Raw genomic sequence first — 71,394 nt, 5'->3', positions numbered from 1 at the left:
AGCAGCAACTTTATCCACAAGGAATTGGTGGTCTGCCTTCTTGAGACAATGGGTGGATAATGGAAGCCCCATGTATCGCATAGGGGTGTCGACTCTCTTATCCCGAAAGCTTTGGAGGATAGTGTCGAGATCAAGGTCGCGTCAGCGAATTCGGGCAACCATGCTCTTCAACGGGTTGATGGTCAGGCGAGTCACTTCCCCGAACGCGGTCAAGATGGTTGCCAATTGGTCAACGTCCTCTTTGATTGGAGCGACGAAAATTGCAGCGTCGTCGATGTAGAGAGAAGTGCGGATAGAGTTGGTATGGCCTCTCAAACGGTGAAGAAGGCCCTCATCGGTGGCTTTGTTAAGCAGCTGTTGCAGGGCAGCAATGGTGATTAAGAAAAGTAAGGTTGATAGGGACTCACCCTGCCGAAGCTCTCGGCCAAACTTAATTTGGTCACCTCGCGCGCCATTGAGGAGCACCCTCGAGGGGGACGAGGCCCACATAGCCGCAACCTAGTTTCTGAATCTGGTGGGGAAGCTGCGGCGTTGGAGTAAGTCCAGCATGTAGTCGTATCGAATCGAATCGAAAGCTTTTTTATATCTAGCTTGAACAGCAGAGACCGTCGCATACATTTAGCTCTAATAGGTACCCTAGCTAGTAGTATAATTTAAATACTAAGTTCGTCTCCACATTTCACTCGTCACAGGCCTACTTGCCACAATGCCACTGTTGTTGAGAAATAGATACATATATTCCTTCACATATTACATGAGTAAGATATTGAAGAATAACAAAATACTGCTTCTGTTGTGAAATAGTGTGCTTGGCTGATCGAGGGAGTTGAAGACGGCTATCCATCTACAACAATGCAAAACCATGCTCAAGTGTGATATAGTCTCCTTATATGCTCTTTAAATGAGACGGCAAGAAGCTACACCTAGGACCACCTACAGACTAAGGATGCAAATGAGAGTCCTAGGGTGTGTATGTTTGCATTGCCCCGCCAGCTTGCCCATAACTGAGCTAGCTTAGCTCGGATGGGCTATCTTTGCCTTAGCTACACGTTTGGTTCAATGCCGTTCTGGTAAGAGCCAGCAGCTAGTCGTTTGGTTGTGCTGCGGGCAAGGTAGCTCTTCATAGTATCCAAAAACAAGTAGCTTATAACAAGTGCATCATCACTACAATATCCTTGAAAATATTCAGTGAAACTGAGAAATTGCTACAGGAGATCAAGTTGTAAATAGTCATAAAATATCCAGTACGTGCATAGCTATATATGAACGTCTTTTTGCATGGCAAAATTAGTTAGGTTCACCTGAGACGTATGACCATTCTATATAGCTATGAGTTATCCTAGTAGTGGTATAAATACCAAGTGTTTCTATATGTTTCTCTGTGTACAAGCCCTAGTTATGGCTGTACAAATGTGAATGTGCTGAATCTTAGTTGTTGAATTTTACGAAGTTGGAAAGGCAAAATACATGGCAGACTAGGAATAGTGGAAGAAAGATGCAGGGAATAGATGTGGGCCAGGATTAAATCGGAAGGCAGCCTAAAATGATCTTCATTCTTACAAACATATTAAAATGACTTCATTCTTACAAACATATTAAAATATTCTTTCATAATCAGCGGGAAAAAGTGGTCATAGACTGTGTGTTCTTGTCATATTCCATATGAGGAAGGACGTTATGGACCACCAGGAAAATTTTCATTGGCATTTTCCCAAATATTTTCACCAATAGCCGCCTAAATGACATGTTGGCCGGTCAAGGGGAGTGAATTGCAAAAAACCATCACATTTTGGACAAAACCACCTAGTCACTAATTTGTTGATAATCATCCCGTATTCGGTAATCTTTTTGCAAAAAGTACTGATTGACTAACTTCGCCTGTTTGATCACTTTCTGACAAGTGGGGCTAGATTGTAAGGAGATGATTTGGTGAAAAAATTACAAACACACCCTTCGTCTTTAAATAGGAAAGCAATGAACCCCCTCTCCTCCTATCCTGGCCATCGTGCTTCTCCGGGCGGCCGCGGCAGCAAGCAGGAGTGGCGGGCAGTAGCGACGCGGCGACGCCGCAGCGGCGCGGCAGGGGCGTCGGGCAGTAGTGGTGCGACGCGACCGCAAGTAGCGAACAACGGCGGCGGGCAGCAGCGGCGCAACAGCCAGCTTGCTCCTGCGCGTGGCGCCGGCGGGCACGTCGCCGCGGAGGCTGGACTCGAGCAAAAGCATGTCGACGGAGTGCTTGAGCACCTCGAGTCTCACGCGCAGCCCACCTTGCAGGTGTCCCACAACCCCGGCTAGACGAGCAAAGCATCGCGCCCCTCCTCTATGCACCTCTTCTCCCCTCCGGCTCCCTCCTCCCCTTCTCCGATCTCTTGCACCGCCGCCGCGACTCTGTTTCGACGTCGCCCGCATGCCCCTCAACCCTAGCTCGCATCCCTAGCGCTGGACGGACCTGATTCGACCGCCTGTTGCCCGCGAGGGCTTCCGCTTGGCTAGCCGCAGCCCTGTCGCCTTCCTCCCTCCTCTCGTGTCTCTTGTAGAAACCTACAACGAGCAGCAGCAGCCGTGGGCAGCCACACCTGGTAGGGGCGAGCCGACGGCCATGGAGGTTGGAGGCCGCCCTGCCCCGCTAGCAAGACCAGGGAGGAGGGAGGCCGTCTAGCCGGAGCCTCGCGGTGACCAGGGAGGAGGAGGGAGATGACGGGGATGGGAGGGGGTTGATTGCTTTTTCATTTTTTGAATAAGGGTGTCTTCATGAAATTCGGGGAGGAGTATGTCAATTTTTCACCAAATCATCTCCTTACAATGTGAACCTACTTGTCAGAAAGTGATCAAACAGGCTAAATCACTAGAACAGTGCTTTTTGCAAAAAGATTACCAAATACGCGATGATTTTTGCAACTAATTAGTGACTAGGTTGTTTTCCGCAACACATACCCGAAATATGGTGGTTTTTAGCTTTCACTCGGTCAAGGGAGATTTTTTTTTTCCAACTTACCCGTGCTCTTGAGTCGTTATTGCTCTCCTCCATGTTCGTTGTTGAACACTCAGAGAAAGGGAGCTACAATTGAAGCGCATGATGTGTTGTTCCTCTAGTAAGAGCCTCCTATAATTTCTATCTTTAACAAAGTATCATCAGGTTGCTTCTTTCATTTTGGATTTTTTTTTTCATGCACGCAAATGTGCGTTTCTTCAAATCGCTTGAGCATTGCATGACAAAGTTAGTTAGCTTCACCTAAGTCGTATGACTACTCCATATAGGCATGAGTTATCCTAGCGCGGTATAAATACCAAGTTTTTCTCTATGTTTAGCCCACTCAAAATCCCATTAATGCTGAGTACTAAGAAGAGGCTATAGATATAGAGAGGATGAGATATTGGAGTATACCAAAATAAGAAAGGGTTAGGGTTAAGGTTCGCCACGCATATTTATATTACAAGCCTCATGGCAGCTTTGCGCAAAAGCTACAGCGTCTCCATCGACTCATGTGCATGAGTGGCCATTGCGAAGGTCTTCCCATGACTGCTAATGTACCGCATGGTGGAAGGAGGCAATGTGGCTTTCCACGTCCACGGAGCGCACTTCCGCTCAAACACATTCATGGACTCAACATGCAGTGCGATGTATTGAGGCATGTGTGGGTCACCAGCCGTTCCACCCAGAAGCTCGAGGGTCTTGTCGCAGAATTCATGTTGAATAAGCATGGCTCATGAAACATCCAGGCGTCGACCACTATAGTAGTCTTGGATCAGCAAACGGCATCGTGTCCTCCGGGCCATTAATCATCGAGCCCAGCGCATGCGCGAGGGATGGCCTCGAGCAAGCGCCCTCGCTACTCAACACCACACCAGGAGGGGATAGGAGGTGCTTCAAATGAGATCAGATGTTCAGATTCAGATGCATGGACGTGAGAGTTACATACACATCATGGTATATAGACGGCCGTGGCTCTGCGGCTTGTGCGTAACCGACTCGGTGTCGGAGTCGTGGTCCGTCCCTCGCAAAAGAAAAATCGATATCCTTATTTAGGCCATCCTCGTGTTAGAGAGATGCTCCGTCGCTACCGTTCTATCAACCATGGTACTGTAATTAGTGAGAACTAGGTTGTAGCCTAGTGGCAAGGGAGCGCAGTGGCGTCTTCAGCAACCAGGGTTCGATCCACGTCGGGGACGAATTTCTGGTTTCTCATTAGGGATGCTTCTTCTATATCAATAAACCATGGGTGCTAGTGCCCATGGAGTTTCATTTTTTTCATGGTACTGTAATTAGTAGACAAGAACACGGTTGCACAACTGAGTTCACATCAGTTTTAAAGGGGCAAGCTATTGTAGCATTCATTAAATCGATGCCCAAAGCATTTGCAACCAGCAATGTTTATGGAAAATACTCCTAGATCCGAGTGTTCGATGGTATGGAAATAACACTGACGCGTGTATAAATTAAGGCCCAACTTGTGTTTGCTGAATTGTTGTGTTAAACTTACTTATAGTTTGCTAGCATATACGTATAATACTTCTTCTGTAGTGAAATAGTGTACTCCGATTTGCTGGCGCAGGTCGGCGCCACCGCTGCCAGTGCAGCCACGGCCCGGCGCAGGTGGTGCATGCAGCCACACTGCCATGGCCGGTGCAGGTGGTAGAGACCCGATTACTTATTAATAAAAACTCACAAGGACCTGATTGGTTTTTTTGTAAGGGATTCATGTGTGGGCCTCAACTGTCGTAACGGTCAATGTAACAGTCAGAGTTAACGGTGTTGACTTTTATGCCACATCAGACCTAACAAGTGGGCCATCTTTGTGATAATCACGGCTAAAAATTAATGCTTTAGTAACTAGTGTTTTTTAAACCGGAAACGTTTTCCGCCAGCGCGTCGGCCGAAACGTTCGGCCGGTCGCGTGGCTGGCGTTCGATCTCCAGATCTCGGATGCCCACCACGTCTTCCTCCCTTTATCTCCCCCTTCCTCCCTCTCCTTCCTCCTCCTCCTCCTTCTTCTTCTTCCCTCCTCTCCCCCTTTCCTCCTGCAACCTCAGTGTTGGAAATATGCCCTAGAGGCAATAATAAATTAGTTATTATTATATTTCTTTGTTCATGATAATTGTTTATTATCCATGCTATAATTGTATTGATTGGAAACACAATACTTGTGTGGGTACATAGACAAAACACTGTCCCTAGTAAGCCTCTAGTTGACTAGCTCATTGATCAAAGATGGCCAAGGTTTCCTGGCCATAGGCAAGTGTTGTTACTTGATAACGGGATCACATCATTAGGAGAATCATGTGATGGACTAGACCCAAACTAATAGACGTAGCATGTTGATCGTGTCATTTTGTTGCTACTGTTTTCTGCGTGTCAAGTATTTGTTCCTATGACCATGAGATCATATAACTCACTGACGCCGGAGGAATGCTTTGTGTGTATCAAACGTCGCAACGTAACTGGGTGACTATAAAGATGCTCTACAGGTATCTCCGAAGGTGTTAGTTGAGTTAGTATGGATCGAGACTGGGATTTGTCACTCCGTGTGACGGAGAGGTATCTCGGGGCCCACTCGGTAATACAACATCACACACAAGCCTTGCAAGCAATGTGACTTAGTGTAAGTTGCGGGATCTTGTATTACGGAACAAGTAAAGAGACTTGCCGGTAAACGAGATTGAAATAGGTATGCGGATACTGACGATCGAATCTCGGGCAAGTAACATACCGAAGGACAAAGGGAATGACATACAGGATTATATGAATCCTTGACATTGAGGTTCAACCGATAAGATCTTCGGAGAATATGTAGGATCCAATATGGGCATCCAGGTCCCGCTATTGGATATTGACCGAGGAGTCACTCGGGTCATGTCTACATAGTTCTCGAACCCGCAGGGTCTGCACACTTAAGGTTCGACGTTGTTTTATGCGTATTTGAGTTATATGGTTGGTTACCGAATGTTGTTCGGAGTCCCGGATGAGATCCAGGACGTCACGAGGAGCTCCGGAATGGTCCGGAGGTAAAGATTGATATATAGGAAGTCCTGTTTTGGTCACCGGAAAAGTTTCGGGCTCATCGGTAGTGTACCGGGAGTGCCGGGAGGGGTGCCGGGGACCATCGGGAGGGGTGTCACGCCCCAAGGGGTCTCATGGGCTATGGGAAGAGATAAACCAGCCCCTAGTGGGCTGGGATAAGTTCCCACTAAGGCCCATAAGGTTTGAGAAGGAAAAAACACAAGGTGGAAAGAGTTTCCAAGTGGGAAGGTGGAATCCTACTCCAAGTAGGATTGGAGTAGGACTCCTCCACCTCCAATTTCGGCCAAACCTTGAGGGTTCGAGGCTGCCTCTTCCCTCCCCCTCCCTCCTATATATACTGAGGTATTAGGGCTGATTTGAGACAACTTTTGCCACGGCAGCCCGACCACATACCTCCACGGTATTACCTCTAGATCGTGTTTCTGCGGAGCTCGGGCGGAGCCCTGCTGAGACGAGATCATCACCAACCTCCGGAGCGCCGTCACGCTGTCGGAGAACTCTTCTACCTCTCCGTCTCTCTTGCTGGATCAAGAAGGCCGAGATCATCGTCGAGCTGTACGTGTGCTGAACGCGGAGGTGTCGTCCGTTCGGCACTAGATCGTGGGACTGATCGCGGGATAGTTCGCGGGGCGGATCGAGGGACGTGAGGACGTTCCACTACATCAACCGTGTTCACTAATGCTTCTGCTGTACGGTCTACAAGGGTACGTAGATCACTCATCCCCTGTCGTAGATGGACATCACCATGATAGGTCTTCGTGCGCGTAGGAAAATTTTTGTTTCCCATGCGACGTTCCCCAATAGTGGCATCATGAGCTAGGTTCATGCGTAGATGTCTTCTCGAGTAGAACACAAAAGTTTTTATGGGCGGTGATGTGCGTTTTGCTGCCCTCCTTAGTCTTTTCTTGATTCCGCGATATTGTTGGATTGAAGCGGCTTGGACCGACATTACTCGTACGCTTATGAGAGACTGGTTTCATCGCTACGAGTAACCCCGTTGCTCAAAGATGACTGGCAAGTGTCAGTTTCTCCAACTTTAGTTGAATCGGATTTGACCGAGGAGGTCCTTGGATGAGGTTAAATAGCAACTCATATATCTCCGTTGTGGTGTTTGCGTAAGTAAGATGCGATCCTACTAGATACCCATGGTCACCACGTAAAACATGCAACAACAAAATTAGAGGACGTCTAACTTGTTTTTGCAGGGTATGCTTGTGATGTGATATGACCAACGATGTGATGTGATATATTGGATGTATGAGATGATCATGTTTTAATAGTTAATATCGACTTGCACGTCGATGGTACGGCAACCGGCAGGAGCCATAGGGTTGTCTTTAAACTAACGTTTGTGCTTGCAGATGCGTTTACTATATTGCTAGGACGTAGCTTTAGTAGTAATAGCATGAGTAGCACGACAACCCCGATGGCGACACGTTGATGGAGATCATGATGATGGAGATCATGGTGTGACGCCGTTGACAAGAAGATCGTGTTGGTGCTTTGGTGATGGAGATCAAGAAGCACGTGATGATGGCCATATCATGTCACTTATGAATTGCATGTGATGTTAATCCTTTTATGCACCTTATTTTGCTTAGAACGACGGTAGCATTATGAGGTGATCTCTCACTAAAATTTCAAGACGAAATTGTGTTCTCCCCGACTGTGCACCGTTGCGACAGTTCTTCGTTTCGAGACACCACGTGATGATCGGGTGTGATAGACTCAACGTTCACATACAACGGGTGCAAAACAGTTGCACACGCAGAACACTCGGGTTAAGCTTGACGAGCCTAGCATGTGCAGACATGGCCTCGGAACACATGAGACCGAAAGGTCGAGCATGAATCGTATAGTTGATATGATTAGCATAGAGATGCTTACCACTAAAACTATTCTCGACTCACGTGGTGATCGGACTTGAGATAGTGGATTTGGATCATGTACCACTGAAATGACTAGAGAGATGTACTTTTTGAGTGGGAGTTCTTAAGTAATATGATTAATTGAACTAATTGTCATGAACATAGTCTAATGGTCTTTGCGAATTATGATGTAGCTTGCGCTATAGCTCTACTATTTTTATATCTGTTCCTAGAGAAAATTTAGTTGAAAGTTGATAGTAGCAAACTTTGCAGACTAAGTCTGTAAAACCGAGGATTGTCCTCGTTGCTGCGCAGAAGGCTTATGTCCTTAATGCACCACTCGGTGTGCTGCACCTCGAGCGTCATCTGTGGATGTTGTGAACATCCGACATACACGTTTCTGATGACTACACGATAGTTCAGTGCAAAATACTTAATGGCTTAGAAGCAAGGCACCGAAGATGTTTTGAAACGTCACGGAACATAAGTGATGTTCTAAAGAGATGAAATTGTGATTTCATACTCGTGCCCTTGTTGAGAGGTACGAGACCTCCGACAAGATTCTTTGTCCACAAAGTAAAGGAGAAAATCTCAATCATTGAGCGTGTACTCAGATTGTCTGAGTACGACAATCACTTGAATCAAGTGGGAGTTAATCTTCCAGATGAGATAGTGATGGTTCTCCAAAGACACTGCCACCAAGCTGTGAGAGCTTCGTGATGAACTATAACATATCAAGGATAGATACAATGATCTTTGAGTGATTCGTGATGTTTGACACTGCGAAAGTAGAAATCAAGAAGGAGCGTCAATAGTTGATGGTTAGTAAAACCACTAAGTTTCAAGAAAGGCAAGGGCTAGAAGGGATACTTCGTGAAACGGCAAAACAGTTGCTGCACTAATGAAGAGACCCAAGATTAAACCCAAACCCAAGACTAAGTGCTTCTGTAATGAGGATAAAAGTCACTGAGGCGGAGCAACTCTAGATACTTGGTAGATAAGAAGGCTGGCAAAAGTCGAAAGAAGTATATTTGATATACATGATGTTGATGTGTACTTTACTAGTACTCCTAGTAGCATGAGGGTATTGGATACCGGTTCGGTTGCTAAGTGATTAGTAACACGGAATGATAGCTACGGCGTAAACGGAGACTAGCTAAAGGCGAGGTGACGATACGTGTTGGAAGTGTTTCCAAGGTTGATATGATCAAACATCGCACGCTCCCTCTTCCATCGGGATTGGTGTTAAACCTAAATAATTGTTATTTGGTGCTTGCGTTAAGCATGAACATGATTGGATCGTGATTATTGCAATACGATTATTCATTTAAAGAGAATAATGGTTACTCTATTTGCTTGAATAATCACCTTCAATGGTTTATTGAATCTCGATCGTAGTGTTACACATGTTCATGATATTGGTGCCAAAAGACACGAGGTAATGATGATAGTACCACTTACTTGTGGCACTGCCGCTTGAGTCATGTTGGTATAAATTGCATGAAGAGGCTCCATGCTGATGGATCTTTATACTCACTTGATTTTGAATCACTAGTGACATGCAAATCATACCACATGAGCAAGGCCTTGTTTTCATTGAGATAAAATAAGATAGTAACTTGTTGGAAGTGATACATTTTGATGTATGCAGTCCAATGGGTGTTGAGGCACGCAGTGGATATCATTATGTTCTTACTTCAATGACGATTTGAGTAGATACTAGAGTATTTGCTTAATGAATCACAAGTCTGAAATATTGAAAAGTTCAATTCTGTTTCGGAGTGAAGTTCGTCGTAACAAGAGGTTAAACTGACTACGATATGATCATAGAAATGAATATCTGAGTTACGAGTTTTGGTACGCAGTTAAGACAATGTGGAAATTGTTTCGCAGTTCATGCCACCTGGAACATCATAGTGTGATGATGTGTCTGAACGTCATAGCCACGCACTATTTGGTATGGTACATACTATGATGTCTCTTATTAAAATACCACTATCGTTTATGGGTTAAGCATTAGAGGCAACCGCATTCACTTTAAATAGGGCACCACGTATTTCCGTTGAGATGACACAGTATAGACTGAGGTTTAGAGAAATCTAAACTGTCGTTTCTTGAAAATTTGGGGTTTCGACACTTATGTGAAAAAGTTTCAGTCTGATAAGCTCGAACCCAAAGCGGATAAATGCATCTTCATAGGATATCCAAAACAGTTGGGTACATCTCCTATCTCAGATCCGAAAGCAAAGTGTTTGTTTCTAGAAATGGATCCTTTCTCGAGGAAAGGTTTCTCTCGAAAGAATTGAGTGGGAGGGTGGTAGAACTTGATGAGGTTATTGAACCATCACTTCGACCAGTGTGTAGCAGGGCGCAGGAAGTTGTTCCTGTGGTGCCTACACCAATTGAAGTGAAAGCTGATGATGGTGATCATCGAGCATCGGATCAAGTTACTATAAACCTCGTAGGTTGACAAGGTCGCGTACTACTGCAGAGTGGTACGGTAACCCTGTCTTGGAGGTCATGTTGTTGAGCAACAGTGAACCTACGAGTTATGGAGAATGCAATGGTGGGCCCGGATTCCGACAAATGGCTGGAGGCCATGAAATCCGAGAGAGGATCCATGTATGCAAACAAAGTGTAGACTTTGGAAGAACTACTTGATGGTCATAGGACTATTGAGTAAAGATGGATCTTTAAAAGGAAGACAGACGACGATGGTGATAAGTCACTATTAAGAAAAGCTCGACTTGGCGCAAAGATGTTTCCGACAAGATCAAGCAGTTGACTATGATGAGACTTCCTCACTCGTAGCGACGCTAAAAGTCTGTTAGAATTATGTTAGTAGTTGCTGCATTATTTATGAAATATTGCACATAGGATGTCAAAACAATGTTTCCTCGATGGTTTCCTTGAGCAAACATTGTATGTGATACAAGCAGGAGGTTTTGTCGATCCTAAAGATACTAACAAGTATGCAAGCTCCAGCGATCCTTCAATGGACTGGTGCAAGCATCTCGGAATTGGAATATACACTTTGATGAGATGATCAAAGATTTTTGGTTTGTACAAGGTTTATGAGAAACTTGTATTTCCAAAGAAGTGAGTGGGAGTACTATAGAATTTCTGATAAGTATATGTGGTTGACATATTATGGATCAGAAGTAATGTAGAATTTCTGTGAAGCATAAAAGGTTGTTTGAAAGGAGTTTTTCAAAGGAGTACCTGGATTGCGCTACTTGAACGTTGAGCATCAAAGATCTATGAAGATAGATCGAAAGCGCTTAATGGAAGTTTCAACAAGATGCATGCCTTGACAAGTTTTTGAAGGAGTTCAAAATAGATCAGCAAAGAAGGAGTTCTTGGTTGTGTTGTAAGGTGTGGATTTGAGTAAGACTCAAAACCCGACCACGGCAGAATAAAGAGAATAGACGAAGGTCGTCTTCTATGCCTAAGCCGTAGACTCTAAAGTATGCCATGCTGAGTACCGCACCTGATGTGTGCCTTGCAGCAAGTCTGTTAAGAGGTACAAAGAGTGATCCAGGATTGAATCACTGATCAGCGGTCAAAGTTATCCTTAGTAACTAAATAGACTAAGGAATTTTTCTCGATTATGGAGGTGGTTAAAGAGTTCGTCGTAAAGGGTTACGTCGATGTAAGCTTTGACACTAATCCGAATAACTATGAGTAGTGAAACGGATTCGTATAGTAGAGTAGATATTTGGAGTATTTCCGAATAGCACATAGTAGCAGCATCTATAAGATGACATAAAGATTTGTAAAGAACACACGGATCTGAAAATTTCAGAACCGTTGACTAAAACCTCTCTCATGAGCAAGACGTGATCAGACCCCATAACTATAAGGGTGTTGGATTCGTTGGAATCACATGGTGATGTGAACTAGATTATTGACTCTAGTGCAAGTGGGAGACTGTTGGAAATATGCCCTAGAGGCAATAATAAATTAGTTATTATTATATTTCTTTGTTCATGATAATTGTTTATTATCCATGCTATAATTGTATTGATTGGAAACACAATACTTGTGTGGGTACATAGACAAAACACTGTCCCTAGTAAGCCCCTAGTTGACTAGCTCATTGATCAAAGATGGCCAAGGTTTCCTGGCCATAGGCAAGTGTTGTTACTTGATAACGGGATCACATCATTAGGAGAATCATGTGATGGACTAGACCCAAACTAATAGACGTAGCATGTTGATCGTGTCATTTTGTTGCTACTGTTTTCTGCGTGTCAAGTATTTGTTCCTATGACCATGAGATCATATAACTCACTGACGCCGGAGGAATGCTTTGTGTGTATCAAACGTCGCAACGTAACTGGGTGACTATAAAGATGCTCTACAGGTATCTCCGAAGGTGTTAGTTGAGTTAGTATGGATCGAGACTGGGATTTGTCACTCCGTGTGACGGAGAGGTATCTCGGGGCCCACTCGGTAATACAACATCACACACAAGCCTTGCAAGCAATGTGACTTAGTGTAAGTTGCGGGATCTTGTATTACGGAATGAGTAAAGAGACTTGCCGGTAAATGAGATTGAAATAGGTATGCGGATACTGACGATCGAATCTCGGGCAAGTAACATACCGAAGGACAAAGGGAATGACATACAGGATTATATGAATCCTTGACACTGAGGTTCAACCGATAAGATCTTCGGAGAATATGTAGGATCCAATATGGGCATCCAGGTCCCGCTATTGGATATTAACCGAGGAGTCACTCGGGTCATGTCTACATAGTTCTCGAACCCGCAGGGTCTGCACACTTAAGGTTCGACGTTGTTTTATGCGTATTTGAGTTATATGGTTGGTTACCGAATGTTGTTCGGAGTCCCGGATGAGATCCAGGACGTCACAAGGAGCTCCGGAATGGTCCGGAGGTAAAGATTGATATATAGGAAGTCCTGTTTTGGTCACCGGAAAAGTTTCGGGCTCATTGGTAGTGTACCGGGAGTGCCGGGAGGGGTGCCGGGGACCATCGGGAGGGGTGTCACGCCCCAAGGGGTCTCATGGGCTATGGGAAGAGATAAACCAGCCCCTAGTGGGCTGGGATAAGTTCCCACTAAGGCCCATAAGGTTTGAGAAGGAAAAAACACAAGGTGGAAAGAGTTTCCAAGTGGGAAGGTGGAATCCTACTCCAAGTAGGATTGGAGTAGGACTCCTCCACCTCCAATTTCAGCCAAACCTTGAGGGTTTGAGGCTGCCTCTTCGCTCCCCCTCCCTCCTATATATACTGAGGTATTAGGGCTGATTTGAGACAACTTTTGCCACGGCAGCCCGACCACATACCTCCACGGTATTACCTCTAGATCGCGTTTCTGCGGAGCTCGGGCGGAGCCCTGCTGAGACGAGATCATCACCAACCTCCGGAGCGCCGTCACGCTGCCGGAGAACTCTTCTACCTCTCCGTCTCTCTTGCTGGATCAAGAAGGCCGAGATCATCGTCGAGCTGTACGTGTGCTGAACGCGGAGGTGCCGTCCGTTCGGTACTAGATCGTGGGACTGATCGCGGGATAGTTCGCGGGGCGGATCGAGGGACGTGAGGACGTTCCACTACATCAACCGCGTTCACTAACGCTTCTGTTGTACGGTCTACAAGGGTACGTAGATCATTCATCCCCTCTCGTAGATGGACATCACAATGATAGGTCTTCGTGCGCGTAGGAAAATTTTTGTTTCCCATGCGACGTTCCCCAACACTCAGTCGTTGTCGGCGAGCGCTGCGGCTTCTCCACCGGCAGCCGTTGTGCCTGACGGCGGTGACCGAAGGTAACCACGCGAGATGCTGCAGCCAGGACGACGGTTGAAACTTTTTTTATATGCGGTTGAAGCTTTTTCTGTCAACGTTTGCAACTTTTCCCTCGTTGAAGTATATGGTTGAAGCTTTTTTTCTTAACGGTTGAAGCTTTTCTATACACGGTTGAAACTTTTTGATGAGTGATCACGCGAGATAATGCAGCCGGAGCGGCATTTGAAACTTTTTTCATATACGGTTGAAGCTTTTTCTGTCAACGTTTGCAACTTTCCCTCGTTGAAGTTTTTTTATTGAAGCTTTTTTTTGTTAACGGTTGAACCTTTTTCTATACACGACTGAAACTTTTTTTCCAGCGTTTGTAACACGGGGGGTGAGATGCGACCGACGAGGTGAAGACCGACGGGTATGAGCAGCGGCGAGTGCGCCGGCGAGCGGCGGGGGCAGCGAACGGTCAGGGCGAGCTGAGTCCCGGAGCGCGGGGCGAGCTGAGTCCCGGAGCGCGGGGCAGCCGGGGCGGCGAGCGGTCTTGATGAGCTGAGTCGCGGAGCTACATCCATGGTGCTTCGACGGGCAGCGACCGACGGTGAGGGCGACCAGCGGTGAGGAGGTTGGGGACGAGGCGGACCTCTCCCTTTTCCCGTGCGCGTGCTGGAGGTTGGGGACGACGGGATTCGACGGTTCGGAAGGGACAGATCTGACGGCTGCAAGTCGACCGGCCCAACAGTTGGGCCGGCGCAGAGTGCTGGCCTCTTTAAACAGCACATCACTTTTATGGTATTTTCTGACTAATAAAAAAAAGTGATAGTTTCTTGTGATCAACCTTTGTAATATGATATTTTTTTGCTATATACTCGAAGTTGATCACACACCACATGTTTCTGACTGTCAACCTTGTAAAAGGTTGATCAAATATATATATTCATACAACAACACTTACAATTACAATGATAAGATCTTCCTCGCAGGTTCAGTGACACCTCCAAGCTCAATCGCCATGAAAAAATTGATGGCGAACCGTGTGTTCTCGGCCTTGTCCCTAGGGAACAGGGCGTCACGGACCACTGGGTTATCGTCGTCGTTCATCCTTCGGCCGAGCACCCGGACCCCGAGTTGCTCCACCATCTCCTGGAACATTACCTTCATAAAGATACGCGACGACGACGTGGGGTCCTCCTCCGTGATCCTGACCCCGCCCAGCACGCCGCGCCACGGGACGGCGTCCGCCGCCAGCAGGTGCGCGAAGAGCCCCGCGGCGGCCCGCAGCTCGTCGGTGCCCATGCGGTGCGCCGCCGCGTAGCACCGCGCGAAGCACGCATCGAAGCCCGCCCGGTACGCCCGGCCGACGCCGCACAGCCGCTGCCCGAGCTGGCCGTAGAACCTTGCGTTGGACGCCCTCTCCTGCTTGCAGCACTCCACGAGCATGCCGCAGAGCTCCACCTCCTGGCCCGGCCGCACCACGGACAGGAGCTTGTGCCCGGCCTCCTCGGCGCCGGCGCTCGACATGATCGTCTGGTATATCATCCGCCGGAGGTTCATCAGGTTGGCGTCCGTCTCGTCCTTGATCACCTCCATGTCTTCCCCGTCATCGTCGGACTCGTCATCCTTGTCTTCGTCGTCTTCGCCGTCGCCGTCGGGGTCCACGCCAAGCATGCTTCGTCTGAGGTGCTCGTAGGATGCCTCGTCGTGCAGGAAGGTGGTGCTAGGCTTGAACACGTCGAGATGGGTCTCGGGGTCGAGCTGATCGCCATGGCTGTCATCGAGGGGGATCTCGACCTGATGCGTAACTGGTCCTCCTGCTCGACGAGGTCAAGCTCCGGGCGGACGGGAGGGTGCTCCCGGAACTGAGTTCTCCGGACAGCAAAGAGGCCCTCGATCAAGAACCCGGTGCGCCGGTCCACGTCGGCGTCGGCGACGAGGATGCTCCGGAGAGCGTCGAACACGGCATGGAGCTGCCTGGGGCACGACATGCTAAGTGCAGCGCCGCATTCCGTGACGACCCCGACAGCCACCTCCACGCCGTCGTCCGTCGGCTCAGCGAGGAGCATCTCGAAAAGCTCCAGCGCCAGCAGCTCGTGCGCCACGCCCTGGTTCACGAGGTGGGAGACGAAGCTCGCCGCGGCGGCCAGCTGGGGCTTGTCGCCGGCGACGTGGGCGCGCCGGAGACGGATCACAAGCCGGACGAGGAGCAGCCGGCCGACGGCGAGGATCTTGGAGTTGACGACGGCCGCTATGGCGGCGAACACGTCGGTGAAGGCCGGGCAGGCGGCCTGGGACCTGAGCAGCGCGCTGCAGAGCAGGCCGCGCCGCGGACGAGGTTCTCGGCGAGGAGCTCCGGCAGGACGTGGCGGATGTTGGCGGCGGTGGCCCTGTTGACGAGGCCGGTTATCCTGCGCCTCAGCGCGTCCCAGGTCCGCCGCTGGTAGGCCGGGCTCGACCTGTCTCCGCCAGGCCGCTGGTAGGCCGGGCTCGACCTGTCTCCGCCGTCACCGGCGCTGCTGCCGCCGCCCAGGGAGGCGGGACGTACACGCCCACGCCGGAGACGAGCTGCCGCCGCGCCATCTCGATCGTGATCTACAGCTCGACCGTGTTTCCCGATGAGGCGGCTCGACCGTGTATGTAAAGACAGAAGAGCCGGGCTCTGAACTCTGTTCCGAGTCGGTTTTTTCCCGCCGAGTCGGTTCAGACTTCAGACTCAAAAAACGCAAGCATCCGACTTTGATCCGGATTTGCTCACAAACGGGGGCTGGTGGAGGCGACTGAAACTAATAGTCTGCCCCCGTTGCAATTTATTTATGCCAAAATGCCCAACCTGCACCTTACATTACTGAATGGTTACAGCGGAAGATCCATCTATGCCCAAACATCGGTCACATGATATCTTTGCTCATGACGTCATAACCAGAGGTACAAAAACATAAGCATAGTTCATATAACCAAGGTCCATATCAATTCTGAAAGCGCGGCGCCGTTTTACGGGTATTTGAGTTTTCCACTTAATCACGACGCTGTACCAGTCACCTCCCCGATTCTCTTGAGGTCAAATATTTCAATCCAGTAGCCATCGGGGTCCTTGATGAATGCGATGCCTTTCATTTTCCCTGCGGCGAAGATACCGTTCATTACATCGCTGCCGTAAGCATTAGTGAACAGATATTAAAGTAGTACAAAGGAAAATTAACATTTCTGGTCAAAACAATACTCAGCTAGTGCAGTCATCAGCAGCAGGTTTTATGCATCAGCTAGCTCTAATTTTACATCCATAAATTGAGGCGAAAAGTTTGAACAATTCAAGAGTAAAACTGAACCAGTCGACGAATTTCAGTGCACATCTTTCAACTTGTCGAGTGCATCTAGTGACTAGCAACACCTATTCACTCAACTCCTAATAATGATTAGCATGATACAAATGGTGAAAACAGGATTAGTAGATAACAGATCTACAAAAGATCTGCCCATCTATTTTTGTACTAAAGCATAGTGCCACATTTTAATACTAGCTGTGCAGTGCGACAAACAAAGCCCAAAAAGTCCACATCAGTAATGATGCAAACACTGGTGTTAATTAAAGCCACAGAAGGTAGAGTTGGCTGTCTTCCAAAATAGCAAGGTGAAGGAAAGCTCAACAGCTCCACAGAATTCTCTCAAAAAAAAACAGCTCCACAGAAGGTTGAAACGAAACAAGGGTTTGGAGATAACTCTAGATTGGAGCAACGTGCAAAGGGAGGGCATCAACATAAAAATGTCATATCACCACCCCAACCAAATATTTCACCATTTATTTTGTGAAAAAAAATTGAAATCACATATATAGACCATTCACTTGGAGACAGTTAACTTAAGTAACAGGCTAGCCCATATAATTATATTAGAGGATTCATATAGTATTATTTTCAATCAACTAAGGTTATAGCTCAAGTGTAACATCAAACGATGTATATCTTAAAATCAAATAGAATGTATGAGCTACAGAGAAAAATAAATAACAGACAATTAAGATGTTGTCCATGCATATGTGTTGGCCACTGTGCTAGTCTGATTCAAAGCGTCTTACATGGTTGAGACTAGAATACTCTCATTTACTTTACATGAAGATTGTATGTAATATCGATTTTATATTTAACATGTAGTGTTTGCTTGTGCCAATTGGTTGAGCATAGAAGTTACATGACTATCCTTATATGGTTGTGCTTTTGCGTGACAAAATTGGGTCACCAATAATATGACTGTCCCACACATATGGCTCTAATAGGTATCATAGAAGTATAAATACTACATGCTCTTCTCCCCATTTAACCCATCCACCACTTGTCACAATGCCATTTTTGTTGAGATTTAATTATGAAGTGGATAAACATATTCCTTCACATATTAAATTTGAGTATTAAGATATTGGAGCATACCAAAATATTGTTTCTCTTGATAGGCTGGTCATAGATGAACATGAGCTATCAGAGTAAATAAACCCAAGCATGACTAGTTTAGAAGCCCTGAAGTCAGCCTACGGTAGATTCTTCGTCATAATCACAGATGTTCAACGCTTCACTCCACTTAACAAATGACTTGAAACACAGTAGGAGGGGCCAACACCCATTTACATGACACAAGACAAGACACATTGCCTGGGTCTCTAGGGTGAAATGTCCCAAGATGCTACACTAGAGGCTGTCCAAGATTTTCGGATAGTTGAGTGATTCAAGCAAGCCTTGAGCTTGGCGGATCTTGCAAGATTTAGAAGATTGTTGTGGGTGTTAAGAGTGTTGTGGATGCCCTCAAGATTGTAAACTACATGAAACACATGTCTTGATTTTTTTTTTAATTTAGATTGTTATTGTTATGACCGGCTTGGCCTATAGCCGGCAGAGGCCCACCGGGCGTTAATATTAGGGGCTTGGCCCGCAAGTTATCTTAGGCAAATTATTTTAGGAAAGTTATCTTAGGCTCGAGTTATAAATACTAGTTGTAAGACATCAATTGAGATCAAGCAATAAAGATATTATCTTCTGTTGCCCGGCTCCCCAAGGAGCCGGAACCCTAGCCTCCGCCGCGCCCAGCCCTAGCCGCGACGGCGCCCTCTCGCCGGCGCGCCCGCTCCAGCCCTCGCTCCCCTCCTCCTTGCCCATACAACCTACGCCAGAGGCCCGGTAGGAACCCTAGTCCTACCAATTTGGTATCCAGAGATTCCAGGGTGATCATGTCGCTCCCTCCACCACCGCCGCTAACCACCACCACCGCCCCGCCGCCGCAAACCACCACCGCCGCCGCCCCGCCGCCGCTGCCTATCACGTCCGGGACCGCTCCCTCGCCAGTGCCGATCATCACCACGACGGAGCCGCTCCCCATCCTCTCGCCCGAGGCGATGTCGGGCACCCTGCGGGAGCTTGTCCAAGCGGTCCGAGGCATCAGCCTCTACCTTGCTAGGACCCAACCCCCGCCGCCGAGCGTCGCCCCCACTGCCTACGGACCGCCGTCGCTGCCGTGGGCCACCCCGGCCTTCCAGCCGCCCTACGGAGGGGCGCCGCCGCCGCCACAGCTGCTGCAGCACTACCCTGCCGCGGGCACCCCATGGCCGGTGTGGCCAGCCACCACCGCGCCGCTGGGGGGCCTCCCCACCAGTTTCTCCCGGCCACCACGGCGCCGGCTACGGCTCAGCACCACCAGCCGCCGCCGCCATCGACAGCAGCACCACCAGCGACCCGACCCACCGGTCGGCCCCTGCACCAGGTGCAGTTTCCGCCATCGCCATCGCCGATTCCCGCGTGGGCAGCCGGATCATCTTCGAGCCCGGTCTATACCACGGCACCGGAACACCCGGCGCCCTCTCTGCCGTTCGAGCGGTCCTCCAGCTCGACGCCCTACGCTCCGGAGTTTCCCGACCCGGCGTACGCGATGCCACCGACAGCCGCAGCTACCGGACACGGCGGTCGGACATCCCCTCGATTCGCTAAGCTGAACTTCACCACTTACGAGGGCACGGAAGACCCCCTCAACTGGCTCAACCAGTGCGAGCAGTTCTTTCGGGGGCAGCGGACGCTCTCGTCGGATCGCACCTGGCTCGCGTCCTATCATCTCCGTGGCGCTGCACAGATTTGGTACTACGCCCTCGAGCAGGACGAGGGCGGCATGCCACCGTGGGATCGATTTCGCGAGCTCTGCCTTCTCCGGTTTGGCCCCCCCATCCGTGGCAGCCGACTGGCAGCCCTCGGCCGCCTACCGTTTACATCCACGGTCCAGGACTACGCCGACCGATTCCAAGCCCTGGCGTGCCACGCGCCAGGCATATCCGCGACTCAGCGCGCTGAGCTCTTTGTGGGTGGTCTACCGGACCATATTCGCGTGGATGTCGAGCTCCGGGAACCCCTCGACCTTCAGTCCGCCATGTACTACGCCCGGGCCTTCGAGCAGCGGGCCCTGGCACTGCAGCAACCGCCCGGACGGGGCGGCCGCCAGCTCAGTCGACCCGCGCCGACCCTACCAGCATCGGGCCGGCCTCCGCCAGCCGCGGCGGCCGCACCCCCGGCCGCCACACGGACCTTCCGCCGGTTGTCCCCGGCCGAGCAGCAGGAGCGTCGACGTCAGGGTCTCTGCTTTAATTGCGATGAGCCCTACACGCCGACACATGTCTGCCCCCGCCTCTTCTACTTGGAGACGGTCGACTACACCGAGGCGGTCGAGACGACCGACGCACCACCGCCATCGGCGGCCACTGGGGACACGGCCGCAGATTCTACGGCAACGGCATGCGTCGTCTCTCTCCACGCCCTAGCCGGCATCCGGCATGAGCGGACCATGTTGCTGCCCGTGACGCTACATGGCGAGCAGCTGGTGGCCCTGCTGGATACGGGCTCCACTCATAACTTCCTGCCCGAGGCAACCATGCGTCGTCTAGCTATTCCGACAACGGGCGGGGAGCGCCTTCGGATCACGGTGGCCAACGGTGACCGCCTCCGGTGTCATGGACTCGCCCGCGACGTTCCCATCACCATCGGGGGCGAACACTTTTCCATTACCTGTGCCGGCATCGACCTCGGCTGCTTCGACTTCATCCTCGGTGTGGACTTTCTCCGGACCCTCAGGCCCATCGTGTGGGACTTCGACGCGCTCACGATGACATTCTGGCGACTGGGACGCGAAATCCGGTGGGACGGCATTGGGGGCGCTACGCCAACCGTGCCACATCTTCAGCTGGCCGCCGCCTCCCCCAAGGCCGAGCACCCTCTGCTGGATCCCCTTCTGCAGCAGCATAGCGCCCTCTTCGACGAGCCACGGGGACTTCCACCTGCTCGGGTGTACGACCATCGCATTCACCTTGTGCCGGGCTCCACTCCCGTGGCGGTGCGGCCTTACCGCTACCCTCAGCTACATAAGGATGAGTTTGAGAGACAGTGTGCCCTTATGCTCGCAGCGGGCATCATCCGGATCTCGACGTCACCCTTCTCCGCGCCGGTGCTTCTCGTCCGCAAGTCAGACGGCACGTGGCGTTTCTGCATCGACTACCGCGGCCTGAACGCGCTCACGCTCAAGGACAAGTTCCCGACACCGGTGGTCGACGAGCTCTTGGATGAGCTTCATGGGGCGCGCTACTTCACCAAACTCGATCTCCGGTCGGGCTATCACCAGGTGCGCATGCATCCGGACGACATCGCCAAGACGGCGTTTCGCACCCACCATGGCCACTTCGAGTTCTTGGTGATGCCTTTCGGCCTCGCCAATGCCCCGGCGACCTTCCAGGCCCTGATGAACGACGTTCTGCGACCCTACTTACGGCGGTTTGTGCTTGCTTTCTTTGATGATATTCTTATCTTCAGCGCTACCTGGGCCGAGCACCTCCAGCACGTCGCCATCGTCTTCAACGAGCTTCGGGCGCACGACCTCCACCTTAAGCGCTCGAAGTGCTCGTTCGGGACACCTACCGTTGCCTACCTCGGCCATGTCATCTCGGCCGACGGGGTAGCTATGGACGCCGACAAGGTGGCAGCTGCCTGGCCGACGCCTCACTCGCCGCGGGCTCTCCGCGGGTTCCTCGGCCTCGTCGGATACTACCGAAAATTTATCCAGGAGTTCGGGCTCATCGCGGCACCTCTCACGCGGCTGCTCCGCCGCGATGCTTTCGCCTCGGACGACAAGGCGACAGCAGCATTCGAGGCCCTCAAAGGGGCCCTCACGACGGGTCCCGTCCTCCAGATGCCCGACTTCGACTGCCCGTTCGTGGTGGACTGTGACGCTTCGGGCGCGGGCTTCGGCGCCGTGCTTCATCAGGGCGAGGGGCCCCTTGCTTTCTTCAGCCGGCCTTTTGCTCCGCGCCATCTTAAGCTGGCGGCGTACGAGCGGGAGCTCATTGGCCTGGTGCAGGTCGTGCGCCATTGGCGGCCGTACTTGCGGGGACGGGTCTTCCACATCCGCACGGACCATTACAGCCTGAAGTTCTTACTGGACCAACGGCTGTCGACTGTGCCACAGCACCAGTGGATCAGCAAGCTCTTCGGCTTCGACTTCTCCGTCGAGTATCGTCCGGGCCGCCTTAACACCGTGGCCGACGCGCTGTCCCGTCGCGACTCCGATCTCGCTCCTTCCACCGACGAGTCCGCTGGGGCGTCCCTGTGCGTCCGCTCCGGGCCGACGTTCGACCTCTTCGCCGACATTCGCCGCGCAACTGCAACAGCCGACGACGCCGTTCTTCTCCAGCAGCAACTCACGGCCGGAGACCTGGAGGAGCCCTGGCGCTTCGCTGACGGACTGCTTCTCCATGGGCACCGGATCTTTGTTCCGGCGCATGATGATCTCCGTCACCAGGTGTTACAGCTCGCCCATTCGGCGGGTCATGAGGGTGTGCAGAAAACCCTACATCGTCTTCGCGCTGACTTCTACATCCCCGGCGATCGCGCCCTGGTCCGCGACTGGGTTCGGTCTTGTCAGACATGCCAGCGCAACAAGACGAAGACCCTGAGACCGGCTAGGTTACTTCAGCCCTTGGAGGTGTCGTCTCAGGTCTGGGCGGATATTTCCATGGACTTCATCGAGGGCCTCCCCAAGGTGGACGGCAAGTCGGTCATCCTCACGGTGGTCGACCGCTTTTCTAAGTACGCCCACTTCATCGCGCTCGGTCATCCGTACACGGCGGCGTCCGTGGCCCAGGCTTTCTTCGACGGCATCGTTCGCTTACACGAGTTCCCAGCTTCGATCGTCAGTGATCGGGACCCGGTGTTCACGGGACATGTCTGACGCGACCTCTTCAGGATGGCGGGCGTCCAGCTCCGCCTGAGTACGGCATTTCATCCTCAGACGGACGGTCAGTCCGAGGTGGTTAACAAGGTCATTGCCATGTATTTGCGTTGTGTGACAGGTGATCGGCCTCGAGCTTGGGTGGACTGGCTCTCTTGGGCGGAGTACTGCTACAACACCTCCTATCACTCCGCCCTTCGTGCTACGCCGTTTGAGGTGGTATATGGTCGTCCACCCCCGCCTATACTTCCGATGGACCCGGAGACGGCTCGGACGAAGGTTGCGGGTGACCTTATCCGCACCCGTGACGAGATGCTTGCTGAGGTGCGCCAGCGTCTCCTTCAGGCCCAGCAGCTGGCCAAGCACTACTACGACGATCACCATCGCGAGGCGGAATTCGCCATGGGTGATTGGGTGTGGCTGCGTCTTCTCCACCGCTCTACGCAGTCACTCGACCCGCGCGCGAAGCGAAAGCTCGGCCCTCGCTACGTTGGGCCCTTCCCTATCGTGGAGCACATTGGGAAGGTGGCCTATCGTCTTCAGCTGCCAGACGGCGCTCGTATCCACGACGTCTTCCATGTGGGGCTGCTCAAGCCTTTCCGTGGCGAGCCACCGGCGGCCCCTCCGGCGCTTCCTCCAACCGCCGATGGTCGCATTCTTCCGGAACCAGCCAAGGTGTTGCAGGCACAGCTTCGACATGGAGTGTGGTTCGTCCTCGTTCAGTGGACGGGTCTTCCGGAGGAGGAGGCTACGTGGGAGCAGCGTGAGGAATTCCACCAACACTATCCAAACTTTCAGCTCGAGGACGAGCTGTTTGTGCAGGCGGGGAGAGATGTTATGACCGGCTTGGCCTATAGCCGGCAGAGGCCCACCGGGCGTTAATATTAGGGGCTTGGCCCGCAAGTTATCTTAGGCAAATTATTTTAGGAAAGTTATCTTAGGCTCGAGTTATAAATACTAGTTGTAAGAAATCAATTGAGATCAAGCAATAAAGATATTATCTTTTGTTGCCCGGCTCCCCAAGGAGCCGGAACCCTAGCCTCCGCCGCGCCCAGCCCTAGCCGCGACGGCGCCCTCTCGCCGGCGCGCCCGCTCCAGCCCTCGCTCCCCTCCTCCTTGCCCATACAACCTACGCCGGAGGCCCGGTAGGAACCCTAGTCCTACCAGTTATTCAGGTAATGCATTCACCCATGAAATATAATATATTACTATGTGAAGTGCATCTAGTGAGTAGTAGCACCTATTACTCCACTCCGCTCGACTCCTAACAAGAATTTAACACGAACATGATACGAATAATAGACGAAGTAGATGATGGATCTAAAACAGATCTGCGTATTTGTTTTGCACTAAAGACTGAGCATCACATTTCAATAATCAACATGCAGTACAATAACAAAGCAAAAAAATCATCTGCCCAATGTCCCGCATTATGCTAATAATGCAAACATTAATCTTTTGAGAAAAAGTGGAAAGATCACCTGCGTAATTTTAGCCACAGGCCAAGAGATTATCAGAAATTAGAAATGACAATTCAGATAATAAAAGAGAAATAGTGGGAACATGTAATGTTGAATTGGCTGTCCTCGAAAGTACGAAGGTGAAAAGCTCAATATATCCTCACAAAGTCAAAACCAATCAATAGTTTGGGGACAACTCTAGATGGAAGCATTGCCGGAACAACTCAAATAATGAAACATATCAATAGTTGAGGACAATTCTAGATAACAGCAATGAATAACTGTGTGCACCAACATAAAAGCACTATACCACCACCCAAAAAAATAGAGCAACTCGTTAATATGACAGTCCTATTCATATAAGTCTTTAAACTAAGTTTCTTGCTTTCTCCCTTAACATTGGTCATGAATTGTATTGGAAGTTCGGTATCAAGGTCATATGCAATGCCAATACAACACATAATATTGATGATGTAAAAGAAGTAAGCAACATAGTTTTACCATCATCTGGCTTCTTCACAAACTCGACCCCCAGACGTTCGAAGCGCTCACATGCCTTATAGACATCATCCACAGTTACCCCTATATGGCCTGAATAAACAAGAACAAGATATGAGAATTGCAGCATCTAAGATATTCATGGTGAGTTGCAGCTGTAACATTTTTAAACATAAATTTGTGTTGCACATACCGAATCCACGAGGGTCAGAGTTCCCATTATGGTACCCTTTGAATTCAGGATCATTTTCTGTGCCCCAGTTGCTACAGTGAAACCAGGAGTTTATTAATGTATTAGTGGGCGGTTGGTGCTACTTAGAAACAATCAAGGACATATTCACTGAGATAAGGAGAATATTAAAAAGTAACAGAACATACTGAGTGAGCTCGATTGTAGCCTTTTGCCCAAAAGTCCATCCAGTCCGCTGGACAGGATCAACAGGGGCTGCGGACAAATCCTATCGGCAATGGCAAGGTAAAGAACCAGAGGCGTTAGCTGATTCAAGTAAATTGTCACATTCAAGTTTCCCCTAATCAAGAAACTCTTACCTCGTAACCAAGAAAATACAAACTGAATTTCATCTCTGGAAAATCCAACCTTTTCAGCAACCTGGTTTTGTTGGTTTTGTTGGTTTTGTTAACAAAACATTAAAAAAAAACAGCAAACGGTTACTATCGAATGACAGTGCAATGTGGTTTTGATGCACACTCGTAGTGTAACTACATTTGATACAGTCTGCAATTCCCTATTCATTAGCATGTCTATGAACCTCTAGGTCACTAATCGTATTCTGCTGCTTGTACACTTGAGAATTCATAACTTCGGTGCCTTTTTGTACAAAATAGACATGCGGTAAATTATAACAATTTGAAGCACATCCAGCAAGAGGCCAAAACTAAGACCTTGAGCTTTCTGTGTGCAGTAGAACTGAATTATACAGCCTATATCTTTTCGCGCCAGATCCTTGTTGCTCCAGGTACCAATTACAGAATTACACATTTCAACGCAATTACTTCCACCAGTACTCCATGTTGGTTTGCCATACATACTATAGGAGAAAATTCAGAGCATGACTTGATATGCAATGATACTAGCTTTTCTTGAAAACCCAACAAAAAAAAATAGAACATTTACAGATTTCACTAAGGAAATCGATGGCCCATGGATGTCCTGTCCTTCTCACATGCACAAACACATCATCTGAAGGAAGACAAAAGAAAGAAAACTTACGACATGCCCATCACGCGCGAGTAGAAGTCAAGGCTCACTTTTGGGTCCTTCACGCGGAACATCTGCAAGTTGGAACCAATATTCATTATGGTAAGAGCAACCGACTGGAACAACCGGAAATGCCGCTAGTAACAAGCTGGTCCACCAACTGTTCGGCCAATAGCAGAACAAATGATGCTTCATGGCCTAGTAGTACAATGACACTAAAAATTTCCTCAGTATATAGCGAAGCATCCAAAGCATCCCTATTGAAAGTACAACCCCATGAATGTCCTTGATGAATCGCCTATGCTACACCCAAACACACAACTTCCAGCATTCCATAGAACAGCTACATACCCCGAGTGTTGAAATGAACATATGCGCAGGCAGCAGCAAGCATAGTGGGCCAAGCAAACAGAGTGGGATGCTAAGCTGACATTGCAGTTCGCAAAAACCAACAATCCGGTCACATTGAACTGACAGACCCCATCACTTCGTCCGACAACAGGTGTTGTTTCCTCTCAATTTCACAACCTGAAACTACAGGCGCCCAGGGACCACCAGCTGTTGGACGGACTGCCTCGGCCAAATCCGGCCACATGGTCTCTTCCGCTCCACAGATCAAACCCACGGAGGCGCAAATTCGTACCGGATAACGCGCACGCCCGCTCAATCGGCGGCTAAACGAAGTGGGAAACAGGGGGAGGGAGTGGCTTACGGTCTGCTGCATGAAGTAGCCCTTGGTGGCGGGGTCGACCTCGGCCTGCAGGCCCGGGTTGTTGGCCGGCGCCTCCTTGGCCCCCGACGACGTCGACATGGCGGCTGCGGCGAGCGCGGGCGGGTAGGACCGTCCGAATCCCTGCAGAACCCCCGACCGATCAGAAACCGTGAGCGCAAGTGCGAGAAGCGCAACGACCTAGTATCAGTTCGCCCGGAGACCTTGGGCTGTGCGAGGCGGAGGCCGCGCGGCGCGGAGGCGGAGGCGGAGGAGAGGCGGCGTAGGGCGTGGGAGGAGAGGAGGAGGGAGGAGCGGAGGAGTGAGGCGGCGGGCATGGCGAAGGGGCGCGGCGGGATTATAAACGATTATTTAGGGGATAGAGAGAAATGGAGAAAAAGGCTGGGGTGGTGAGCTGGCGTGCGGTGCGTGCCGGTTCTGGATTGGTGCGCTGGCAGGGTGCGACGCGCCACGTCTGTGCGCCTGGCGGGCCACGTGTCGGTGTTGGTGACCGGCGCCGGAGAGAGATCCGCTCGCCCGTCTTCCTCCCCTGCTCTGCTCCGTCTCCGTCTCCCTTCCCCTTGCTTGCCCCAGTCGAGAGTCTCCTCCGCTGGCGGGGCATCGGGTCCTTCCTACCCAAGCCGCTTGCGTGGTAAGGAAATACCCGGCCGGGGAAACTGACGGTTTCTTCCCACGCGCGTCCCCTCCTGATCCCCTTCTCCCCCCGTCGCGATGGCGGCGCCGCCTTCCACCTCCTCGCCGTCCGGGGAGGTCCCCGTGGAGAGATCGCCGACTGACCTGACCGGCGGCGACGGCCAGGCAGCGCCCTCGAGGTATGCTCCGTCTTCCCATCTGTCCGTCTCTTCTCCCCTCTTCGCTTCGTAGCTGTAGCAGGCACACAATTCGACCGTGGAAGCAAAAAATTCCGATCGGCACAACTGCCCAGGACTAGACAGACTTGACAAATTAAGCGTTGCGATTTCCTATTTGGCGTCAGGGTAGCTACGCTCATTGCCTGTGCTGCTTCGGTGCTCTTCTCCTCCAACACGGTTACTGCTGATGCAGTGTCTATAACAGGGTCACACTTACTGTTTTGTGCACAATTCTTCGGATGCTTACACAAGACAACTACTGTTTTGTGCACAATTCTGTGTCCAGGGCCGAATTGCTTAGCATGGTGAAGAAGCATTCACATCTGATCGGGTGGACTGTCGTCGAGGCCGAAGACGATCCATCGGACGTCGAGATGGACGACAAATTCTGGCATGAGATGCTTGACCTTTTCTTCGTGCGTGGTAGGGTCTCAAGGAGCAGGGAGGAGGACGACCTCGTCTTCTTTGTCAATAGCTCGGTACCTTCTAGTCCTGCTGATTTCCCCCTTATGTTAGCCTGATATGTACGATATTGCCCTGTGGAATGTGGATCTCACCGTTTGTTTGTTGCTGCTGGCTGTAGATGCAGAAAATGGAAGATCTGCCTCCCTTTTTCGTGCGCAGATGGGCTCCTACGGTACATGAAGCTACACTAAATCCACTTCACTTCAGATTTTTTGGTTAATTCTCGAGGCTTCCTTGCTAGTGTAGATTCAAGAAAGTTTTATAAAATATATACATTATTTCTTCATTTTTGTTGTATTTGTATGTTCTCTACTGTTGAGTTAATTAATTCAGTTGCAACAATAACAAGTATGCTCTGTATTCAGTCAAGCTCACAGTTTCTGTAACTATTGTTAAAACTTAAAATAAACTGCTTTTTAAGGGAAAAAGTTCCCATTGTTTTATTTCATTAACCCTATATATAAAAAGTTATATTCTAATTTGTTGTTCTTAACTGCTGAATGAGCCTTTTTCGGGTACAAGCTACACAATTTTCATATGTACTCCCTCTGTACCACAGTACTCGTCGCTGGGGGAACTTGCATTGGTTTTCCCCAACGACAAGTATTTAGGTACAGAGGGAGTATAACAGTAATGAACATACAGTACAACAACAACAACATATCCTTTAGTCCTAAACAAGCTGGGGTAGGCTAAAGGTGAAACCCATAAGATCTCGCGACCAACTCATGGTTCTGGCACATGGATAGCAAGCTTCCACGCACCTCTGTTCATGGCTAGTTTTTTGGTGATACTCCAGTCCTTCAAATCTCTCTTTACGGACTCCTCCCATGTCAAGTTCGGTCTAACCCGGCCTCTTTTGACATTATCAGCACGCTTTAGCCGTACGCTTTGCACTGGAGCTTGACGACAATGTTAGATCCCTTACCATTTGTAACTTTGTATGCATGAACAGATGAACACTCGATTCAGTAATTTTCATGTTTGTGAGGTGTAATTTTTAAGACTAGTGACAATGGGGAAATCCTTATCAGTGTTCTTTTATGTCTTATATCTGGTTAACATAGTGTTAGTTGGAGAACCCATGATAAGAACAATTACTCTTTGTTGAATTACTGGGCTAAATATGCTCCTTTTTGCAATTGCCAGCTTGAAAAGCTCATCAATGCTAATTCAACTGAGGTTGATTGGGAACGTTCGTTCTATTTGAATTTAGTCGCTCACACGTCATATACCGTCACAGTGGCATTGTGCAGGTATGTTTCTGTGGCACTTCTGCTAAGATCTTACAAGCTTTTTATGCTCTGAACAATTAGCTATAAGTATGCATAAGAACAACTAAAAACCCTTTTTGGTGATCTATTGAGGTGTCATGGCTGGTGTGCGAGACACTGGAGTTGAGACATATATTCATGAGGCGCCACCGTATAGAAGAGGCTTAATAACAGTGGCGCAGAGTGCATGTGTGTTCAGCATGGATGTTGCCGTGTGTTGAGCTGTAGGCTATATATAAGCAAGTCTGTACCCAGAGAATGGTTAAGCTGAACAAACAGAGAGAAATCTACCAATTATCCTTTTACTCTCTATTATTCCTCTTCTTCTCCAAGCCTTCGTGCTTGCTATCTTCATCGCGTCTTGGAGGATCGCCAATGGCAACGGGATGCTAAATAAAGTAAATCCTTATATTAATACAACACTTTTGGTCTGTTGCTATAGTCAGTTAAAGAACTACCCAGATTTTTGGTTCATAGTTTCTCACCCTTTATCAAAATCTGAGACGGTTGACAAATAATGATTGTCATGTCATCTAATTCCGTATTGAAACAGCACTCTCTGTTTCAACTACATGTTGAGAAACGGGTCTGGGTTGGTGCTACAGTCACACTTTTTTCATTAGCTGACTGAACAATTTGCGACCACAAATTTATCTTTCAGCATGAGTTTGCGCTGGAATGTTAAGGGACTCACAAATCTTAGAGTGCCAGTAGTATCAATTGTCATGCACAACAAAACTTTTATTTCATAACTCCCCTCAATAATATTTAATGGCTTGTTATGTGCTTCTTATAATCTACTTCCACAGTATCAGCAATCTTCGCAATCGTGCAGACAAAAGCAAGCGGTTGCCTCCAATTTATAAGGTTTCGAAAACTGTATATGCATCCCCTAGCCGTGTTAATTTCCGCCTTGATCAAAGAAAGGTGATTTTTCATCTCGTATCATATTTTCAGAGAAACAGCCTTTCAATATAAATAATCTGTTGTAACTCATATCTCTTTAATAGGCTGTAGAAACAGTACCTGCATATCCCAACATTTATTTCTCAGTTGATGACTTCGATGATCCTTTTGATGCTGTGGTGAGTTCTGATTTACTTTTCCCAAAAATTACATAACATCGTGTTCTGGCAATACTTTGCAAATGTTGTAGATGCCTGTGGTTTTATCACTGATATTCCGTGGTTTTCCTAGATGGCTTTGACAATATACTTTCTAAGTTGACCATAAAGAGTAAAGTGATCTTATAAATTTGTGCAGGTTTTGTCAGACCCAGAACACTGCTATTGTGTGATTCTCAATGCGCATGATGGGGCAGCATTTCCTGAAGAACCTGAATCAAGCAACGTCAGTTCAAATATTAAATCTGGGTTCAACTCTGGGAGCAATGGAGAGAGCCCACCAAAGGTTCACTCTCTTCCTAAATGAAGGTTTCTTTGTAACTTTTTTTAGATTCATTATGTAAGATAATATTGGTAGAGAAGATGTCCAGACACCCCCCTGAACTATGGCAGTCTGTATTGTTCAGGGGGTCTACCAGACATCTTCTCTATAGTTCAACTATTTTACAAAATCCATCCCTGAACTGTAGAACTGTTGTCTGTGCTCTGTCGTGTGAAGCAGCTTTCCCAGCCATCCCTTCTCTCTTCTTTCTATTTTGTGCTAACCTGCAGCTTCAGTGGGATCCCACCCACAGTAAGGCCAACGGCTGCTTATAAGTTACTATACTGCAAATATCTATCTGTCTGCTCCCTATAGGAAGAAATCCATATTACTCTGTGATGTAACTCTCCAAAATTCATTTTACACTTCTCAAAAGTAGTCCTGGATTTCACGCTGATTTGGTTACGTGGAGCTAACTATGATTTCTATTGCAGAGAACTCTCTTCTCAGGCTACGTCAGCTATCAAAATGTCCGGGAAGCTTATGATGGTTAGTCTTTCATTCATTTACTCTATTTACAGGGAAACTATTGCGCTTGTGGTCGTAATATCAAGTATTGTTTTCTGCAAGTATTCTGACTGCTTGACACTATGCTCAGCCTAAATTTTAGATGTCCTGTTTAAGATTCTGATAGATTTATTGTTTCCTAACGTATACTTCTTCTAATGTTATCAGCTGGCAGATCCAAATTCGGGAGCTTTCTCTCACTTGGGCAGGACAATACTAAACTCGATAAACTTTTCATGAGGGGCCCTGAAGGACGTGGGGAAGTTGAAGTTGCTGTTTCTGGGATCGCAGGTTTTCTGTGATCTGTCTATTCTTTGCAAACCGTACTACTTATTGGTGCAATCTACTAGTTTACAATGTGCTTCATTGTGACCAATAACAAACGTTGTACACAACCCTCAAATATGCCCATGCACTTTCTGTTTTGCTGTAGCTCTGCTGTAAGTTGTCGACTTGCCAAACTGAGATGGATGTTTTTTTATTAATCAGATCAGAGCCGTGAGAGACCGAAGAAAGACTCGGGAGATAACTTCCGGGTTCTTGTTCGTAAGGCGGCTTCTGCTGCATCAAAGCTAGCAGAGCATGCCTTCGAGGCTGCATCTGCCAACAAACGGTTGGATGATAAGCTTCTTCCGCTCAAGTGTTGTCTGATGTCAGTATCTCTTCCTTGGGACTTCATTGCCCATGACTTATTGCACAAGGTAAGGTCTGCACTGTCGCTCCTGGATAATGTCTGAACTACGTACATGTTTAAAATTGCCCCCCCCCCCCCAAAAAAAAAAAAAATCTCTCTTATTTTGGTCATATCACAGTCATGCATTTTATATTATGCCATAACTGAGTGAGATTATTGCTTATGTACTTGTATATATTACTTTCTCCATTGCTAAATACAGGTCTTTTTAGAGATTCCACTACGGACTACATACGGAATAAACTTTAGAGTGTGGATTCACTCATTTTATTCTGTATGTAGTCCATAGTGGAATATCTAAAAAGACTTATATTTAGCTACGGACTACTTACGGAATAAACTTTAGAGTGTGGATTCACTCATTTTATTCCGTATGTAGTCCGTAGTGGAATATCTAAAAAGACTTATATTTAGGAACGGAGGGAGTATATCTTACTTTTATCACAGAATCTGGTCATATTTTCGATGTGATTAAGATTGTGAAGATAAATATTGGTCTAATACATGTGTAAAAAGAATGTGCTATCAGTGTATACTATGAGCTTAGTTGGTGTTTTTGTGGACATAATTCCTCGCAGATGATTATTTACGGCCTTCAAACATATATTTTATTGGCGACTGATTGAAATACAGCTAGATTAGGTTCTCCTTGTATTCGGTGTAATTGTTCAGGTCTATTTTGTTTCTTAGTTGGTGTTCAGGTCTAACTAGTTCAGCTCCGACGGCAGTATTGACATATATTCTGCCAATGTACCAGGAAACGCCACCTCTGGACTTCTGAGGCTGCAGTTCCACCGTGACCGTGAAGGGTTGTTCATGGAATTCCTACGCATGCAACCAGGAAACCTGCGCTGTTGTAGAGATTGCGCAGAAGTTTGTGGTTGGATGTGTTGCGGACTTCAGTAAATGGGGTGCGAGGAAGACGAGGGATGGAGCTACCCAGGAAATTTGGGGTATACGACGTGCGTTGTGTACTTTGTTAGATCAAAACTTGGTAGTGTTTGAGCCCGTCTCTGTGCTGCAGACTACTCCGTAGATGACTAGGGCATGTAAATATCCAGTGCTCCTCTTTCTGTGGGAAAATTTCGTCGTCGTCATGTCTTGCGCCGTCGAGCGAGCAAACCTGCTGCACGTACGGTCTCTGTGGCCTGTAGGGTGGAGAAGACGTGCCCGGCAGTTGCTCGGACCTGTGGTGACTGGAACAGGGAAGCTGGCCCTTTGCTCCCTTTTAGCTCACACTGTCTTTATGCTAAATTTTATTTTTCAGTGAAAACCGGACAGAGTTTTGCTTCTCTCTTTTTTTATGATGGTGGGAACCAATACAGTACACAGTACAAGTTTTACAAAGTAACTAAAAAAACAAGTTGTACTCCCTCTGGCTTTATATCAGATCAAATTTTGCTAGTTTTGACCAAATGTATATTGAAAAATATCAGCGTCTATAATTCCAAATATATATTCCACGAAACTACATTTTGCTAAGTTTTACAAACCCACTGTTTTACTAAGCAACTCCCTAAACACGATGCATTGGACATGGATCAACACGACCCTCTTCCATTGCAAGTTGTCTGACAGGTGAGACAAAACTTGCACTAGTAATACATACTTTCTCCTTCACTGTTACAAGATTTTTTTATTTGGATATATATATATATATAGCAAAAGGGCTTGCAACGGAAAAAAAATACCACATAATCTTAATTTATAAAAAGTGATCTATAATTTAAGTATTTGTAGCTACGACCCAAACAAAGATGATGTTAGCCTATAAAAACACATTTCAAAATTCCACAGGTCTTTTATTTAAATACGGCTTGCATGTAGATTTAATATGTACAAAGAAACGGTCAAGTGAGCTTCAATTTCATCTCTAATCCTGATTTTGCTGAGATGTTCATCAACAATCCGAATCGGTACCGGTATGAAAAAAGGACGGGCAATGCATTATTGATTAAGATTGCATCCTAGATAGTATTTTTAAAATGGTTAACACGAAAAGTAACATCATATTTAAATTCTACATATTTTTTAATCAAAATCCATATATAACATGTTAAATTTAAAGTTACGGTTTAGAAGATATGAGTATTTGAAAAAGACATTTGATATGTACCGCGGGTTTAATGTTAGAAACATCAGGAGAGTTTCTATAAAATAGCATGACGGGTTAAGAAATACATATTTTTTTATTAATAGGTATAGATTATTCGTTCTCTGTCTGCATGTAAGTAATATTGAAGTACCAGGCAATATTCGCTTCCCCGTCTCATTTCCTAGGAAAGGCCCTGTTTGAAACCACACAGATTATATAATCTGGTTTTATAATCTATTATGTTTCCAAACAGGACAGTTTATGTTGTAGATTTTAAAATTAGATGACCAAATTATTAAAAACTCATAATCTACTCTATCCCAGCTAAAACCAGATTATGGATTACTAATGACCTATTACCCTTGTAAACTTAAAGATAATTACCTACTGCCACCGCCACCGTCTTATTTTTATACAGGACAGACATGTCATTGTACCATGTAAAACCTGAATTACAGTTTATATAATCTGACCTTCAAACATACCCACCTGGATTATTTTTACAAACCAAATTATATAATCTATCTTCATAATCCAGATTATTATAATCTATTGTGGTTCCAAACAGGGCCAAAGTCGGCACGTATTCTACCGGCAATTCCTTTGCCCTTCTTCATTCTGACGGCCTTGTTGTCGTCAGTGTGAGGGAGGGGTGAATCTCCAGCTAGATTGGTGTAATGTTAGTCTTAGAGCATCTTCAACAAGCGCCGAACGCGCCGCGCGTAAAAAACTTGTTTGCCGCGCGTCCATCGCATGGATTGGCGCGGCGCGCAGCGCTGGCTCCAGCAGCTGCGCTAAAATACAGCGCGCGCGCCGCTCCAGCAGCGCGCAAAAATGCAACGCGCCGCACAACATTTTACAACTAGATAGATTGCAAAATCGGCAAAATAAATAGATTGCATAAAATAAAAAACGATACAAAGTTATTTTACATCGGTGCAACTAGATAGATAGTTCGAAAACATAGATAAAAGTACGGTGCAAGTAGATAGATAGTTCGAAAACATAGAAACTACTCCCAATCGCTCCAATCATCACCATCATCATCGTCGTTGGTGTCGTCAGAGGTTGAGAGCCATATGTCCAACCAACGATCATCGTTTTCAGTGAAGAACGACCTCCCGCCTGCTGCAACGATATCGGCCTGCGCACTCGCCAATGCCTTCCGCCGACGCCTGTCCAACCGCTCCTCGCGGCGCCTTCGCGTGTCCTCCTCGCGGCGCCTTGCCCGATAGTCTTGCTCGTAGGCGACGTCCTCCGGGTGGCGCCGGCGCCACTCCGCCATGACCCGCTCGTCCTCCTGGGCGACGAGGAGGCGGCGCTGCCGCGCAGTGTGCTCCGCACGGTCTTGTGCCGAGTTAAGACGAGGCGGCGGGGCGACGTCTAGCGCCTGCTGGAGCGTGTAGACGTCCTGAAAGTTCATCTGCCGGCGCGGCCTGCCTAGGCGCCACGCCGCCGCGTCGAACGCGCGGGCGGCCTCATGCGCCGTCTCGTAGGTTCCGAGGCTGAGCCGGAGATCGCCGGAGCGTATCTCGGAGTAGTACCCGCCGTTGGGACGCAGGCGGACGCCGCGGTAGCCCGACGCTCCTCCGCGGCGCGACGGCATGGTGGCGCGTCGGTGGCGGGGCGCGGGAGCGGTGGAGGCGCGGGAGGTAGAGGAAGAGGAAGAGGAGCGGTGGAGGCGCGCGTGGCGAGCGCCGCATTTTATAAGCGCGCCGGAAGCGGCGCGGCAAAAATGGCGCGCGAGCTGCCGCCTTTTCGCGCGCGACTTTCCCGCCACCGCTGGAGCGCGTCAAAACGTCCCGCGCGCACTAAAAGCTGGGTTTACCACGCGCGCGTCTTTTGACGCGGCCGTTAAAGATGCTCTTAGTTAGCTAATTTTTTAGGTTTCGCGGTAGTCTTTGCCCGCCGCGTGGCTTTGTTTTGGCGGGCGTCAATGGCTGCAACAACGACCACAAGGAAGAGCTTTTGTGCCATTGGATCTGCCATCGTGGGAGTGCTCCGGCATCGTCACGGAGCCGAGGAACATGTACCTGTGCCAGTTCTTTCTCTTCCATCACCGGCGAGGAAGATGGCTAATCATCCAGGTCTTTCTTTTCCATGAGGAAGATGGAGAATTTAATGACACCATTATAATAGTAGATGTTCAATCACAGGCTAATCTATTAAAACTTTTATACTTTCCTTGCAGTGGACAGACAATTCTAGAAGGACAAAAGGAAAATAATGTAGGCCGGTACGGGGTTTTCCTTTCGAGACTGCAACCCTAGCCGCCGCTAGAGACAATCCTTCAGCGTCGTCCTCCGACGGCTCCCCTCCGCCAGCGACCTCGGTCATCGGGGGTGAGGGGAGTCGCCGGATCCACGCGTGTGGATCGATTTTAATACCGCAGTCTAAATTTTTTAGGTTGTTCATCGTCTTTGTTTCGGCGGCGATGATGATCTAAATTTTTTAGGTTGTTCATCGTCTTTGTTTCGGCGGCGATGATGACGACGCTGAATAAAGATTATTCGAATCCTTTCGTGACGAGGTTACAGGTCCTATGGTTGGGGATGGATTTAAAAACCAGTTTGTTCAAGCGAAGATGGCGTGGAGGCGACATCCTCGTGGTGGACCTGTGTCCTCGGAAACATTTTCTCCAGCGTCGGCGTGGAGCTTGGAAGGTAGTCCAGGAGCGGATACAGATTGTGGTTTGCATTTACGACATTTGTAAGATAGAACTTGCGATGGGTTCGTGGTTCGTTGATGGCAGGTATGGTTTCCTCCTTCGACGTTTTAGTCGTGGTGAGGTGCCAGATCTGAAGTTCGATGGGGGCATCCGGGGTGATAGCCCGATCTGACTCGTTCAACAGTAAGGGCTTTACTTTTGATGAGTCATCTTGGAGGTCCGCAAAGCTACCTATCAGCGATGGAGCCGCGTCAAGTTCGGGGTGAGGAGGTGATTCGTCATTCATTTCTTCGGTGACTGTTGTGGTGGTGTCGGAGGCAGGTGATGGGTGTTGGTGTCAAGCTCAGAGATCTTCTGTTATCTTTTTAATTTTATCATGTCGGTCTTTATGTGACTTGTACTTTCATCTTTTCAAATGATAACACTCACATGTATGGCATATCTATACTTCGTCCACACGCATTGATCTCCGCCTCTTACGTTTTGCATGAATCTTAAAAGAATATGTTGGTTTTTCAGTGCCACATAGGCATAGCGTGTTGTGTGGGCGTTAGAGCGCTCGTCCACATGACCCGCAACGCGCGGTTGCCAGCTGCATAGTGTGCCGAACCAGTTCCTGCCCACACAATCACCACTCAGTCCTGTGCGTGTGGGTGAACTGCTCTTCACTCACATGACGCCCACACGATCGTATATGGCAACTACAGCTGCGCGTATGCGACAACTAGGTAATCACATAAGGCAGTTATGATTAACCATATATGTCAACTATGGTTGGACTACATGTGGCAACTAATTAATCACACATGATAACTATTGTTTAACCATACGTGGTAAGTAGTTAACCACACATGGCAACTATGGTTTGATTTCATGCGGTAACTATCGTTAATTAGCCATGACAACTATTGCTAACAAAAACAGATAAGTTGTCATGCTTTACAACTACACTTGCCATCCCTGGATATCTAAATTTGCCATCCTTCGGGTAACTGAATTTGATGCGTCTGGACACGTGACTAGATTTTGCTTCATGTCACACGCGTGAGGTGTGGATGAGTACAAGTTGTTCGGCATAGCACGAAGTAGCTGCGACCACATGGGTTAACAGTTGGAATGTTCGCCCACACATAACCGTATGGGTTGCCTCCTGCGTATGTCACACATGATATGTGAACGGATGTGTAATCTACCACGCATGCGATGAATTTTAAAACCATTGATCTTTATGAAAAGGATGAGACACGTGTTATCATTTTTCTTACTGTATCTGAGAATCCGGATCCTCTAAAAACCGTGTAAAATTTCTTCGAGTGCGCGCTGCCCCCGTGCGACCCCTGAGAAGTGGGAAAGGAAACCGGAATCGCGCAGGTCCACGGCTCCACCGAATATACTCAAGCCCACTTTCTCCCCGCAGCCGCCCGCGTGACGGTGCGACCCCCAAACGCAGCCCAGCTCAGCGCCGAGCGGACGGTGATCCCACGCGTCCGGGCACCTCCATGGCCGCGTGGCGCCTCCGCGGCGCCGGCACGGCCCTGGCCGCCACCTCCGCGCTCGCCGCGGCGGCTGCCGCCTGGCCGTCGCCGGCGTCCGCCTCCGACCCGTCCCCCGCGGCCCTCGACTCCGCGCGTCAGCTCGTTTCGCGGGCCGGCTCCGGCTCGGGCCCGGGCGTTGGCCCTCCCCCGCGCGCAGCGCAGCGGGCGGCGCTGGCAGGGTCCACGGCCGCGGAGCCCCTCGACGTGCTGGTGGTCGGCGGCGGCGCCACCGGCTGCGGCGTCGCGCTCGACGCCGCCACGCGCGGCCTCCGCGTCGGCCTCGTCGAGCGCGAGGACTTCTCCTCCGGCACCTCCTCCCGATCCACCAAGCTCATCCACGGCGGTGCGTGCTCTTCCCCCCAACCCTAGCCCCCCCTCCGGAGATTCATCCCCCTTTTTGCGCGTAGATCCTCGTGGTTTGCGGTTTTAATTCAGCCCTCCTGCATTCCGTCCGTACTACTCTCATACTATTTTTTTAGAGAAAAATACAGAGTATTAACTGGAATCTTCTCGAGAAGCCCTTGGCCGACTAGATTCGGTGGTCCAGGCTAGTCGTCACTCACCCCCGAATTAAGCCAGCCAGTGAGACGATTCAATGGAAACGAGAGTGTGGGTCAGGGCTCGACGATATTGCATACTGGCGGTGACCACTTTCTTACTTGTCCCCTTCCGTTTACTGGGATAACGATATGATACATTTCTTGTTACTTACTAAAACCGTAAGTTTGGTGGCCGCTCCGGTACATGTTTTAAAATATGTACACATCACAGGGTTAATTTTCCAGCTATCGATTTTGTTTGGCTCTAGTTACATGCAAGTATATCTGATACCAGTATAAATCAGAATTTGGTAGCACGGTTTGTTGGATAAGTGCCTAGAGATCAAAGTGACAAGTATTCGCAAACCAAAACCACCTTACTGTAATGACACCTGATTTCTGATTGGTACTGGTATTCAAAAGTTTGGGCGTGTGAGCCACTGAAGAGCAATGGTCAGTACAGTGATCAAACTGATCACCCATTTCTATAAGGTTCAGAGCTTCGTCATAGATCAGTCATTCATAACTCAGGTGCTTTATGCACTGTGATTGTTTTCTAAAGGAAGAGAAAACGATACCTCTTCAACCAGGCCTTTTTTGAAGTCTGTTTTTTGTTGTTTAGTATGGCAAAGTTGCTTTCCTTCTATTTGTACATGTATCCATGTTTATGCAACATTGATAACCATCTTTTTTGTAATCTTTGAATGTGTCCATATTAAATTTGTGAGCATATATTGATTGGGTCCAAACTCCAAAAACTATATGATTATTTAGTGATTAGTACAGCCATGCATTTTTCCATTGTTCATCACTTTTGCACTTAATTCATGTGTACAGGTGTGCGTTACTTGGAGAAGGCGGTGTTCAATCTTGATTATGGGCAGCTGAAACTGGTTTTTCACGCTCTTAAGGAGCGCAAGCAAGTTATTGAGAATGCTCCCCATTTATGTCATGCTTTGCCATGCATGACTCCTTGCTTTAACTGGTTTGAGGTTGTATACTACTGGTTTGGTTTGAAGTTCTATGATATTGTTGCTGGAAAAAGGCTGCTACATTTATCACGGTATTATTCTGTAGAAGAATCAGTTGAACTTTTCCCAACCCTTGCAAGGAATGATGGTGACCGTAGCCTACGAGGAACTGTAGTTTACTATGATGGTCAAATGAACGACTCTCGTTTGAATGTGGGGTTGGCATGCACATCTGCAGTTGTTGGTGCAGCTGTTCTCAATTATGCTGAAGTGGTCTCCCTCATTAAGGATGAATCAGGAGAGAGGGTCATTGGTGCACGCATCCGTGACACGCTATCAGGTAGAATAAAGTATGTCTTTTCTCTTTGCACTATATCAAGGATATAATTACTTTAAAGCACGACTCGTGTTATCTTATTTTATGTTCCGGTGTGTCTTCTCATTAAACATGGATTTACTGGTGGACCTTTTCTAGTTTCAAGTGCATCTAAATATCTTAAGCATGTAGACCACGAGAATGTGAATAAATTTTAATTATCAAATGATGTACTCCTCCGTCCCATAATATAAGAGCGTTTTTTACACTGGTGTAGGGTAAATAACGCTCTTACACTATTTTTTACACTAGTGTAGTGTAAAAAACGCTCTTATATTATGGGACGGAGGGAGTAGTAGTTTCTAGTCTCAATGCTCAAATAGTGGTAGTTGCACCGATAGAACTTTCTTGTGTTCTACCATAATATTGTACTCCCTCCGTCCCAAAATAAGTGTCTCAACTTTGTACTAGCTCTAGTATAAAGTTGTACTAAGCTTGAGACAGTTATTTTGGGACGGAGGGAGTAGTTAACTTATGCTATACAAGTCAACATGTAATCTGTTAAGCCTGAATAAGGGCAACATCGTTCTGTGCTAATTGGATTATATTTCTGTAATGTGGCATCATCATCTGGTATTTTTGTGCTCATCTAGATAGCTATGCAGTCATCTTACGTAGTTACTTAACTTCTGGTTTTGTGTGTCAGGTAAGGAATTCGATGCATTTGCAAAGGTGGTTGTTAATGCATCAGGAGCATTCTGTGATTCTGTAAGGAAGATGGCTAACAGTGACATAGTACCCATGATCGCTCCGAGCAGTGGGGTGCACATTGTACTTCCTGATTATTATTCCCCTGAAGGGATGGGGTTAATTGTCCCCAAGACCAAAGATGGTAGAGTTGTATTCATGCTGCCATGGTTGGGAAGGACGGTTGCTGGGACAACTGATTCTAGTACAGCAATAACAATGCTTCCTGAACCACATGAAGATGAAATACAGTTCATATTGGATGCAATATGTGATTATCTTAATGTTCAGGTTTGTATACTAGCATATGTGTAACCTTTATTAAAAGTTATTTTTCCATCACGCCTGCTGGGTTCTATGCTTGAGTATGCGAGTGACATGCTCATGCTAGACCTTATACATGATATTCAATCTAGAGTCTGCTCCCTTTGTTAGAAACTTGGAATGCACTGGTGAACTCCGGAATGTTATATATTTCTTGAGGAAAAGTTAACTTGCCAATTCATGAGCTATGAGAAACTGCAGATGTCTAGGGTTCTGCGGTGCATTCAAAGTTCTATATCAATCTTCCAGCAACAAGTAACCTTTCATTTATGCAATGCCTACCCAATTTTTACTGAAATCATGCATTGCTAAACTCAGTAGATTCCAAAGTGTTTGTAATTAGGTTATTTTGCTCTGCACTACTTTGATCATTGATTCTATGCATTCACGATGTTCTTTTGTATTGTAATACTAGCCATGTGCCTACCATTAGTCCTTTTTGTATACTTGTTTTTGTTGTATTTTCATATTTTTCGTTGTGTGGAATTTCCGACCAAGTAAGGGAGAAGGGAAAATAATTTTATTGTCATATTAGGTGAGGCGTTCGGATGTTCTTTCTGCATGGAGTGGTATTCGCCCATTGGCCATGGATCCATCAGCAAAGAACACGGAAAGTATTTCTAGAGATCATGTTGTATTTGAAGACTACCCAGGGCTAATAACAATCACAGGTGGAAAATGGACAACATATAGAAGGTAAAGGATTCCACAGTAGCTAATTTTGCTCTGTGTACACATGATAAATTAAGCTGGTTTGGCTCACTCAAGCTTTTGCCTGTTTTACTATCGTTCATATCTTGATAGTTGTTTATCCCGTGCAATGCATATCATGATGATTATGTACGTAGTACATTTGTTTAATCATTATTGTGAGAAATTAATTGGACCGTCATTTATTGCATTAGTAGTTCATGTACTTTATCGGGACTCGGGACTTCATGCATTGGCTGTCTGCTAATATTAGGTTTCACTGCTGTATTCTAAATTTCTAATGAGCTTGTTTATTCAGCATGGCTGAAGATGCTGTAAATGCAGCAATAAGATCAGGGAAATTGAAGCCTGCAAATGGCTGTGTGACTGATCATTTGCATATAGTTGGTGGATATGGATGGGATCCTGCTTCTTTTACTGTGCTTGCTCAGAATTATAAGCGAATGAAGAAGACATATGGTGGCAAAGTTATTCCAGGCGCAATGGACAGTGCTGTATCGAAACATCTGTCACATGCATATGGAACTTTGGCTGAAAGAGTGGCTGCAATTGCCCAGGTTTGTGATTCCTCGACTATAGCAACTTACATACGCATGCTATGGTTTAGTAAGAAGGAAAGAGAAGTTTGATTTTGCCTTTTCTTATTCAAGCCTCAAAGATGAGCACCTACTGGGAAGTTTTTTTTTTACTTCATATTAGAATATACAGGAACATAAGTGCAATATAATAAAGCACAATATGGCCACCTGTTTGGTGTTTTCCTATGTTGACCTTTGCATCGCACAGATGCATGAGATATCTGCACACCATTACCACATTAAAAATTTACAAAGTCGAATATTCATTGGACGCATATATACTGAGGTCTCAACTTATGAACTGGCTAACGTCTTGTAGTTGGCATCAATCTGGTAGGATCTCGCACTGACATGAGGCCCAGTTCAGTAAGTAATTAATGCTCAAGGAAGAAGATGTGAAGGAGAAATTTCGTCTCAGTTTTTGGTTTTTAATAACCAGACATTTAAAGACCCGCTCCCACAACGCCCTAGCTACCATTTTATACACACAAACTTGATGCTCTCCAACTCGTTAGTTCCCTGAGCAGCCATGCAATTTTTTGCACGTAATGAATGAACTGTATCTTCCTCTGCATCTTCACCTTTTTCTTCCGTGGACAGCACAAGGATGGCAGTGTGATGTTAAAATAGTTTATTTGCTTATGCGTTCTTCCGAAAATGCACTTAGTCTTTCCCTTAAATAAATAGTGAGTGCATCATAGTTGACGATGCTTAAATTTGAAGGTTCAGGATTCTCTGAAATTTAATGATGGCAAATAAATTTCTGTTTTGACTCTAAATTTCTGAACTAGTTCAGTATTTCTGTTGAAATTGTACTGATAACCTATAATTGTTGAAGCTATTTGATTTGTTTGTATCAGTACATCTCTTACATTTCTAAAGCCACTTGCCCTCGTTTTATATGGAATTTTATTATTTGATTTGTACATATTACACTTGGCTCTCTTTCATATGAGCTGCACATGTGTACATTTCTTGTGCTGATCATTGAGTACCTGGGATTGCGTAGCTAGCCTGAATGGATGTCAACTATTCAGCACATATTGCGGTGTTCAACTATGCAATGTAACTTTGCTGAATCAGCTATAGTGCATTCATGCCCTCATACAGCCCAATAGCCCATCATACGACTGTATACATAATTCATCATAATGCAACTGTAACCCAGACTTGTTTTATTCTACTATAAATCTGTGGTTACCATACCAAATCCTCATTATTTGTTAATGGCTTAATTTTCCAGAATGAAGGCTTGGGAAAGCGACTTGCTCATGGATACCCATTCTTAGAAGCTGAAGTAGCATATTGTGCTCGCCATGAGTACTGCGAGTCTGCAGTTGACTTTGTTGCAAGGAGATGTCGGCTTGCCTTTCTTGACACAGATGCTGCAGGGAGGGCATTACCCCGGATCATTGAGATCTTAGCTTCGGAGCACAAGTGGGACAAGGCAAGGCGTAAACTTGAATTGCAGAAGGGTATAGAATTCTTGGAAACCTTCAAGTCATCGAAGAATGCACAGTTCAGAGATGGGAAACATAACGGTGAGTTTCTTTTCAACGCGGTCCCCTTTTATACATCCAACTGAGCTTGTAATTTCATTGTTTGTTCCCTTGTAGGGCAATGACTGAAAACATAACTGCTGTGAATAAGCGTGGGGTTGTACAATTGCGCAAACCAGTTATGCGATTGAACTTCAACAAAGCAACCTCCAGTACAGAAATTATTTTCCTGATTATCCTTTTTGTTTTCCCTGTCTACACTGTGGCTACGTATCAGATTTGTAGTTAAATAAGATCATCACCATGTCATAGTTGGATATACTCCCTCCGTCCGGAAATACTTGTCCTAGAAATGAATAAAATGGATGTATCTATAACTAAAATAAGTCTAGATACATGCATTTCTAGGACAAGTATTTCCGGACGGAGGGAGTATATGGGAAATTACTTGGGCTAAAATAAGGTGGATTCAGGTCTCTGGAGAACCGGTATGGAAACCATGTTTAATCATCTTATTTATTCGCCTTTTTGGAGTCGTTTTCAATTTAGTCCAGTTAACCAGATTGCGTAAAGTTAAAACCAGATTGCGTAAAGTTAAAACGTGCTGGATGACCCACTTTAATAATGGATGTCACAAGACGGTACATTGAATAATATTTATATGACCATTATCATGGAAAACCATTCTTATTTTTGGGCCTCTTTGAAACAATAGAACTTAAGAGGGAAAAAATGGTATTTGGATTACAGTTTTTTTTTTCTTCAAATGGGTTCATAAGATAGAAAATTTTCTTATGCAGCAGGAGGAATTCCATTATGCGGTCTATAACAACATCCGGCCTTATGCAATTTCTTTCATTAATCATGAAATGCCTAATCTTATGCTAAAAAAATTGTAATGAAATGCCTAATCTTGAAACTCCTTATTGACCATTGATATGCTGGCAATCTTCAAACTATTTTTATATGCTTTCATTGAACGAAAATGTTTGCAGTCTGAAAGTGTGTTTTTTTCCATCTGAATTTGATTTGTTTATACAAGATGTGATGTTGTTCGTTCCAAGATTTCTGACAATTTGCGGACATACTGGTTCTACTTTTGAGTAAAAAGGAAAATCATATCGTATCTAATGTGCCACGCTAAAATAAATACTCCCTGAAAAGAGTTTCCAAGCGGCCAAATTGGATCGGCCTGGGGCACGAAAACTACCAACACACTATTGTGGATCGACTGACCTTAGTTCAATCTGTGACACTTATTTTGAAGCTGTCATCCTTAGTTCAAATTGCGACACTTATTTTGAATCGAAGGAGTAATACTCCCTCCGTTCCTAAATATAAGTTTTTTTTAGAAATTTTATTAAAGGATTATATACGAAGCAAAATAAGTGAATCTAGACTCTAAAATATGTCTGTATACATCCGTATGTAGTCTTTTAATGAAATTTTTAAAAAGATTTATATTTAGGAACGAAAGAAGCAGTAAATAACAATACCTTCAGATTATCCACGCAAAATAGTAGACAGTCGTATGTGTACAAACAACAGGCTAAAGAAAACATGCACTCGGTCAGTCCCTGTTTTGTAGCCCGGCCTTCCACTTCCCGGCCACCTTCTCCAGCGCCCGCCGCGACGGCGCCTCCGGCGTACACGCCCGTGCCGTAGCTTCCTGAAGCTGCTTGGCTCGGCGGCGCACGGCTCTCCCCTTCTCCCCTTCCATGAGCTCCCTGACGGTGGCCGCAACCTCCTCCGCCGACACGAACCTGTCCTCTCGGCTCACCGCCGGCCGTAGCGCCACCCCTGTCAACTCCGTCAGGATGGCAGCGTTCATCTTCTGCTCGGCGTACAGCGGCCAGGTGATCATCGGGACGCCGGACGCCAGGCTCTCCAGCGTCGAGTTCCACCCGCAGTGCGACATGAACCCCGCCGTCGCCGGGTGCGCCAGCACGGTCACCTGCGGCGCCCACCCGGCCACGGCGAGCCCCCTGCCCTTCGTCCTCTCCAGGAAGCCCTCCGGAAGCCATGCCAGCGGGTCGTCGTTGCTCCGGTGGCCACCATCTGCCCCCAGGGCGTAGTTGTTCCCGTCATGGCTTGGCATGCGCACCACCCAGAGGAACCGGTGGCCGCTCGCCTCCAGGCCGGCGGCGAGCTCGGCCGTCTGCTCGACGGTCAGCGCGCCGCCGCTACCGAACGAGACGTACACCACCGACCCCGCCGGCTGCCGGTCGAGCCACCCCAAGCAGTCCAACTCATCGGCCTCCTCGCTGGAGCTGCTTGACCGGACGAACGGCCCCACGGGGTACACCGGCGGGAACGCGCCGTCCGCGGCGTCCCGATCGAACGCCTCCGCGACGGCGGGCTCCAGCTCCTCAAAGCTGTTGACCAGGAAGCCGTCGGCGCGGCCGTACCGCCGCGCCTCCTCGACGAGGTAGGCGTAGACAGGGTCGGCCCGGTCGCGGAACCCGTCGGGCAGCTCGGCGTGGCGCAGCGGCACGCAGCCCGGGAGCCGGAGCGTGTCCGGGAGGTCCCGGTGCTCGCCGGGGGCGGCTCCGTCGTGGAGCTCCGCGAGGTGCCGCATGACGGAGACCAGGGTGAAGCTGTTGGGGAAGAAGACGTACCCCGGGACGCCGAGGTCCGCGGCGAGCGGGAGCGCGGCGGTGCCGAAGAAATCGCACACGAGCGCGGCGGCGGGTCTGGCCAGAGACGCCGAGCCCATGAGCGCGCGGAGGTGCGGGAGCGAGCGGCGGAGGAGCTCGAACATGAGGGTGCCGAAGCCGACGTCCGGCGGGAGGTCGTCCAGCGCGACGGCGGGGAGCACAGCGGTCGAGACCGGCGCCGGCATGGAGGAGAGCACGGCGGCGTCGGCGGCCGCGTCGGAGAGGTTGGTGAGCGTGACGATCGTGGCGGTGAAGCCGTGGTCAACCGCGAGCCGCCGCGCGAGCTCGGCCAGGGGGATGAGGTGGCCCATCCCGGGGCTGGCCAGCAGGACGACGTGCGGCAGGGGGCGTGGCTCATCCGCCGTGCTCGCTGGCCTTGTCTGCACGATCGACGGCGACGGGGCACTTGCACCGGTGGTCGCCGCCGCCATGATAGTAGCTAGCTAGAGTATGACGCTACGCCGCCTGCGCAGCTAATTTTGGTGGCTTCTCAGGTCGGAGGAAAACGGAGGAACAACGGAGGCTTTTTGCGGTTGGTGCGTGAAAGTTGTTGATGCGAACAAAAGTTTCAAAATATTTAAAGTTCAAAGTGGAATCAGTCAGATTGAAGAAATAGAACTGTGGAGCTGGAGGGAATACTACGATGCTCGATCGAATAATTCGACGGCCAGACAAACAAGAATGTAAGAATTAACTAAAGAGTAGTTTATCCACCCAACTCAGACTACTCACAAAATAAAGAGTAACATAGAGTAGCAACATGCATATATTACTAGTTCAAGTTACTATATCCACAGCAAACAATAACATAGAAATACTAACATTAAGCTTTTCATTTATTAGCTTCTATACTCATTTTTATATGAATTATATTACTCATAATATGAGTAACTACCTAAGTTACTTAATTTATCTTTTTTTAATTAATTAGTTGTCACATTATATTTCTTACTTAGGTGGCATCTATGTTACTATCTATTTTGATCTCATTGTGGGTAGTCTCATAGCTGGGTCCGCATACTACTCCCTCCATTTTGTATGTAGTGTATATAATTTGTTTCAAAAGTCTAATCTAACAAATTTTGATTAATATTTGTAAAGAAAAACATTTACACCTAGAAGTTCATAAACTTGTTCAAAGTTTGCAAAATTTGACTTGAAAAAATCTACATGCACTATACTATGAAATGGAGGAAGTATCTTTTTTCTTCGACAATGCGGGTCTACTTACCATCTGATTGTAGTGTAGAGAGTCTACAAACTGGTCTGTCTTGCACAATCAGGAAGCTTAGTTGAAATAAAATGGGACGTGACTCACTCAACTTTGTTCTCCCTCCGATGTTCGATCCATACTACTTGTTACTCAAATGGATGTATCTAGTATTGAAATACGTTTAGATATATCTGTTTGAGCGACAAATAATATGAAAGGGAGTAGTGAAAATGAGCGCCAACACATAGATCCTTCTCGTGTGACGCTTCATCACTATTGTTGCCGCCGACATTTCCACCACATTGCCTGCCCCCTTCGGTTGCCAAACCGTGATAGGAGAGACTCTCTCTCGTGATGGTGTTGGAGGCCGCCCGACACATTTCTCTGGAAATTCATTTTTTTTTTGAAAATTCAGAACATTTTTGAAGTTATAAAAGTTATAAAAAAATGGCAACTATTTGAAATTTAAAACATTTTTTAAAAAGCCAAAAAAATCGAATTTGAAGAGCAATTTTGAAAATCCAGATCATTTCTGAAAATCGAGGAACATAATTAAAATTAATGAACATTTTTCAAAATAGGTGGACTGTTTTTAAAAATTGATGAACTTTTTTCAAAATCAATGATTTACTTTTTTGAATGCTGTGAACTTTTTTGAAAATCCATGAACCTTTTTTCAAAAATCGATGATTTTTTTTCATAATAATTATACTTTTTGTAAATTAGAACTTTTTGAAAATCTGTAAACTTTTTTGAAATTTTTAATGACCAACGCATTTTTACATGGCCTCAACCATGAGGAGGAGCGCCACAAGCGCCGGTTACAGGCAATATTTCCTAACCGGCACCTGCAGCGCTCCGCAATGGATCGGCCCATGTAGAGATCCTTCATAAACTTTTTTTAGCCCGTGAACTGTTTTAGCCGTGAACTTTCTTTGATAATGGTGAACATTTTTGAAAATTAATGATTTTTTTTAAGTTCCTGAACATTTCTGAAAATCGACGAACATAATTTAAAATTAATGAACATTTTTCAAATTAGGTGAACTGTTTTTCAAAATTGATGAACTTTTTTCAAAAACAATGATTTACTTTTTCGAATGTTGTGAACTTTTTTGAAAATCTATGAAGATTTTTCAAAAATTGATGAACTTTTTTCATATTAATTATACCTTTTTTGTAAATCTGAACTTTTTGAAAATCTCTAAACTTTTTTGAAATTTTTAATGACCAACGCATTTTTACATGGACCGACCCATGAGGAAGAGCGCTGCAGGCGCGGGTTTCCCTAACCGACGCTGAAGGTGCCGAATAGGAGCACCCTCTATTCCGTCTGTTGGGAAAAGATGCAACGAGCACCCCCTGTCTTGAACTTGGGCTGTTCCGGGTGCGGGACGGGGCGGGGTTCCCCTGTTTTTTGTTTCTTTTGGTTGTTGATTCTTTAATTTTTTTTTCTTCTAAAATTGTTATTAATGCAAACCAATGTTCAAAAATTCATTTTTTTTTTAAATATAAAATTGAACACTTTCTGAATTTCCATAAAAATGATTTTATGGATTTTCTTTTAGTCCATGAAAAAAAATCAAATTCAGTGATCATTTTTATTTATTTTATGGACATATTTGAATTGAAGAGCATTTTTTGAATTCGATAAAAAATTTATATATGGTGAACATTTTGTAAAAATCATGAATATTTTCTGAATATGATGAACGTTTTAAGTGTCGATGATTTCTTTTTAATTCAACAATTTTTTTGAATTTGAAAATATTTACCTGATTTGATTTTTTATTTCATAAAATATTCATCAATCTGAGAAAATGACCTCAGATTTCCTAAAATGTTCATGAAATTGTAAGATAAAAAAGGTCACAAAAGGAAAAGGGAAAATTGAAAGATAGAGGAAAAAAGGAAGAAGAGAAGTAAAAAAATAAGGTCAGTACTAGGAAGACCGGTGGTGTGGTGTGGGTTATCTTCTCAGCTAGATATAGGGTCAGTTCTTTTGCTGGGTTCTAGAATAAGCTAGAATAAGCTATTCCCTATCCAGCTTATTGTAGAAGCCCAATTAATTTTTTTTAAAGTCTATTAATTAAGACTTGACTAGTAGGCTTTTAAAAATATATTTTTGGTTGGGCTTCTGGAATAATCTGGATAAGGGGCAGCTTATTCTAGAAGCTCAGAAAAGCCACCAAAATAACTGGCCCATAGCCCGGTTGTGTGTATGTTTCGGTTCCCTTGCACAACGATGTGAAGCGTACACGCGCTTCTATCTAGCCTAGTGGAGTGTTGTGGATTTTCTTTGAAGTTTAATAGTTTGAAGTTTACGAGGCAATATGAAGGCCGCGGCTGAAAGAGGTCGGGGTGCCATCTGCTGGAGGAGGTGCTTGATTTCTTCATGTGCTCACTTGGCTTCTCGTAATTGAGGATCTTCAAGAAGGCACTCAATTTGTATTAGGAGTTTGGTCAATTTGAATCCCAACTTCATCTCTATCTAGTACGTTTTTCGTGCACCTTAATAGTGTGACGTCCATATGACTAAACACACATCGGAAGTAACAACTTGAAACTAAAACCATCCTAGTTTTTACCCTATTTGTGTAGGGTCCTCCGACCACCTTTCTTTCCATTTTCTTTGGATTGTTGTACTCATACAACACATGCATAACATTAAAAATCCTAATTACGTGCTATTGGCATAGAAAACCTACTCTGGAAAAATTTGCCACTGAATTTTCATTTGACGCCTTAGGCAATAAACGGCATGCTATCGCTGTTTAGTAAAATCTAAAGATGTCGAGCGTTAGCCGAACCAGACGTAAGTTCTTCAGTAATATTTTGCATATGGGTTGAAGACACATCACTTAGGTTATTGAAAACCCCATATTATGTCCCTTAGAATCTTGCACGAGATAAGAATAATCATGAAAACCCTAGCTTTTCTAGGTTGCATTGTATGCAACGTGCACACACTTGACGGACATCATTATTTTTGAAACGGATGCAAGCACCAATTAGTTATGGCTGCACACATGTGCATGGACACATGCTCACGTTGAAGGTAGGCTTACCGCACCAAGACGACATCACGTGTGAACAAAACCATTTGAGTAAAATGGCAAATCTATTAATTGAAGGTGGGTAACTATGTGGCGCTCCCGTTTTCATAAAATGTAAACCATGCATGCAGTAGGGCCAATCACATATTTGAAGGTTGTCCTTCGTCCACACACGATTCAAGACCTCTAACCATGCAACCATTCAAGAATTTCACAATTTGCAAGAATGATCTGCTTTTTTACATTTCCCACATAAAGAGTATCTCCGTAACACATAAAATGAACTATTTCATGAATCTCTAACCGCATAAAATCTCCTCAATATGACCCTAAAGTGTTGTGCTTTTGTAGGTGGAAGCGGCCTGCTAAGCCCCGACAATGGTGAAAATGTCAACTAACTATTGCCTCGGTACAACCCCTTAAAAGCTTACACGAATCTTGAAGTTACTTAAAATGAGTTTTCTCATACATTCACAATCAGCTAATTCGAATACTTATATTCCCCCAATGGATAAAACAAGAGAACAAAACAATATAATCTTTTTGATTGAAGGGGCAACTTGTAATATCCACCTTTAATCTGCATCCAAATCTATAAACTTTTCTATAGGGCGCGCGCCCTGGAGGGGGGGGGGGGGGCAGTGGCGGAGCCAGGATTGTAGCAAGCCCCGGGCCCAAAAAAATGTTTTCGTCGCGAGGAAAAAAATTAGCGTCCATAAGGCCTCGTTTGGTTAAGGGGGATTGGGGAGGTTTTGAGAGGAAAATCCCCGGGAGGGCCAGAAACCACATAGATCCTCGGGCGTCCATTTGGTAGGAGGGGTTTGCTTAGCCCAATCCCCTCCGTTCCCCTTCAATTCCTTCATATCCATGTGTTTCAAAACTCTCCTCGGGGGACTAGTGGAAGCAAAGCCCCGAGGATTTGAGAGGATTGGGTGGAACAAAGAGATTCACCCAATCCCCTGAAATCCCTCCCTCTCAAAATCTCCCCAATCCCCCTTAACCGAGGCCTAAAGGTTTTAGCTACCACTAAAGATATCCCATACAAAAGCTAATTTAACTCAATGCTTAAGAGTACAACAAAATAGAAAATATACATGACAAAAACTATAAAGAACAGTACTTGATAAAAAAAACCATACCAAATCAATGGTTGCTTCATCAATGCCTCAATGCCTCATCAGCGGTGGAAGAAGAGCCAACACCTTAAAGACATCAAAATAAAAATTTCATAAGAGAAATTATAAACATCAAGTGAGACAATTATTATTGATACAAATCTAAGAATTTACCACTTTGTCAGTAAAAGCCCTCTGCCAGACCTATATGATTGAAAGCTCGACTCCCTCTATATGAAACAATAGGTCTAGACACCCCTGTTGCGGACATCAATGAAACAAAAACTCTTCTTCCTTTTCTACAATATATGAAATGAAATTGACAATTACATAAGTTTGAGTTCAACAACACCCTACATATATGACTGTGTACGAACACTGATACACATACATAAATTATTCCAATTAAATTTTAGTTCACATTAATATTGTAGAACGTGGTACATGACTACAAGTAGAAAGCATGGGAGAAAACCGAGAAATGATCAATTTTTTTTACCAAGATGCGGCAATCAAGCAACAACTACAGGATGGCACACACACGGACGAACGACGCACAAGAGGAAAGAGCGACGAGCGGAGTCGGCCCGTGGACGATGTCGCGGCGGCGGACGGCGATGCGAGCTATGAAGTCTCAACTCTAGAGACTGATCGTGCCTGATGCAAGTTAGGTCGGTGACGGCCGCGAGTGCTAAACGTCTCTGTGCCAGGAACGTACGCCACGTCTTGGAGTAAGTTCGTGGCCTCGTGGGAAGTGGAGCTGGATCCAAGCATGGATCCAAGAGACTAAAATTAGTCACTTTAAGAGGCTAAAGTTTCAAGCACCCGTGACTAAAGAGAGACTAAAATAGTCTCGAGGCTAAAATCTTTTAGTCAGGGATACCCCTACTAAAATGTGCATTAGTTCTCTCCCTCCTCATTTAACTCCTTATGCAAGTTCTGAATTGGAGGGTTTGGAGGATAATAAATGCTCATTAACTTGATTTTAGTCTCTTTAATACTTGGATCCAAGCATGGATGAGGCTAGCAAGTTTTAGTCTCATTACTTTTAGTCATGGAACTAAAATGTATCCAAGCACCCTCTTAAATTGTCATGTGTACATTACATAGGGTGTGAATGCGAGTAGACATACGTACTTATTTTCTTGCGAAAGACGTGTGTATAATATTGTATAGCAACGTGGCGACCAAATGTCAAAACCATATATAATCTTCTAATCTGTCCAAGCCTCTGTTGAAACGCGCTAACATCGTTGGAGCATGTGTGCTCTGTCTCATCATTAATTATGTAACTATATCAGCATCGATCGGCAGCTTAATTAGCAATGGAGATTCAAGGATTATTGCCTCGTGCGTCCGTTTCAGCGTTTCAGATCAGACAGCTCATCAGGCTTTGGGCCTTCTTCTTTTCCATGCCCCGGGCCTGCAGAAAACCCATATATGTATAATAGGCTGTTCGAATTTCCATGCGCCGGGCCTGGGCTCTGGGTGCCCGGGGCCCAGCTCCACCGGGGGGGGGGGGGGGGGGGGGTACCGAAACAAAAGAGTTAAATGCATGGGCGGTCCCTATTCTTTTCCCGAAGTCTCACTTGGGTCTTAATTCTTTGAAAACGTTCATCTTAGTCCTAATCGTTTCTAAAGCTGTTCACTACAGTTCCTAAACTCCTCTCCAGCGACTTTGACCAGCGCTGACCAGCGCCACGTCGACAGTGGGCCCAAGGAGGCTAACCGGTTGGGCGTGTAAGTTTGCAAATGCCCCCCCCCCCATCGCTTTCCTTGTCCTCATTTCTTGGTCCCCGATTCCATCCCCATCCTCTCTCGCGTTTCTGACGACGACCGGCGCCGGAGGCGTTGCTGTGGCGACCAGGGGCTTTAATCGGGGGCGCTAGGATGGTGCCAGAGCTGCGGCGACCCGGCGATCCTCCTCCGCAGTACGGTAAGGATCCCTAACCCTAATCTTCTCCATTCTTGTCCGTTCTTCTCCATTCGGCTTTGTATGCATCTGTAGATTTTGACTATCAGATTTTACTTAGGACCACTTGAGGAGGTTTTCACCGTAGAGATCAACTATGGGGGCTTTTTTTGCGGATTTGGCGCATCGAAGACGTATGTTGATGGGAAAATTGCTCGATTTGATGGGTGCGAAGCAGACACTTGGTCTCCTCTGTGGCTCACCGATTTTATGAGTCAGCTAGGTTATGATGCTCCAGGAAATTACAACTTGTATTGGTTGCTCCCTACAATGAACCTAGATGCAGGACTTCGGATAGTGGACTGCGACACTGATACATTGAGCATGATTGCTGTTGTTCCCAAGTTCCAGTATTTTCAGATGTATGTTGACCACAAAGATACGTCATTTGGCAATATATTTGATGATATTAACATTGCCAATGTAGCTGGCAGTAGCAATGCACCACCAATGCCACAAAATCATGGACATGAGCCGAGAAGGAGTAGGAGAACAAATGTGGTTCAAGAGGCAGCACACAATACTTGTGATGGCAGTGACAAATCTGACAGTAGTGAAAGTGAATGGGATTCAGAGTGGGTAGATTCTGATAATGAACTTGCCAAGGATGATGATGACCTTTTTAATGAATGGGCTGATACAGATTTTGGTAAGAAAACAAAGAAAGGATCCAAAAGGGAGGTGGACAGTGACTATGATTCAGATGACTTTGAGGAGAAAAAAGATTCTGACAATGAAGAGGATGATTCTGCAGAAGAAGTGGAGGTAGTTGATGCACAAGGAAAAAACCGTGAAAACGAAAGTGAAGCTGAGAAGGTGGAGGTCAGAAAACATGAAGGAAATCAAATTTCACCTTGGCATGTTTTTTCTGACAGTTGGTGAACTTAGAGAAGCAATACAAGAATACATTGTGAAGGAAAGAGTGCAGGTATACTACAAGAAGAATGACTTGCAGAGGATTAGGGCATGTTGCATTGGAGACTGTCCATGGTATATGTATGCTGCACCTGACAGCAGGACAAAGTCTTGGGTGGTGAAGTAGTTTGTTGGAGAGCACACATGCTCAAGAGAGTGGGAATTGAAGCAATTCACAGCAAAGTACTTAGCTAACAAATATTTGGAAAGCTTTAGAGCTGATGATAAGATGTCACTAAGGAATTTTGCAAGAATTATTCAACAAGATTTTAACATGGAGTGTAAAACACCCAAGCTAGCAAGAGCAAGAAGAATTGCACTGAATCGAATTAATGGAGATGAATTGGAGCAGTACAATAAGTTGTGGGACTTTGCAGCTGAAATTAGAAGAAGCAATCCTGGGAGTACAATGTTTGTAAATGCCAAGGATGGGGTATTTGTGAACTGTTACATGTCATTAGATGCTTGCAAGAGAGGATTCTTATTAGGTTGTAGGCCCATTATTTGTATTAATGGGTGCCATATCAAGAACATGTTTGGTGGAGTGATGTTGACAGCTGTTGGAGTGGACCCAAACGACTGTATTTTCCCAATTGCCATTGCTATAGTTGAAGTTGAAGATACTGTCAGTTGGAAGTGGTTTCTGAGCACACTCAAGGAGGATTTGGGCATAGAAAACACAAGGCCATGGACACTAATGAGTGATAGGCAGAAGGGGTTGATCAATGCTGTCAATGCATTATTTCCTGATGCACAACACAGATTTTGTGTAAGACACTTGCATCAGAACTTTGCGAAGAATTGGAGAGGTGAAATCTTCAAAAACAAGTTGTGGCAGATTGCGAGAGCAACACATGAGGCAGACTGGCAGAAGTACATGGATGAGATGAAGGGATTGGACGAGGAAGCATTTGAGTATTTGAATGCAATTGACCCAAGGCAATGGTGCAAAGATTTTTTGAGGAACTTCCGAAGTGTGATTTGCTTTTGAACAATAGTTGCGAAGTTTTCAACAAGTGAGTAACTCTAGCATATCCAGTACACAGAAATTATAGTAGCTGTAGCATATCATGTCCATATCCACTAACTGTAGCATATCATGTCCATATCCAGTGACTGTAGCTTTAACTGTTACTACTTGTTTCATTTGCAATGTAGATACATACTTCATGCTAGGGAAATGCCTATTTTCACTTCTCTCAAGAAGATAAAAGACCAGCTAATGACTAGATTCTATAGCAAAAGCAATGAACCAGAAGAGTGGTGTGGTACAATTTGTCCTAAAATTAGGAAAAAATTGGACAAAAACATTGACTGGTCCAACAACTACCAAGCTTTACCTGCTGCAAAATACCTATTCAAGGTGATTGGTTTGTTTGGGGAATATGAAGTGGACATCAAGAAAATGGAGTGCTCATGTAGGGCCTGGCAGCTGTCAGGAATTCCATGTAGACATGCATGTGCATGTTTAAGACATGAGAGGATCAAGCCAGAAGATGTGGTCAACAAATGCTACAACATTGAAGCATTCAAACTAGCTTATGGCCAGGTGATAATGCCATGTAGTGACCCCAAAGTATGGAAGAAAATGTATGGCCCTCCAATGGGACCACCCAAATTGACAAGCAAGTAGGCAGGCCTAGCAAAAAAAAGAAAGAAAAATCCACTAGAGGAAGATGATGGGACAAGGATGAGCAGGCATGGCATAATTGGGCATTGTAGTGTGTGCAATGAACCTGGGCACAACAAGAGAAAGCGCCCACGTCTGGGCAGAGGCCCACAAGCAGCACAAATACTAGTGGAAGAAGAAGAAGCAACATCAGAAATACGAGTGGAAGAAGAAGCAGCAGCAGCAGAAATACCAGTGGAAGAAGAGAAAGCAACAACAAAAATACCAGTGGAAGAAGAAGCATCAGCAGCAGAAATACCAGTGGAAGAAGAAGAAGCAACAGCAGAAATACCAGTGGAAGAAGAAGCAGCAGCAACAGAAATGCCAGTTCAGCCAGATCCAATTCAAGTTGTATGCTAATGAAGAGGAAGAAGCACAAACCAGGAAGAAATTACCAGTTAAGAGGAGGACTAGTTCCAAGGTGACAAATTATAATTTCTCACAGTTTTGCATGTGCCAGTTACTTGCTCTCACATTTTTCATTTCTTTCCAAAAAAAAGTATTACCACACATGGGAACAACTGCATCAAGTGTGGTGTCATCTACTGTTGATCATTTCTAATTCTAGTGTGCTTCAGGTCCTGCAAGATCAAGTCAGTGTTGGAAATAATATTATTTCATGATTCTAGTTTATTGTGGCATCTACTTCAGACATTTCCCACATTCTAATTCATTGTCTTCTGCAGGCTATAGCCACTCAACAATCTCAGGCTCCACTCCCAGGTCCTTTACCTGAGAACCAATTTATTGCAAGCTGTAGAGATGACCTGCCCCCTCCCTCTACAAGAACTACTGCCTCAACACTTGGGTTGAAAAGAAGGAAGGTGGTGCCAAAGACTAAGGAGAACAAGGTCCCATAGGATTAGGGAACAGATTTGAGAAGTTTATTTTGCTACTGGAACTGTTGTTTAGTGCAAGATCTGTCATCTGTATGTTGCTAAACTGAGAAGTTTATTTTGGTAATGCAACTGTTGTTGAGTGCACATCTTTTGGTAGTGCAACATCTGTATGCCCTATTGCAAGCTGTTGGTAAACTCCATTTGTGAAAGGGAATTTATGGTTGGTTTAACTATGGGAGCAGGAAACTGGGGAGCGGGAAACTATTGCAAGCTGTTTTGGGTTTGTTTTGGTGTGTAAATTAAGCTGTGGGAGCAGGAAACTGGGAAATTAGAAGGCTTGGCCTTTTAAGGGTTCATTTGCAAACTTTCCCAACCGCCCAGCGCGGGAGATCTCCGGCCAAACGCCCACTGTCGACGTGGCGCTGGTCAGCGCTGGTCAAAGTCGCTGGAGAGGAGTTTAGGACCTGTAGTGAACAGCTTTAAAAACGATTAGGACTAAGATGAACGTTTTCAAAGAATTAGGACCCAAGTGAGACTTCGGGAAAAGAATAGGGACCGCCCATGCATTTAACTCAAAACAAAACTCAGTAACTAATTGTGGCTGATGTGAGGTGGTCAAGCCAAGAACACTTATTTCTTCCATGGCGACTCAAAAGCTATGTCTGGTATTTCAGTGAATTTTTGTATCTATTTGTAGATATAATAATTGGTTCTGCAAGCTTTTTTAAGGGTGGTGGTTTTCTTTTCCTTACTAGAACTAAAAGGTTTTCCAATCTGACTGGATTGTGTAGTTGATTACATTAGCATATGACAACTGCAAACTCAACCAAAACTCTTGGATTCGCTACAAGTGAGCTCCTGATTTTCCTTTTGTGAGCTCAAGTGAGTTCATGTGTTGGTGCATGAAGAGCTTGCCAAACCAATAATAGCAAAAATAAGTACGTTGTAGTTGGATACATACTCGGGGCCTGTTAATGAATTAATGTGTACTGCTAATTATGAATCAACAAATTAATGTGTACTGCTAATTATGAATCAACAAACTAAGACTCGATAAGAAATTTCTAGTAAATCAGCTTAATTGCACAAGTCAACCTGCATTAATTACCGCGAGTAAGGAATCGTATGAACGTTAACAGTACACCTTACTAGGAGCGACAAATAAGCTTTGACTGAAAGAATTATATGTCGATGTTACATAGACACACACACACAAATATTATGGGGATGCATATCCCAAGTTCTCAATTAAAAGTTTAAAACTAGACGACATTACAGTCTTGCTGACAATAGAATGTTTCAAAAGCATTTTCCATGCAGCTATATCTAGTACTACGTCCTTAAATAAGTGTCTTCGGTAGAATATTACACAAATATTATGGGGAGTAGTTTCTCTGTTCCGAAATAAATGTCTTTGATAGAACACAATTTGCCAACCTCCTTAAATACTCTTACTTACTAAGTTGTATTATGGGGAGTAGTTTCTCTATTCGGAAATAAGTGTCTTTGATTTTACTACAGCTTACTTACTAAGTTGTGTTAAATCAAAGACACTAATTTTGAGACGGGGGAATATATATGATGACAAAACATAGTACTAAAATGACACTCAGACGATAGTGACGCACATCACTGCCTAGCTATAGGATCAAACAAATGATTCTCGCCGTCTAGTACCACGGACTTCAGACTCCAGAGCAGACCAATATTATATCCCATGGCTGGCAAGTTTATAGAACTATAGATGCGTTACAGCGTTAGCTCTCCCATTCATTCCCAGGGGATCTCGACGTTGAGATCGAAGTCTCTGGGAACCCCATTTCCATTTGGGGCCACGGCTGCGGCCGGCGGTGTCGGCGCTATGCTGAGATCAATCGCGGCTGCGGCCAGCGGCGGCGGGGTTATGTTGAGATCAATCGCGGCTGTGGCCATCGGCGCCACGATGTTGTCAACGGGCGGGGCCTCCACGCGCTGCGCTTCGGCGACCCTCTTGGCCTTAACGTGGAACGACATGTGGCCGCCAAGGGACTGTGGAGTGGGGAACTTCCTGGGGCACTTGGTGCACTGGTACCTCCCATCCGTGTCCGACGCCGGCAGCGGCAGCGGCAGCGGTATGTGCCTCACCGGCGGCTGCGAGGAACCTCCCTCCCGGTTTACCGGACCATGGAGCCGCCAGTTCTTCGGATCCATGGCGCCGGGGGAGATGACGTTGTCCTCGTCGTCGCGGACTACGGCGAGGGCATCAGCTTCCTCCACGTGATCCATGGCGCCGGCACCCTGCGACGCCGTTGCAGCGGCACCTGCTGCTGCCCTGCGACGGCGCTGTGTGGTGGAAACTGGATGCTGGGCAATGTCCTCACCGTGAAGCAATCCGTATGTATAGTGCATCGATCGGGAGCCGTTTCCCGTTTGAAGCAGCGAATTAAAGCTCCGTCTATCGCTTCCTCATTTATAGGGTTCTTCTACTATATACTGCTATATGTGGGATACTATAATTGGAGATATAAATGACCCGATTGATGGGAAGCAGATTCTTAATTCCTTCCTGACCTGGCCACAACCACGACGATGCTAGCCACGGCGCTACGTACACCATGCATCCATATCCAGGCGACGCCAGCTTGAAACTCCATCAACACATCATGCGCGCCTTTGCCGATCGGACGGCCGGCGTGGCACTCGTTCGCGCCATAAGGCTAGCGTCCGCACGTTTGCGCTTTAAGTTTTCTATTTTTTTTCTCTTCAAATTTGCAGGGGGTTGGATTAGAAACGTAAATGAGTGTATCTTTGGAAACACCACTTCCCGTTCGACTTGCGGCCCTGATATTACAATCCAATTTGCGCGTGAACCTAACGGAAATACTAACTAGTTAATATTTTATAAGTCGGTTCGGTTTACGTTTCCGAGTGAGGCTACTAACTTATTTAGTCGGTTACTTATGTACAATCCACTCAGGTTGGAAATTATTCATTCAAGCATAATCAAGAACACAAACGGTTTCTCGTCCACCTCGAATAATATGATTATTCTCTTCGGTTGGTTAGAAATGGGAGACAAAACCGCTATAAAACCGCCTCCAAACCCGTTTTGTACTAAACATGCACTGGTTAGCATTTCGTTAAAAACCTATGCCATTCTTAATGCTACGTGCTAAAAATATATCATAACATTCTAGAGTACACATGTCGCGAGAAAGGCTTTCCTATGGTGCATGCTATATAGTTTGCATGGAACCACTATTCAACATGTCGAACATCCATTATACACTTTGAAACAAGATGGAAGATGGCAGTACTCCATACAAATATGGTTATACACTTTAATTTTCAAATTAAACATTGCAAATTTTGTTTCTAAGCCTGTTCTCAGAAGCTCAAGTTAATCTGATTTGTCCGATCTCTTCGAGATTCGCATCCACTCATGTATATCTTTCAGTATGCCCTTTTTGTCACCTTTCAATGTGTGCTCATGGCATGGCTCATTGTTGTGCACTCATTTAATGATCCATGTTTCTTTATGTCCCTCCGGGTTAGCAAATCCTATTGGACGCTCACACCATCCAACTATCCACCAATCACACATGGATAATGCACTAAGCGGTAAAATTGGCTGGTCTATTTAGAAACCTCCTTCATGTCCAATTTTTTACTGGTTTTGGGAATATTCAAGAAGGTTCTGGTCTAGGTTCTTTGTGTTTTCGTTATGGTTTTTTCTATGTTTATTCAAATATGTTAAAAATATAAATTGTTTGGAATTTTTGGAATTATTCATATTTTTTAAAGGTGGTTGCATTAAAAAATATTCGCAATTTGAAAAATATCACATTCTCTTACAGAATGTTCACATTTTTAAAAAATATAGAAAATATTCAAAAATAATAATAATATATTTTTGAATGTTCTCTTCCTAAAAATGTCCACCAAGAATAAAAATATATTTCAACCTGTGTTTCAATTTGGTCCAACAGATCTTCTGAAATTTTTCACTCTAAAATAATGACATTGTTTTTTTGTAAACCAAAATAAGAATCAGAAAACATTGAGTGAGTGCTCGCCACAAGGCATTGCTACATGTGGGACAACCCACCTGTTTTTAGAATTATCTTATTCCCTCCTATGCCTACCAATTATTGCTAATCTATACCTACTTTTCTATATCTATACCTATATATACTACCTACTAATAAAGCAAATATTGCTTCTGGCGTCCGTCATTGAAACTACCCTTAAAGTTGTAATAAATTACCCACTGTGTCATTCATAAGTTAAAAATGTGGCTCGTTTTTTTTTAAAATTTGCAGCCCGTCGCGCATGTTTCATATAAAGTTATCCCTAGATATGCGCATAAGATAATAAGTTGCCGACTAGCTACATCATTGGAGTCGCTCCCGGGAGACCTGAGTTCGAGTTCCACTTCTCTCGCCTTTTGCTGTTCGCTTCCCTTTTTAACTCGCAGTCCATCAAAGTTGATTCATACAATGTTATCCCGACAAGCATCACCTAAGAACAAGAGCCCGACTGGCTATGTATTTCGGGCTTGCATTCGGGAGATCTAAGTTCAAATCCCATTACTCTCCTTTTTCTGTATTTTTTTCATATCTTCCAAGCCTTGACTCCAATTTAACATGTTACATATGAAAATCATCCAAAAAATTATGCAGATTCCAAATATAATATTATCATGCATGTTTATCATTTCAATACTTATATTTATGATGTATCCTTAATTCATACTCTTTATATGGGACATATTGAATGTCTATTATATACGTTTCCTACCATTTAAATTGATTAGCTAGGATAGATTGATACTCTCATAAAATCGATTATCGACACATTAGGAGTGTTCATTCCTACCAACTAACATATGCAAAAGGTCACAACAAGCACATGATTATTCTCTCTAATTCGTTGAGTGCACAATAACCAATCCATATACGATGATGTACACTAAATTGTTGATGTATGTTTGAAACTAAGTTAAGTCTTCACATGGATACAATTGCAAAAACATATATCAACAAGACAAAAATAATGTTGTTATGCACATGCTAACATTGAGTACTAAAATGTACTTTGCTATTTTCAACCTAATACACTATTTGTTGGGCATCAGTGAGGAGAAACGCCGGCAAAGGCATGAATTGATACCAGCAACTAGATAGGTATTTTTTTGTCTAATAAATTGGACACAACTTCAGTACACCTATAACACCGTATCACCTTCATGTTTTTGCACAACACCACTTATCATGTTGTTTCAAATATGACCTCGTGAAAGATTTTAAGAGATTTGCTGATAACGTCTAATGTATGTATGATGAATGATTTATTTTTTTTCCGTTACAACGCACGGGCATATTTTCTATAATAATAAAGCAAATATAGCTTCTGGTAATAGGATTTTTAGTATTACATTATATCTTAAAGCATTGCAATTACAGACCACACATAAGAGAGGGGAGATGGTTTGGAGGATAAGTGACGACATTGTTGATTTGCTATGTTAAAATAGAGATCATGGACCTAAATAAAGGGTCTTTTATCATTCTTAGAGATGTGATGTTTCTTTTTTCCCGTTACAACGCACGGGCATTTTTTTCTAGTTACTAATAAAGCAAATATTGCTTCTGTCGTCCGTCATTGAAACTATCCTCAAAGTTGTAATAAATTACCCACTATGCCATCCATAAGTTACAAAAAACGGTTCAGCCCATTGTGCATGTTTCATACAGAGTTATCCCTCTATATGGGCATAAGATAATAAGCGGCCGACTGGCTACAACATTGGAGTCACTCCTGGGATTCCTGAGTTCGAGTTCCACTTCTCTCGCTTTTTGCTGTTCACTTTCTTTTTAACTCGCAATCCATCAAAGCTGATTCATACAGAGTTATCCCAACAAGCATCACCTAAGAACAAGAGCCCGATTGGCTATGTATTTCGGGCTTGCATTCGGGAGATCTGAGTTCAAATCCCATTACTCTCCTTTTTCTGTATTTTTTCATATCTTCCAAGCCTTGACTCTAATTTAACATGTTACATATGAAAATCATCCAAAAAATTATGCAGATTCCAAATATAATATTATCATGCATGTTTATCATTTCAATAATTATATTTATGATGTATCCTTAATTCATACTCTTTATATGGGATATATTGAATGTCTATTATATATGTTTCCTACCATTTAAATTGATTAGCTAGGATAGATTGGTACTCTCATAAAATCGATTATCGGCACATTAGGTATGTTCATTCCTACCAACTACCATATGCAAAAGGTCACAACAAGCACATGACCATTCTCTCTAATTCGTCGAGTGCACAATAACCAACCCATATACGATGATGTACACTAAATTGTTGATGTATGTTTGAAACTAAGTTAAGTCTTCACATGGATACAATTGCAAAAACATATATCAACAAGACAAAAATATATGAAAATCATCCAAAAAATTATGCAGATTCCAAATATAATATTATCATGCATGTTTATCATTTCAATAATTATATTTATGATGTATCCTTAATTCATACTCTTTATATGGGATATATTGAATGTCTATTATATATGTTTCCTACCATTTAAATTGATTAGCTAGGATAGATTGGTACTCTCATAAAATCAATTATCGGCACATTAGGTATGTTCATTCCTACCAACTACCATATGCAAAAGGTCACAACAAGCACATGACCATTCTCTCTAATTCGTCGAGTGCACAATAACCAACCCATATACGATGATGTACACTAAATTGTTGATGTATGTTTGAAACTAAGTTAAGTCTTCACATGGATACAATTGCAAAAACATATATCAACAAGACAAAAATAATGTTGTTATGCACATGCTAGCATTGAGTACTAAAATGTACTTTGCTATTTTCAACCTAATGCACTATTTGTTGGGCATCAGTGAGGAGAAACGCCGGCAAAGGAATGAATTGATACCAACAACTAGATACGTATTTTTTTGTCTAATAAATTAGACACAACTTCAGTACACTTATAACACCGTATCACCTTCATGTTTTTTGCACAACACCACTTATCATGTTGTTTCAAATATGACCTCGTGAAAGATTTTAAGAGATTTGCTGATAACGTCTAATGTATGTATGATGAATGATTTATTTTTTCCCGTTGCAACGCACGGGCATATTTGTTATAACAATAAAGCAAATATAACTTCTGGTAATAGGATTTTTACTATTACATTAGATCTTAAAGCATTGCAATTACAGACCACACATAAGAGAGGGGAGATGGTTTGGAGGATAAGTGACGACATTGTTGATTTGCTATGTTACAATAGAGATCATGGACCTAAATAAAGGGTCTTGTATCATTCTTAGAGATGTGATGTTTCTTTTCTTCCGTTGTAACGCACGGGCATTTTTGCTAGTTTAGTACTAAATCACTGACAATTAATATGTATTCGAGGGAGTACCTTGTTATTTCCTCCACCATATATCTTCTTACTTGGGTCAATACATTTGCGTTCATGGGCCAATAAGTATGCTAAGTGCACCTAAAAAAGCTACTAAGTAACGGATATTCAATTATGTGGCCAGGCTCATCTGCACTCGGTGAACAGTAAATTGTGAACAGTAAATTCAAACAAAATACTGAACCAATTCAAAAGAAATCTGGTATTTCTTTAGGTGGAAGATGTTTTAATGCCTGATGTTCGTGTCAAATTTCAGCTATCACGGACATCTGAGAAGCTCATAGCAAATAAGAGAAAATCGGTCAAAACAGTATGTAAACAGTAACTTTTTTTAGCCCATAAATTTGCCTTTTTTGCTAAGAGCTACTGAAATAGATCCAACGCACTAGTGGAAAACGGGCCTTTGGCCGGGACCCTTTAGTCCCGGCCTGCCTCTGGACCGGGACTAAAGGCCCGGCAACGTCGCCCCAATTCTCAATGCCTCCCTCAAGGCTTTAGTCCCGGCCTGTAAGGAGCCTTTAGTCCCGGTTCGTGTCCCAAACCGGGACTAAAGGGCTACGCGGTGGGCAGCCCGCATGTGCGCCACCTTTAGTCCCGGTTTGTGTCTCAAACTGGGACTAAAGTCATCTGCCTATATATAGCACAGCCCCCCTCTCCCCTCTTCCTTGCATTTTTCTTGGATGGAGGATTGTGGGTGTGTGCTAGCTCTCCACTTTTTTTTGATGCACTAGAGGTGTTTGTTGAAATGTGTGTTAGAGTGATGCCGCTTCAGTTCACCGAACACAACTACGATATGAGATACCCGAGCCACGCTTAAACCGCTTCCTCTTTATTTCTACTTATTCTAAAAGGTTAGCAACTATATTTCCTCGTTTAGACCGTGCGGTACTAATTTTTAGGATCGTGATTGTATTTGATATACTGTCGTATAACAAAGATGAACCATCCATGGATGTACGGTGATCGACGCACATCCGCTTACAGAGAAGGCGTGCATTCTTTTCGAGATGCAGCCGATGCGAACAAGCATGGTGGTGGCTATATGTTTTGTCCATGTGTTGAATGTCGGAATGAGAAGGATTACACTTCCTCAAGAGTCATTCAGAGCCACCTGCTTCGGTCCGGTTTTATGTCAGGCTATAATGTTTGGACCAAGCACGGAGAAAGAGGGGTTATGATGGAAGACGACGATGAAGAAGAAGAGAACGATGATGACAACTACCGATCTATGTTCCCTGAGTATGCTGATACCGCAATGGAAGACAATGAAGAAGAAGATTAGGATGAAGAACGGGAACCAGATGAGCCCGCTGATGATCTTGGCCGGGTCATTTCTGATGCACGGCGAGGTTGCGACACAGAAAAGGAGAGGTTGCAGTTCGAGCAGATGTTACAGGACCACAACAAATTGTTGTACCCAACTTATGAAGATGGCCAGAAGAAGCTGGGTAGCACACTGGAATTGCTGAAGTGGAAGGCAGAGACCGGTGTGACTGACTCGTCATTCGAAAAGTTGCTGGTACTAATAAAGAAGATGCTTGCAAGAAAGAACGAATTGCCCGCCAGCACGTACGAAGTAAAGAAGCTTGTCTGCCCTCTAGGATTAGACGTGCAGAAGATACATGCATGCCCTAATGACTGCATCCTCTACCGCGGTGAGAAGTACGAGAATATGGATAAATGCCCGGTATGCACTGCATTGCGGTATAAGATCAGAAAAGATGACCCTGGTGATATTGAGGGCGAGCCACCCAGGAAGAGGGTTCCTGCCAAGGTGATGTGGTATGCTCCTATAATACCATGGTTGAAACGTCTGTTCAGAAATAAAGATCATGCGAAGTTTTTGCGATGGCACATGGAAGATCGTATGAAAGACGATAAGTTGAGGCACACCGCTGATGGTCGGCAGTGGAGAAAAATCGAGAGAGAGTTCCCGAGATTTGCAGCTGACGCAAGGAACTTATGGTTAGGTCTGAGCACATATGGCATGAATCCTTTTGGGGAGCAGAGTTGCAGTCACAGCACCTGGCCCGTTACTCTATGTATCTACAACCTTCCTCCTTGGTTGTGCATGAAGCGGAAGTTCATTATGATGCCAGTGCTTATCCAAGGTCCAAAGCAACCCGGCAACGATATTGATGTGTACCTAAGGCCATTAGTTGATGAACTTTTACAGCTGTGGGCCGAACCAGGTGTACGTGTGTGGGACGAGCACAAACAAGAGGAATTTGACCTTCGAGCGTTGCTTTTCGTAACCATCAATGATTGTCCTGCTCTTAGTAACATTTCAGGACAGTCAAACAAGGGATACAATGCTTGCACGCACTGTTTGGATCACACAGAAAGTATATATCTGGACAAATGTAGGAAGAATGTGTACCCGTAAAATCGTCGTTTTCTTCCGCCCAAGCATCCCTTAAAGAAAAAAGGCAAGCATTTCAATGGCAAGGCAGAACCCCGGGGGAAGCCTGTCATCCGTACTGGTGCTGAAGTATTTGATATGGTCAAAGATTTAAAAGTAATCTTTGGAAAGGGTCCTGGCAGCCAACCTGTTCCTAACGGCCCTGATAAGCGCGTACCCATGTGGAAGAAGAAATCTATATTTTGGGAGCTACCCTACTGGGAAGTCCATGAGGTCCGCTCGGCAATCGACGTGATGCACGTGACGAAGAATCTCTGCGTGAATATTCTAGGCTTCCTGGGCTTGTATGGGAAGTCAAAAGATACACCGGAAGCACGAGAGGACCAGGAACGTCATAAAGGAAGAGATGGCATGCATCCAGGGCAGTTTCAAGGGCGTGCCAGCTACGCTCTTACTAAGGAAGAGAAGGAAATCTTCTTTGAAGTCCTTTTCAGTATCAAGGTCCCGACTGGCTTCTCGTTGAATATAAAGGGAATCGTAAATATGAAAGACAAAAAATTCAAAACCTAAAGTCTCATGACTGCCACGTGCTTATGACGCAATTGCTTCCGGTTGCATTGAGGCGAATTCTACCGGAAAATGTTCGCCTGGCAATTGTGAAGGTATGTGCATTCCTCAATGCAATTTCTCAGAAGGTAATCGATCGAGAAAGTCTATCAGGGTTACAGATTGATGTGGTCCAATGTCTGGTCAGCTTTGAGTTGTTGTTCCCGCCATCCTTCTTCAATATAATGACACACCTCCTAGTTCACCTAGTCGAAGAGATTAGAATTCTCGGTCCTGTGTTTCTACACAATATGTTCCCCTTCGAGAGGTTCATGGGAGTCTTAAAGAAATATGTTCGTAACCGTGCTAGGCCAGAAGGTAGCATGTCCAAGGGCTATGGAACAGAGGAGGTCATTGAGTTTTGTGTGGACTTTCTTCCTGACTTTTGGTGAACGTCGCATGGGAAACAAAAATTTTCCTACGCGCACGAAGACCTATCATGGTGATGTCCATCTACGAGAGGGGATGAGTGATCTACCTACCCTTGTAGACCGTACAGCAGAAGCGTTAGTGAACGCGGTTGATGTAGTGGAACGTCCTCACGTCCCTCGATCCGCCCCGCGAACAATCCCGCGATCAGTCCCACGATCTAGTACCGAACGGATGGCACCTCCGCGTTCAGCACACGTACAGCTCGACGATGATCTCGGCCTTCTTGATCCAGCAAGAGAGACGGAGAGGTAGAAGAGTTCTCCGGCAGCGTGACGGTGCTCCGGAGGTTGGTGATGACCTTGTCTCAGCAGGTCTCCGCCCGAGCTCCGCAGAAACGTGATCTAGAGGAAAAACCGTGGAGGTATGTGGTCGGGCTGCCGTGGAAAAGTCGTCACAAATCAGCCCTAAAACCCCACTATATATAGGAGGAGGAGGAGGGAGGAGACTTGCCTTGGGGTCCAAGGACTCCCAAGGGAGTCGGCCGAGCCAAGGGGGAAGGTCTCCCCCTCCCAAACCGAAATCCACTTGGTTTGGAAGGTGGAGTCCTTCTTCCCTTTCCCACCTCCTTTTTTTTCCTTTCCTCTTTGATTTTCTTTCCTATGCGCATAGGCCTCTCTTGGGCTGTCTCACCAGCCCACTAAGGGCTGGTGCGGCACCCCAAACACCCATGGGCTTCCCCGGGGTGGGTGGGCCCCCCCGGTGAACTCCCGGAACCCATTCGTCATTCCCGGTACATTCCCGGTAACTCCGAAAACCTTCCGGTAATCAAATGAGGTCATCCTATATATCAATCTTCGTTTCCGGACCATTCCAGAAACCCTCGTGACGTCCGTGATCTCATCCGGGACTCCGAACAACATTCGGTAACCAACCATATAACTCAAATACGCATAAAACAACGTCGAACCTTAAGTGTGCAGACCCTGCGGGTTCGAGAACTATGTAGACATGACCCGAGAGACTCCTCGGTCAATATCCAATAGCGGGACCTGGATGTCCATATTGGATCCTACATATTCTACGAAGATCTTATCGTTTGAACCTCAGTGCCAAGGATTCATATAATCCCGTATGTCATTCCCTTTGTCCTTCGGTATGTTACTTGCCCGAGATTCGATCGTCAGTATCGGCATACCTATTTCAATCTCGTTTACCGACAAGTCTCTTTACTCGTTCCGTAATACAAGATCCCGTGACTTACACTAAGTCACATTGCTTGCAAGGCTTGTGTGTGATGTTGTATTACCGAGTGGGCCCCGAGATACCTCTCCGTTACACGGAGTGACAAATCCCAGTCTCGATCCATACTAACTCAACGAACACCTTCGGAGATACCTGTAGAGCATCTTTATAGTCACCCAGTTACGTTGCGACGTTTGATACACACAAAGCATTCCTCCGGTGTCCGTGAGTTATATGATCTCATGGTCATAGGAACAAATACTTGACACGCAGAAAACAGTAGCAACAAAATGACACGATCAACATGCTACGTCTATTAGTTTGGGTCTAGTCCATCACATGATTCTCCTAATGATGTGATCCCGTTATCAAGTGACAACACTTGCCTATGGCCAGGAAACCTTGACCATCTTTGATCAACGAGCTAGTCAACTAGAGGCTTACTAGGGACAGTGTTTTGTCTATGTATCCACACAAGTATTGTGTTTCCAATCAATACAATTATAGCATGGATAATAAACGATTATCATGAACTAAGAAATATAATAATAACTAATTTATTATTGCCTCTAGGGCATATTTCCAACAGTCTCCCACTTGCACTAGAGTCAATAATCTAGTTCACATCACCATGTGATTCCAACGAATCCAACACCCATATAGTTATGGGGTCTGATCACGTCTTGCTCGTGAGAGAGGTTTTAGTCAACGGTTCTGAAACTTTCAGATCCGTGCGTTCTTTACAAATCTTTATGTCATCTTATAGATGCTGCTACTACGTGCTATTCGGAAATGCTCCAAATATCTACTCTACTATACGAATCCGTTTCACTACTCATAGTTATTCGGATTAGTGTCAAAGCTTGCATTGACGTAACCCTTTACGACAAACTCTTTAACCACCTCCATAATCGAGAAAAATTCCTTAGTCCATTAGTTACTAAGGATAAATTTCGACCGCTGCTAGTGATTCAATCATGGACCACTCTCTGTACCTCTCAACCTACTTTGAGTCAAGGCACACATCAGGTGCGGTACACAACATGGCATACTTTAGATTCTACGGCTAAGGCATAGAAGACGACCTTCGTCTATTCTCTTTATTCTGTCGTGGTCGGGTTTTGAGTCTTACTCAAATTCACACCTCACAACGCAACCAAGAACTCCTTCTTTGCTGATCTATTTTGAACTCTTTCAAAAAGTTGTCAACGCATGCATCTTGTTGAAACTTCTATTAAGCGCTTTCGATCTATCTTCATAGATCTTTGATGCTCAACGTTCAAGTAGCGCAATCCAGGTATTCCTTTGAGAACTCCTTTCAAACAACCTTATATGCTTTACAGAAATTCTACATTACTTCTGATCCAAAATATGTCAACCACATATACTTATCAGAAATTCTATAGTGCTCCCACTCACTTCTTTGGAAATACAAGTTTCTCATAAACCTTGTACACACCCAAAATCTTTGATCATCTCATCAAAGTGCTTATTCCAACTCCGAGATGCTTGCACCAGTCCATTGAAGGATCGCTGGAGTTTGCATACTTGTTAGTATCCTTAGGATCGACAAAACCTCATGGTTGTATCTCATACAATGTTTGCTCAAGGAAACCGTCGAGGAAACAATGTTTTGACATCCTACGTGCAATATTTCATAAATAATGCAGCAACTACTAACATAAGTCCAACAGACCTTTAGCATCGCTACGAGTGAGAAAGTCTCATCATAGTCAACTGTTTGATCTTGTCGAAAACATCTTTGCGACAAGTCGAGCTTTTCTTAATAGTGACTTATCACCATCATTGTCTGTCTTCTTTTAAAGATCCATTTTTACTCAATAGTCTTATGACCATCAAGTAGTTCTTTCCAAAGTCTACACTTTGTTTTCATACATGGATCCT

General features: G+C 45.6%; 4 protein-coding genes across 5 annotated transcripts; 2 read left to right on the top strand and 2 right to left on the bottom strand.

Annotated features, from left to right (window-relative positions):
* Window positions 1-16,466: 16,466 nt before the first annotated feature.
* LOC123424498 (lactoylglutathione lyase) lies at window positions 16,467-27,130 on the bottom strand. The gene is made up of 8 exons (XM_045108117.1): window positions 26,995-27,130; window positions 26,774-26,914; window positions 26,074-26,135; window positions 25,392-25,452; window positions 25,221-25,300; window positions 25,036-25,106; window positions 24,846-24,935; window positions 16,467-16,763 (listed from the first exon to the last, which is right to left on the bottom strand). Exons 1-8 carry the CDS (start codon window positions 27,106-27,108, stop codon window positions 16,663-16,665), a joined length of 720 nt encoding a protein of 239 aa, XP_044964052.1. The 5' UTR covers window positions 27,109-27,130; the 3' UTR covers window positions 16,467-16,662.
* A 97-nt stretch (window positions 27,131-27,227) lies between these two features.
* LOC123424497 (uncharacterized protein KIAA0930 homolog) lies at window positions 27,228-33,400 on the top strand. Its single transcript, XM_045108116.1, has 11 exons — window positions 27,228-27,603; window positions 27,929-28,121; window positions 28,226-28,279; window positions 29,257-29,363; window positions 30,191-30,308; window positions 30,392-30,466; window positions 30,645-30,791; window positions 31,262-31,316; window positions 31,503-31,625; window positions 31,824-32,035; window positions 32,786-33,400. The coding sequence occupies exons 1-11, from the start codon at window positions 27,503-27,505 to the stop codon at window positions 32,807-32,809; spliced, it is 1,209 nt and encodes a 402-aa protein (XP_044964051.1). The 5' UTR covers window positions 27,228-27,502; the 3' UTR covers window positions 32,810-33,400.
* A 4,821-nt stretch (window positions 33,401-38,221) lies between these two features.
* Window positions 38,222-44,526, top strand: LOC123424496 (glycerol-3-phosphate dehydrogenase SDP6, mitochondrial). 2 transcript variants are annotated; one of them, XR_006621693.1, is made up of 8 exons: window positions 38,222-38,669; window positions 39,703-40,176; window positions 40,859-41,190; window positions 41,759-41,919; window positions 42,233-42,491; window positions 43,756-44,053; window positions 44,129-44,330; window positions 44,445-44,526. XR_006621693.1 is itself a non-coding variant. In XM_045108115.1 (7 exons), exons 1-7 carry the CDS (start codon window positions 38,291-38,293, stop codon window positions 44,134-44,136), a joined length of 1,911 nt encoding a protein of 636 aa, XP_044964050.1. In that variant the 5' UTR covers window positions 38,276-38,290; the 3' UTR covers window positions 44,137-44,332. The 2 variants fall into 2 exon arrangements, 1 of the variants encoding a protein (XP_044964050.1); XM_045108115.1 differs by lacking the exon at window positions 44,445-44,526 and having other exon boundaries at window positions 38,276-38,669; window positions 44,129-44,332.
* Window positions 44,527-45,487: 961 nt separating this feature from the next.
* LOC123429247 (UDP-glycosyltransferase 72B1-like) lies at window positions 45,488-47,239 on the bottom strand. The gene has a single exon (XM_045113302.1). The coding sequence runs from the start codon at window positions 47,097-47,099 to the stop codon at window positions 45,582-45,584; it is 1,518 nt and encodes a 505-aa protein (XP_044969237.1). The 5' UTR covers window positions 47,100-47,239; the 3' UTR covers window positions 45,488-45,581.
* Between the last annotated feature and the right edge of the window lie 24,155 nt (window positions 47,240-71,394).

This window comes from Hordeum vulgare, chromosome 2H (genome assembly GCF_904849725.1).
Source record: "Hordeum vulgare subsp. vulgare chromosome 2H, MorexV3_pseudomolecules_assembly, whole genome shotgun sequence".
Lineage (NCBI taxonomy): Eukaryota > Viridiplantae > Streptophyta > Magnoliopsida > Poales > Poaceae > Hordeum > Hordeum vulgare.
This window is presented reverse-complemented; position numbering and strand designations above follow the sequence as displayed.

Bases quoted from the DNA above. Each gene is read 5' to 3' on its own strand.
- LOC123424498 (XM_045108117.1), bottom strand. From the start codon at position 27,108: ATGCCCGCCGCCTCACTCCTCCGCTCCTCCCTCCTCCTCTCCTCCCAC. The intron at 25,301-25,391 runs GTAAGAGTTTCT...CATTGCCGATAG, and splicing joins TGTATTTTCTTGGTTACGAG to GATTTGTCCGCAGCCCCTGT. The intron at 16,764-24,845 runs GTAAAACTATGT...TCTTCGCCGCAG, and splicing joins TGTGAAGAAGCCAGATGATG to GGAAAATGAAAGGCATCGCA.
- LOC123424497 (XM_045108116.1), top strand. From the start codon at position 27,503: ATGGCGGCGCCGCCTTCCACCTCCTCGCCGTCCGGGGAGGTCCCCGTG. The intron at 28,280-29,256 runs GTACATGAAGCT...TGCAATTGCCAG, and splicing joins TGCGCAGATGGGCTCCTACG to CTTGAAAAGCTCATCAATGC. The intron at 31,317-31,502 runs GTTAGTCTTTCA...TAATGTTATCAG, and splicing joins TGTCCGGGAAGCTTATGATG to CTGGCAGATCCAAATTCGGG.
- LOC123424496 (XM_045108115.1), top strand. From the start codon at position 38,291: ATGGCCGCGTGGCGCCTCCGCGGCGCCGGCACGGCCCTGGCCGCCACC. The intron at 38,670-39,702 runs GTGCGTGCTCTT...TCATGTGTACAG, and splicing joins CACCAAGCTCATCCACGGCG to GTGTGCGTTACTTGGAGAAG. The intron at 41,191-41,758 runs GTTTGTATACTA...TTGTCATATTAG, and splicing joins GTGATTATCTTAATGTTCAG to GTGAGGCGTTCGGATGTTCT.
- LOC123429247 (XM_045113302.1), bottom strand. From the start codon at position 47,099: ATGGCGGCGGCGACCACCGGTGCAAGTGCCCCGTCGCCGTCGATCGTG.